General features: G+C 48.2%; 1 long non-coding RNA gene across 1 annotated transcript; it reads left to right on the top strand.

Annotated features, from left to right (window-relative positions):
- The first annotated feature begins 20,367 nt into the window (after positions 1-20,367).
- Positions 20,368-31,121, top strand: LOC147703166 (uncharacterized). The gene is made up of 2 exons (XR_015297566.1): positions 20,368-20,649; positions 27,148-31,121. It is a non-coding gene; the product is annotated as an uncharacterized LOC147703166 (long non-coding RNA).
- The last annotated feature ends 40,968 nt before the right edge of the window (positions 31,122-72,089 follow it).

The following is a 72,089-nucleotide window of genomic DNA, read 5'->3' as shown; positions in this document are numbered from 1 at the left end:
TAGGTGACACCAGGACATGAGCATCTCTGAACGTGAAAGAGGGAGATGTGTAAGTCACACAGGGACACGTGCATCAGGCTATTCACTGACGCCACCAGGGGCATTAGATTCGAAGGAGGTAGCTGTGCAGGGAGCAGAGAAGCTGAAGCATCAACCTACAGGCAGGCATTACCAGGGGCGTGACGTGTGAGAGAGGGATCTGGCAGGGAATGCAGCGCAGGCCCCTTAGTCTACACAGACATGCCCAGGATCAGAAGGTGTGAAAGAAGGAGCTGTGCAGGGAACAAATGGATAAAGCCATCAGTGTACAGACCTTTATTACCAGGGACCCTGGGTGTGAGAGAAGGACTTGCACTATTAAAACAGAGACACTGTGGAATTTGTTACATTTACTTTAAATATTGCAAACCTTGGGGGCTCCCAACGACATTTTCCATTTCTATTTCACAGTGATCACTATTAGTGCTTGGGATTCAGGAACGGGAGCTCGAAAATCCTGGCTACTGTCTGATAAGCACACAAAGATGACTTAACACAATGAGCTGCCAATCAAACGTGATAATAACAATGTATTGAGCACAATGCACATCAATGCACCAAAATCTGTGAACAGAAGAAGCGTCCAATCTGAGATAATAGTGCAGTTAGCTTGTAGACCACCCTGATTTCGTTTTGGGGCTGCTACGCGTGCTGTTTTTTTGGAATAAAAGTGTTAAAAGAGTGCAGAAAATAATGTGGAAGGAAAGCACTGAAAGAAAATACATACAAGGTCCTGATTTATTGGAAATAAAATAAAAGAATGATGAAAAACTGAAAGAAAAAAAAATGGCCAGAAGGGGTGGGGTATTTACAGCACCTGATAAATAGCAAAACAGTGGGGTTCGGTGTTTATCGGTACTTATCGGGTGCAGAAAGTACCTCCAATTGCCTGTTTTCTCAAGTATGTGAATTTATCACGTTTAGCTCTCAAATTTATGCAGGATTTACCAGCAGAAATCCACCTTCTAAAAATTGTGTGTAGTGAGGTAATTACTGCTGTTAAAGAAGATCTGCACACAATTTTGGAATTTAAATGGTTTATTAAGTAAAGGAAAGACAGTTGTCTTCAATAACAGTACAGATTAGGTCAACCCAGGAGTTCCCAAGCAAACCAGTACTGGAACGAACTTGACAAACAATGGCAAAGCGCAAACATTTATGATTTTCCAATGGGGATCACTTAACATTGTAAAAGAAAGGGCATACTTCGGTGCCTGAGTCTGAGTTTATGAGAAAGGAAGAAGGCGGCCTTCAATTGTAACAAGTATCTCATGTTTTCAGTTGAGCGAACTGACCACCATTTTCTTGTCTCTGGAGCAAAGCTGTGGAAAAGAGGCTTCAAATATCACCGATCAGTACTCTCTTTAGACATGCCTAGCAAAAACAGGGGAGCATGCCTGTGGAAGTTACAGATACGCTTGTGCAATAATTTGCAATTAATTCTGTGGTACACAAGAAGAGCTGCATCCATGTGCTAAAATGGGTTTGCACAGGCGCTGGACTATACAGGCCCACACAAAATCAGGAAGTTGCTGAACTTTTGTTTGCACCGATATCACAATTATTAGTGGTTTGGCATATTCTGCACAATTCTGTGTATTCCAATGTTAAATATCAGCCTATCCAACCTGCTGAAATTTACTTGGTAAAAACCCAGGTAAATAGCGGGAGTGCAGGTGCGAAAGTACCAAAATCAACTTATTCCATCTAATTGTAATAGATTTCTCAAGTGGCCTAAGTTCTGTCTGGATGAGTCTAGATTGCGGGATCTGGATGGAATCCTTGCAGAGCAGTTAGCAAGGCTATCTGTAGCTTGTGACGAGGTGGCTGGGTCAGCAGAGGTAGAAAACATCTATACTGCCACTATGGATCAGATTGGCAAGTTGTTTACGGTCCCAGTAAAGAAGAGCCTGGCAACTACCAAGCCATTGCAGGACTGGTTTGATAGTAATTGTAGAAGGAGGAAAACCGATTTAATTTCCGCCATTAAATCCTCTAATCCAGTATCTGTACGTTCGGCCAGATTGTCTTATAAAAAGGCAATTATAGCCGCCAAAAGGGCTTGGGAAGAGTCCCATTGGGAAAATCTTAGAGATGCAAGTCACAGCAAGGATGGTAACCTGTTCTGGTCACTAGTTAGAAAATCATCTGGGTGCAGCTCGAACCAAATTCCAAATCATATCACGGACAATGAATGGTTTGAACACTTCTCCAAACTCTATGGTGGGAATGACCTGCCCGGAGTCCCTGGGCATTTGAGCGGTGCTCAGGTTGATGGTTCTGGGCGGCTCGCGCCATCTAGAGTTAATAATAAAGAGGTTCTTGCTGCAATAGCCAAAATAGTATCTGCGAAAGCCCCAGGACGGTGTGCCCGGTGACCTTTTTAAAGCTAACCCCGATGGTTGGGCAACGTATTTCGCCATCCTAATTAATGCATTGATGGCAGGTTCACCGGTCCCTAACTCTTGGAAGGCGGCTGAGGTGATTCCCATTTACAAGAAGGGTCCTAGGGAGAACCCTGCCAACTACCGTCCAATAAGCCTAATAGACGCTGGACAGAAATTGGTGGGCAGAGTTCTTCTTGAGAGGATCCTCTTGTGGGCAGAGGAACATAAGATCATTTCCCCTTACCAGGCTGGCTTTAGGGCATGCACAGGTACAACTGACCAAGCGTTCAGGTTGTTACTCCTCCACTGGAAAGTGGTTACCATTGGCAAAGGCGGTCTTTATTTGGCATTCATTGACTTGAAGACCGCCTTTGACCTGGTTCCTCGAGACTGCCTGTGGACTATATTGGAGGAGATGGGGATTCCGCCTCCAATCTTAAACCTTTTAGCACGCATGCACGATGGTACCTATGCTCGTATTAGATGGGGCTCCCAGGGGCAAAAAACAGATAGGATTCCTGTGAAGCGTGGGGTACGACAGGGGTGCGTGCTAGCCCCAACACTTCTTTCTCTGTTTGTGAATGGTGTGGTCTCTTTTCTGCTTGAAATAGATGCAGATGACCCGGTCCTGGCGGGCGATAAATGTCCCACCTTACTTTTCGCAGACAACACCTTGTTGGTTTCGAAAACCCCTGTGGGCCTGCAAAAGTTGCTGAATCGCTTCAGTTTGTTTTGTGAACTTAGGGGCCTTGTCATTAACACCTCAAAAACTAAGCTCCTCTACTTCAATCCTAGTAAGTCCTCCAGGTCCACCCTCTTTCTTGATGGAGAACCATTGGAGCGTGTAAAAGAATTTGACTATCTGGGAATTAGAATTTCTCAAAACTTGAAGTGGCAGGCCCATAGTGATAAAATGCTTCTAAACCATAAAAGGGTGGCTGGTGTCTTGGGGCGGGAACATTGTATGTCCACCTCTAAGCCCGTTGCCCCTGCCCTGGATATATATGCTGCAAAGGCTGTGGGCAGCGCTCTCTATGGTGCAGAGTTGTGGGGCTTTGAATGCATTAGCGGTCTCACCACTTCTGAGAATAAGTTCCTTAGAGAGCTGGTATCCCTCCCAATGGGCACCCCAATCAAACCATTACTGAGCGATCTGGGTTGCCGCTCCATCCGGGATCTAGCCAGGCTATGACCGTTTTTATTTTGGGCTAGGCTTTGGCGGACCCCTGAGCTCTCTAAGTATCTTGATGGTTTGATAGAGGTTATGAATCTTAATGGCTCCCACAAAGTCAGCTGGATTTGTAACATTAAGAAGCTTTTGAATGACATCGGTTTGCCAATTAATTGGGAGCTTGGAGTTCCCTTATCTAAGACTGAAATTAAGCAAGTCTACTGGAATTGGGTGGACGAGCAAGATCTAAGGGACCTAAACCAAGGAAGGCTGACCGAAGAGTTTAAACAGCATAAACCCAAGCTTCGCTTGGAGCCTTACTTGGATTTCATAAAAAAACCAAGGGATAGATCGCTGTTTATTCAGTTCAGGCTGGGAAACCTACCCTTACACGATTACACCTGTAAGTGGAAGCCTCCGTATCAAACCCGACCTGACTGCCCAATTTGTGAAGGTGTCACTGAAAGCATCGCTCATGTTTTTTTTGCATGGCCAGCCTATGCAAAACCGAGACAGAAATGGCTAAAACCTGTGTGTCTATTGCTCGAACTAGGAATTATTCCGTAGCTTTAAGAATACTTAAGACTGACACTAGTACATCTTTAGTTTGTGGGGTTTCCAAATTTCTGAGCTGGGTATGGGCAATTAGAGCAAAAGCTATGAGATGACTTAGTTTTTAACTAAATTTTTAAACTCTACAAAGCTGCTAATGTTTAATATGCCTCTTAACTTATTTATTGTAACACAAATGTTTTTATTGTAACCAACCCTGTAAAATGTAAGGTTTATGAATTGTGGTTTTTCTTTTTAAATTTTGTATGTGCTTTTATGATATCGTGTGTGTATATCGAAATAAAGCTTTGACACAAAATCAACATGGAATTCCCTGTTGTAACAGGGAACACTCCTAGTTGGTGATTCTTATCATATGCATTGAATTCCGAATCCCAGGTTATTGGTACTTAATGTGTGATTTAATTACCACCTGTATCTCCTACCAGCTCGTAATGGAAGCTTACGTGTAATATCAGAGTAACTAGTGTTGATTCATGAAGCATTCACAAATGTGTTAACATGTTTCAGCTTTCATTGCTGTATGCTCGCCTGTTCAATGAGCAACTCATCAAACAATCCTTTAAAAAAATAAAACACGCTCATGAGCCTCAAGCCCTACAAGTTAAGCTTCCCCTCTCTTTCTTGCCTGTGATCTTGAATTTCTCAGTACTCTCACAGTGAGATTGAATGTCTTTCAAAAAATGATCCAGTAACATATTAATTTGCTTATTGGTCCCCCTCCCAACTACATGACATTTTGAGTATGTACAGACTTTCCCTATTCTCAGTACTATGGAATGACATTGACCTAGGTGCATTTTCAGTTCACTGTAAAGATTACTGACAATTTTGCTTTTCTAATTATACCCTCAGACCTTGGGTGTTGCTTATTTGTCCATGCCCACCACTTAGTCCAAAACCTTCTCGTTCCCTTAGTAAACATGCAAAGGAAAGTCACAAATTTGATCTAGCTATTTTGATGACAGCTGAAACCTAGTTCAAAGACTATTCTGCTCCTGTCATTTTGGAAGAAACCCCATTTCCCCCAAATATTGTATCCTGCATTTAGATCATCCAGACGGAAATATAGGAGGAGTTGCTTTTAATGTTCATTTGTGAAAATACACTTAGCATTAGATGGGTATTACTATTTTATGAAGGTGTTTTTTTATGTCACATCTATTGTCACTTTCCTATGACTCAATTGTCTACCACATGCCATAGAAACAATTGATGGACAGAATGCTGGACAATGCAAACATTCACCCCCAGTCACAAGGATCTGGGTTAAATCCATCATTCTTTTGCTCACCACCCCACCCCAGTTTGGACCCAACCATATGCAAATCACTATTGACCCTGTTCCTTGTGGGAACAGTCCAGCCCGAACTGCCAAGCCAGGTCCTTCTTGGACCGGAAACAAGCATCCTGGGACCGGTTTCAGGGCATCACCCTTCATCAGCCAGGATAGCTTGAATCCAGTGGTGTAGTGAGCACGGGACCCATGTCTGGGCATACCCTTCCCACTTAAGGCGACAAATGCAAAAGAAACAATTGATGGACGGAATGCTGCACAATGCAAACATTCACCCCCAGTCACAAGGATCTGGATTCAATCCATCATTCTTTTGCTCACCACCCCACCCCAGTTTGGGACCAGCCAAATGTAAATCAGTCTTGGCCCTGTTTTTTGTGGGAACAGTCCAGCCCAAACTGCCAAGCCAGGTCCTCCCTGGATCGGAAACAATCCTCCTGGGACCAGTTAAGGTCATCACCCTTTATCAGCCAGGCTAACGTGAATCCAGTTGTGTAGTGATCACGGGACTCACGTCTGGGCTTACCCTTCCCACTTAGGGCGACATATGAAAAAGAAACAATTGATGGACGGAATACTGGACAATGCAAACATTCACCTCCAGTTACAAGGATCTGGGTTAAATCCATCATTCTTTTGCTCACCACACCACCCCAGTTTGGACCCAGCCATAGGCAAATCAGCCTTGACCCTGTTCCTTGTGCTAACAGTCCAGCCCGAACTGCCAAGCCAGGTCCTCCCTGGACCAGAAGCAAGCATCCTGGGACCAGTTAAGGGCATCACCCTTCATCAGCCAGGCTAACTTGAATCCAGTGGTGTAATGAGCACTGGACCCACATCTGGGCATACCCTTCCAGGTAGGGCGACATATGCAAAAGAAACAATTATTGGACGGAATGCTGGACAATGCAAACATTTACCCCCAGTCACAAGCAGGGCCAAACTGGCCATAGCAGGCACCGGGCAATCCTCCGGAGTGCCGCATGGGTGGGGGGCGGTTTTAGGCCCCTGGGGGCCGTTTTTGTTACAGGGCCGTTTTTTCAGCATAGTTGCGAAATCGGCCCTGTACCAAAATCGGCCGAAAACTGGCCCAAGCAAAGAGCTTGGCGGCGCCCCCAACCCGCCCAGTGGGGAGTGGGGGGGGCGAGCACTTTGCCAGGGCCGGTTATGGTTCCCCGTCCAGCCGTGATCACAAGGACCTGGGTTAAATCCATCATTCTTTTGCTCACCCCACTAATTGTCCACCACAGCATAATGCATATTTATAAGCTTTGGCATGTAGCTAACCAGCCTGCTGAGTTGGCGGTGAATTGGATTATACCACCCTCAAGAGAGTACTGCAAGTAGTATTTCTGAGTGTTGTCGGTCACATGCTAGTTCCAGGACATTGGGGCGAGAACTGTCCAGTCAATTGCCTACAAGGCATACCAGCCTAGGCCTCAGGTCTCCCTCTCGTCTCTCTATCCTGATGTGGTTGACTGTATGGGCCCTTCTCCTCAGCCCAGCTGAAGCCTGAGGCCTGGGATTCACTGGTGCCCAGGCCCCCCCACGTGCCTCCCTCTGCAAAAACATCGGAAAGTAGTTTGTCAGTGTTCGCACAGTTTGCGGGCTCAGGCCCGAGGCACCTTCCCAACCCAGCCAGATGCAGCAATGCCTGTATTCTGGTGGGGAGGTCAGCTACTTGGGGAGGTTGCAGGGTTGCACTTTTTCCGGGAGCACACTAGATTATCCTGTGTGCCGCATCACCCAAGTTCCAGTTCGAGCTAGTTTCCAGGCTCAGGCAAGGACATACTGGCCCCTCTGTTATGCAGAGTCTATGCAGCATGTGAACCCCAGCCTACCACACTCTCTGAGGCCAACAGCGTGAACATTATACTCATCCCTCAACCAGGTAAGGACCCCTGTGGGGCACCAATTAAAGGCCAATCTCACTGCTTAATGTGGATACAAAGATTCTGGCCAAACTCCGGGCGAGCAGGCGTAAACACATACTCTCCTCCATCATACATTAAGATCAAGTAGGGTTTGTCCTACACAGAACCTCAACATCCCATCCACGCACCCTAGCGCTCATCCTCTGGAGTGTTCTCGTGACAGAGATGATACGGAAAAGGCATTCTACAGAGTGGAGTGGAGTTACATGTTCCAGGTATTAAGATGGAAAGGGGCGAGACCAGTGTTCTTGAACATAATATAGAAACTATACAAACAGCCAATGGCTAGGGTCACCTGTAATGGCTACAGTTCTGACCCTTTTTAGATACACTGAGACACAAGGCAGGGATGTCTTTCATCCATTCTATTATTTATCTTTGTAATGGAGACACTAGCCACTGCAATTTGAAACTCCCCAGACATTCATGGCATGCGGACTCCAGGAGGAGAACACAAAAATCGCTCTATATGGATGACATTTTATTAACCCTCACGCACCCTACCTCCTCCTTGAGAGCCCTCATGGATCTGATCACTCACTTTACCTCCCTGTCTAGCGACAAGGTGAACTGGGATAGGTGGGAAGCCCTACCACTCACTGAATACATAATGCCGGCAGCCATAGATGGACTGGTGATCAAAGGGTCAGCCACAACCTTGAGATACCTTGGGATTGAAGTTACTCTGGGTCTGTCGAATATGGTCATGGCCACTAGAATTATGTAGCAGTAGAGGGTACAACTGTACCGCAGGGTTGACTAAATTATGTGCCAAGAAAGGCTAAATTATGCAGCACAATGCTGCACATTTTGTGATAGTATTACTTAATTATACATTATACATTTATACACTTGTTAACTCTATCTGGGCATAGGTTGCACCTCATAAGTACCAGTCTAACACCCAAATGTAGCAATGAGCAATAGAAGGGTGACCAGTCAACCTTTACAAAGGGCTTTCCATTGTGCTGTCACTTTGGCGTGTAGCTCACCAGCCTGCTGGGTTGGCGGAGAATTGGCTTTTTCCGCCCTGAAGAGAGTACTGCACTTAGTATTTTTATCCACTAATGACCTGATCCACCTTCCTCAGAGTGGATACCAAGAGGGCACCATGGTTTTTACAACAGTTCTTCTCTGCCGCTAAACTCTAAATGACTCCCCAGGCCGTATTACACAAGCTGCCCGGGTGTGCAACAGGTGTTTACGCCCACTTTGCGTCCCCTGGGGCACTTTGGGATTACAGAAAGAGTCTCAAATGCTTGTGCGGCCCCTCCTGTAATACAGATAGCCCCCATGCACATGAGTCGACGCCCTCTAATGATAACACTGGTGCTGTATGTGCGCCAGCGCTATCTGTATTACAAAAGGGGCCGCACAAGCATCTGCGGTCCCTTCTGTAATACCAATGTGCCCCTGTGGAGCACAAAGCGGGAGCAAATGCCCGTAGTGCCAATATCGGCCCACTGACCATCCCTCCTACAGCAACATACATGCAGCATAAAATAATCAGACAAGACAACTTTTGTGTTGGGAAAAATTTGCTGCAGGTTTATTAGCATAACAAAATGCCAACAAGGTGGGTTATCTTACAGGTGATCCAAAGGCAAGCCGCCCCTCGCGGCCTACCACCTGATGGGCCAAACTCGCATCGTGGCCTTAGCCAATCGGCGCTTAGCGGTTGTGGTGAGTGGGTAGCCACTCCCACTTCTGGTGAACCATCGGCCCACCCTCTTGCTCATGCCCCCCCCCTACGAGGGGCGGAGCGTTCAAGCGACCCCCGGTTGTACAGGTAGGATAACGGGGCGCCGTCGCACCCCAGGGTCGACCGCACAGACTTCTTGGGGATATTAGGCCTCAGCATCCTTTCTGCTCCTGAAGAGGGTACCCCTGAGTACCTTTCCGCCTCTGGATCGTCCTGGCCCGTTGTGCAGCTGGGGAGCTTGTGTAATACGGCCCCAGAAACACTAACTAAAGCTTTGTTTAACAAAATGGTCAACAGTTGATTTAAACTCACTTACATCTGATCTTCCAGACTACATTTGTCCCGCCGTCAATAGAGGACCCCTTTTTACCTTGATATAATTTTGCTTTGGAAACAATCATCTTGATGAAATTCAAATGCAAATGGTCATGGCACGGACACCTACTGGTTTAATTCTTCTTTGTTTGCTACTAATGTGAAAGTGAAAACTTTGAAAGGTTTATAGGCAAAATTTCCAAAGAAAACTAAACAAATGTGTAAACCAAAAATGCGAGAGCCAAGAAGACTCTATTATTCTTCGAGGATATGTTAGGCCTCCAACCTCGAAAAATACATCTTCACAATAGTTGGGTAGCTAGCTCCCATCTTCTTTTGCGGTGCAACACCACGAAATTGCATTTAAAATATCAACCTGCAGATAACAATAATATCAACCCCCAAAATATTGTGACAATAGAGTTAATCATTCTAAATCTACACTTACCTTGACGACTTTTGGGAGTGAAATCTATTAGTATTGACTCCCAAACGTCATCAAGATAAATGTAGATTTAGAATTATTAATTTTCCTGTTCCAGAATATCTGCAAGTTGATATTTCAGTGGTGATATTGTGACACACCACTATCCCACTCTTAAGTCTACGGGAACCCCTTGTTTAAAACTTAGCCATCAATTTTCCTAGTTCTTCAGTTAGAAAATCTCTAACAATAGGGACAGAATCTCTCAGACTTCAGTAGTTATTTCGGACAATATATCCTTTGCTATCAACTGTTCTATTGTGTCCGGATTATTGGGACAGATATTGCTAAGAAAGTACTGATACTCACACATGCAGGCTTCCAGCCCTCGTTCAAGTTTAGAAGAGGTTGGGATTGGCATATATGGAGCACGGCATCCTGGAAGTTAGCTTACTGGACACTTCTTGGTTGTGAGAAGGGCTTCAGGGAGATAGGGACTATATAAACTCACTGCAGGCACTGGGTCAGTGTCTGGCACCATCTCCCAGTTTTTCCGCTCCTTCGTTGAAGTGCAGTTCGTCCTTTGACATTCTGTACCCTCACATTTGTTTTTTTTGCTCCTTTCGGTTTCTTGCGCGTCTACACCCTTTGCCCTTCATCCTTGTAATACCTTCTACTTATGCTCCAAATCCTTCCCTTATGTGCCACATTCTTCTTATATTCACTGCTCTGGGACAGGTCATAAATCTCACTATATTGGTAGTCTCTCCACTGGTGTGTTACATCTTTCAGCAACTACATTGCATACACTTCTTTCTACTCCAATGAGCCACCTTCTTCCATCTCAGCTGTCCCAAAGATGCTATTCGTTTCTAGCCTTGATTCTGGTAGGACGGTGGCTAGTTACAGTCGTTCCTTGCTGAGAGGTATGTCTTATGATGCCATTGGTATTGCATATGATACAGACTTGACTTCACAAAGGGTTTCCGCACTCGTGGCAGAGGTCCAGCAGTCATGGGGGAGTCTCCGCACTCATGGCAGAGGCCCAGCAGTCGTGGGGGAGTCTCCGCACTCGTAGCAGAGGCCCAGCGGTCATGGGGGAGTGTCCGCACTGGTGGCAGCGGCCCAGCATTCGTGGGGGAGTCTCGGCACTCATCGCAGAGGCCCAGCCGTCGTGGGGGAGTGTTCTCAGTAGTGTCAGAGGCCCAGCGGTCATGGGGGAGTGACGCATTCTTGGCAGAGGCCCAGCAGTCGTGGGGGAGTCTCTGCACTCGTGGCAGAGGCCCAGCATTCCTGGGGGAGTCTTGGCACTCATCGCAGAGGTCCAGCCGTCGTGGAGGAGTGTCCTCACTTGTGGCAGAGGCCCAGCGGTCATGGGGGTGTCTCCGTACTCTTGTCAGAGGCCCAGCGGTCATGGGGGAGTGACGCATTCGTGGCAGAGGCCCAGCAGTCGTGGGGGAGTCTCCGCACTCGTGGCAGAGGCCCAGCAGTCATGGGGGAGTGACGCATTCGTAGCAGAGGCCCAGCAGTCGCCCAGCAGTCGTGGGTTAGTCTCTGCACTCGTGGCAGAAGCCCAGCAGTCGTGGCCGAGTCTCCACACTCAGGGTGATACCTCAACAATGAGAATTCTCCTTGCAAAGATATCGTCCCAAGTGCTGAGACTCCTCCACAACTGTGGGGCCTCCGCTATGGGTGCAGAGGCTCTTTGTGAATCAGGCCCTGTATGCTTTGTGTTGCATATGTTTCACAGTGTATTTTGTGTTTCCTTTATTTAAGATATCTGAGCAGTGGTTCTGAGAAGATCTCGGTTGCTGTGGGCGCCTCTCTAAGCCAGTGTCTTCAGTATCATTCCCATTCCGGATGTATGTCAGTACAACGCGATCTTTTAGATCGCGGTACTTGACATCGCAGGTTTTACAACGCAAGTCGTTACAACGACTTGCGTTGAAGGGCGCGGATTTCGGAATTGTTTTATTTTATATTCCAACTCCAGTCCCCGTAACAGTAGGGAAGGTGTTGGACTATAAAATTAAAACATTCCTTATCCCACAGCGCCATCCAGCGCAAGTCGTAGTAACGACTTGCGTTGTAACAGCTGCGGGGAAAAGGTCGTGCGGTGTAAACACCGCGTTGTAAACGACTTTCCCCTCCCATTCCCATTGTTTTCCCCAGGTTCCTAACCTAAATATTATTATTGATCACTGAGGTTGAAGTTTGGGATTGTGTGATATACTCTTCTTGGGGATTACATTTTACCAGAGGTGGGTGCCATCTACTAAGGGAAGGGGGCAGGCAAACAATATTTTAAAAAAAATAATCGAAAAACACTAACCGGATCCTGCCCGATTACCATTTTATTTTTCATCTCTAGGGCTTTGAAAGGGGCTCTGCTCCTCCGCTCCAATGGAGGAGCCGTCTCTGTATACCCTTAAACGCTGACATGCTGTACGAAACTTGTCCTCAATTCTTTCTTAGTTATTTTAGATCGTCTCTAAGCTGCTTCATTATTCCTTACATATGGTTCACACTTGGAACCTCACCCCATTAGAGCATGGGAACAATTGACACTATGGGTAATGTTAGACCTCTGAAAACTGTAATCTATCTAGACTCATGTGCAGTCCCAACAACTTTCCAACTAGCCATTGCCTCTACTATTGATGCCATTGCTCGGCGTAAAAGAAATCCCCACAGCAACTTGGCTATTTCTATTCCTGTTTGCAACAAAATTCTATAAGCAGCAGTAGCTGTTCTAGATGTGATTTAATTGAAAATAATCATCTTTATGATACATCTGAGGTGGGGTTTTGGCAGAATTCCTGCACCCATTCTGTTTTAGTACCATTTGTCAATCTTTCATGGGTTGGCTGATCCTTGCATTGTCAATGGCTAGTGTTTTTGACCAACTCGATAGTAATCTCCTTTGTGCATCATGCCATTCCACAAAAACAGCCTAGGATGTTTGAGCTTAGGGGACAGCTCTAAAATGGAGGTAGTTCTTGGCTACCGAATGCAAGCCCTTGCTTCTTCTTCCAGTCTTGAGGAGCCCGGTCAGCTCACCTGAGGTGTTCCTCAGGGACCCTCTCTTTCATCTAGCTTGTTTAACATCTCTGTTGACCTCTAGCCTGCCTCACCAACTCCAAAGACTGACACTCATAAGGCTGTGTCGCGATTCTTTTTTGTCTGAATGGCGACGTGGTTTAGAATGAGTGCTTTATTGCATTGTCCCAGTCTGCAGAGCTGAACAACCTTCATTGGATGCATCTGTGATAACCTGGGGCAGTTTTCCCAATTATGCAAACAAAGCACTGTCCCAATGCTGGCACAAACTCTCGCTTGTGCTGAGACAGCACAGCTTTGAAAACCGGACCTGCAGCTTCAAACCATTGCCTGCCTTAACCCGTTCGGTGCTGATGACGGCTCCCGGCCGTCATGAGTTACGGTGGGCATGTGCTGATGACGGCAGAGAGCCGTCATGACCACGCCCGCGATTGGAATGTGCCACACAGGTGCAGAATTCCGGCCGCAGCCAGGGGGTTAAATACAGAGGGGCCTGTAGATCTTAAAAGAGGTTGCTTTTATCCCATCACAGGTGGGTGCAGTAAGTAACTGCTCCCGTCTGCTACATCAGGGGTGTAGCAAGGGGGGTCTGCCCCGGGCATCGCCAGCACCCTCTGCTCTTACACATGGCTGCGGGCTGCCGCTGCAGGTATCGCTAGCAGCCACCCGCCGCAGTGACCGCCACATGCAGCAACTTGTCTAGCTACGCCACTGCGCTGCAGTTCACCAGGGGAGGCCTCTGTGACCCTATGCCATCCCCCAAACACTTCCTTGGGGGCGCACTTACTGTGCGCCACCTCATATGTGGAGTACTACCGATGCACATCATGCCTGCTTCATAACTGTAATACAGCACAGGCAAAAGAGCAAAGGATAAATGTATTTGCCTGAGGCCACGCCCTCATTCAAATGAGGTGATGTGCCCTTGGGATTATGCCTGTATACATTTTAAGAAGGTCTTAACTATATTAAAAAGGGGCCGCAGAAGCATGGGCGGCCCCTTCTATAATTGGGAAGTGCCAGAAAGGTACAAGAAGAAGGCACACTGCTGCAGTTTATATAATACAGCCTCTTCTTAAACTACTTGTCATTTTCAGGTGCGCATACTGCCAGTCTGGGATTAGATGAAGACCACCTAGTTAAAGCCTAACTCAGACAAGATGGAGATCTTGTTGAATGGGGGAGGAGACTTCTATGAAACTAAAACTTCTGCCACCTGAGTTGAGCCTGTGTTTTCCATCAGTGCCTTCAGTCAGGAACCTAGTCTATGCTGGATGATCAGATTCCTAGAGACTCACAGACCAGCTGTCTGGCACTTCTGCTTCTTACATCTTACAGTACTGAAAAAAATACCTCCTCTTCTTGCCTCATCGGGAAGGGTGTCAGGCATTTCGACTGTTATAGGAACCAGGTACAACTTTGGCAATGTCTTTGCTTGGGCCTTCACAACAACAAAAACTCTTCTTAGATTGCCATCCTTCCACAATGTGACAGCCTGACTGATCCAGTCACTCATTTTCAACCATCTTTATTGGCTTCCAGTCTATGTCCACATTGCTAACATTATGATTGTCAGAGCCCCTTTCAGAGGGCCACAAGGCAAGCAGCAGCTACTGGGTCCAATTGTGGAGTTTAAGGCCGTCTACTCCTGCTGTTTCGGGCTCGACCTGCTATGGACTCTGAGTAACTGGGCCAAGTATTATTCTTTCACTACTTGACTCTCAGTATTAAAGTGGGTCGAGCTGTCCGAGGCTTCTCAGGGGAGGGAGGCTAGGGTGGTTGGTGAAAGGTATACACTGGTTTACAACTCAAAAACGCGCTCAGCAACTCCAATAAATGGATGTCCACATACTTGGTTACATGAAAAAAGTAGTATTTATATACAAACACAATGTTATAAATGGCAAACAACAAAGAAACCGGTCCTTGGAAGCTTGTTTCCGGTCCAGGGAAGACATGGCTTGACAGTTCGGGCTGGACTGTTCCCATGAGGCACAGGGTCAGACTGATTTGCATATAGCCATGTCCTAACTGGGGTGGCAGAGTGGGCTAAAGAACGGTGATGGATTAAACCCAGATCTTTTGACTGGGTGTGAGTGTTTGATTGATTCAGATGCTCCGTCCATCACCAGCCCCTTTTGTACCGCTTTTGGCCGCCATAAGTGTGGCAGGGTATACTCAGATGTGAGTCCCTTGCTCACTTTGCCACTGGATTCAAGCAAGCCGGGCTGAATACGGCTGGAATGCCAGAAACCGGTCCTCGGAAGCTTGTTTCCGGTCCAGGGAAGACATGGCTTGGCAGTTCGGGCTGGACTGTTCCCATGAGGCACAGGGTCAGACTGATTTGCATATAGCCATGTCTGAACTGGGGTGGCAGAGTGGGCTAAAGAACGGTGATGGATTAAACCCAGATATTTTGACTGGGTGTGAGTGTTTGATTGATTCAGATGCTCCGTCCATCACCACCCCCTTTTGTACCGTAGGGATCCACTCTACATGATCTCCTCTGGGCCTCACTTCTTCCAGGCACTCTCCTCCTCCTCCTCACAGGGTCCTCTGGTATCGGCAGGCATGTAGATGCTGGTGGTCAAGGCTCCAGAGCGAGTTTTCTTGATTACTCTAGGTGATGTCCCCTCACCCAGCAGAGAGACTATCGACCTCAATACCCAGTCCAACAGCCAGAATTCGTGCTGAGCTTCTGCATGCTGATCTGCAGCTCTAGTTTGACAATTTTGGTAGGCACAAGCGCCCCAGTTGTATAATCCATTTCCAGACACAGATGTCATTTGCTGTCTTCGTTTTTGAAGTTTGTGCTGTGGGGATTGCCCTCCTTGCAGTGCCCACTCCTCTATCTTGTCCATTGCCCAGGAAGCAGTCTATCACAACAGGAGCTTATAAAAACAAGAGGCCATGTGAGTGATGAGAGGATCACCCTTGGATGTCGGCATTACTGATATATGCCTGTTTGAAGGTTACCAAGGCCCCAGCCCTATTGTTTATTATTCCCTCATGAGCCCCATCTCCTTCCTGAGATGTGCTGAGGCCTCACTGACAAGTGACCTTCTCAGAAACAAAGGACCCTTTTGAAGTACACAGGAGAGCCTGCCTCTCCCTTCCTCCAGTGTGTGTGTATCCCACCCACCTCTTAGTAATGCAGACATACCCAAAAATCTGTCAGGGATGGATCCTCCATTCCCACATTCCTTTCTAAAGCCCTGTGCTTCCCATATGGAACCCACAGGCCCCCATGCACTGTACCACATACAGGAACACATGCATTACAGCCTGCACATGCATTCACATGTGTGCTGCACATTGCTACATCCTACCATGATGTAAGCCAAGTCTGAATTAGCTACACAGCTGCAGAACGTTACATGAGTGAGCCGGTAGTCCTCACTCGAGTGACCCCTGACAAAAGGCTGATTCACTTCACTGACCACCATCACAAAAACAGTAGGATGCCACCGCCACGCTCGAGCTACCTAACTGTTGATAGAGTCAGTAGCCCTTTACCGCTTACAGGGTAATGCTTTATATGCGCCTCCCAGTCTTACAATCGGCAAGACAGGCCTAAATGATGGCACACGCGCATGATCTGTGTTTGCTCATTATATGAAATCGGTACCAGGCATTTATATATCGCTGCGGCTGGGGCGCTCAGGGCAGGGGTGCACATCCATCATAATGCAGGGGGCTTTTAGGTCCCAGTAATGATGAATACCTCCAATCATTTTTTGGGTGAAGCTTTAAAGAATGCAGTAGTCATAGAGTGTGCTTTGGGTCTGCCCTTTTCTAACAGTGGTTTTTTTCGACCAGCCTCTTTCAGCAAATTGTCCTGTAATTTTGTCATAAAGATAATACAATATCCCAAAAGGTATGATTCAAAAGACAATTTAAGTTGCATGCACAAGGCATTACACAGGTCAGAAAAATGAGACACTTATTCAGATGATTTAAAGTCAAAATTAATTTTTGTATTTTTGATATTCAAACAGGGAAGGGGAAATTCATGTTAGAACAGTTCTGTACAGCACAAAGTTAGACAATTCAAATGACAACCGATAGGACTTGGTGCTCAATATGTACGAGTGATATGTGGCAACGGAAGTAAGAGAGTGAACAGCGATAAACGGCGCAAGGTGAGCAAGGTGAAATATTTACAGAGAGTAGCTCAACATGTGACACAGAGTCAGTGACTTTTTTACACAATTCGCGATTTCAATGGAGCCACAACAAAAATTGCCTATGATTGCGCTGTGGAGTCGACTACGTTTCAGTCCTTAACCAATGTGGACCATCTTCAGGACAAGGTTATCTTGTTTTCAGTGCTGAATCATCTGGTGGGCCGGAGGGGGCGTCACAGTCTGATAGCAGCAGTTTAGAGATCCGGCAGCCAGGGACCTGGAAAAATACAGGAACTGGGACCGAAATGAATCGGGGTAGGCGCACCAGCCAAGGGTCAGGTAGCCTGCGGCTAGCGTGTTGACTTCACTGTAATTTTGTCAGTCACGTCGTAGCTCCCCTCCGTGGAGTATTCATCTGTCACCTAGCTATTTGCTGTGTGGGTGTATTCTTCCGCCACCACTCAAATGCTTGAACTGCACGATAGACTACTTTATAGTTATAACCCTGTCCCTCCTTTCCTTCCACAATGTCTCGCTCTACTGTGCTGACAATGCGTGCACCAGAACATTAAACCTAGACCTGTTGTATTTGCCAATGCTTGTTTTCATTGTGAATAATTATGGCACAATCTATATACAACATTTCTAGCTTATATACTGCCTTACTAGTCCATCCGGCTTGGATCACTCCTTGTGAGTAAATTAGATATTTCTTCCAGTCAAATTTCTGTTAATACTTTTATAGACAACTTTTGACAGGTGCGTATGAGACACCTTCTCTTTTGTCATTTTATTCCTGCCAACTCTACAATTAGCTATTTTATAAATGCACAATATTACTTGCTGCCAAGAGAAGTGGATGGCAGCAGTGCCAAACTTGAATAGTCAAGACCAGTGCTTAATTTGAGCCGGTGGTTTCCGGTGCTCTGCACAGACACTTAATTATTGCCATCACTGGCCCTTATTAAAGTCTGCGACATGATGGTGCTGTTTGTCTAATACAGAGACAAGCAAAACAACGGTTGTTTATTAATTCAATATACCTTAAAAATGGCTAACCATTCTTATAGCTTTGGGGGCCTGGAATAGTCTGAATTGTCACACTTGGAGGAGTGTGATGCTTAATAGTTGTGTTGTTGGTACTGGCATTAGCAGAGCTGGCACAGTTAATTGGCTGGTGCCAACTGCAATCGCCCTCCTGAGGAACCTGGTACTTATTTTTTCACAAATTCAGCACTGACTAGGGTTCATATGCAGTCACAAATCTTTTTATGCAATGTGTTTCAACATTCTTTTGCGTAAAGTTCTTTTTTTTCTTAAAACGAGGACACCATGAGCTGCTAATAAATATAAAATTGAAAGTTATGCTCCGGAATAGTTAATTATCGCTACTGTATGTCGATTTGTGACCCCGGAGAGTATTTTTGGGCTTGAATGGGGTTTAAAGCCCCTTGGTACTGGAGTGGGAAAGGGGTCAATGGCCATCTCTGAGAATGGGATCTGAGTGACTCCGGCTTCCACGTGTAACTTTATTAAGGTGGGCGGGGCTAGGTGTGTATCACCTTCAGTGCTAAGCTCCTTGTTCACATATGCCTCCAACAATAGGTATATTGGGACAGTGACATCATCTACCCCCAAATCCACACGGGTGTCAGAGGCCACATTTCATCCCTCATGTCGTTTGAGCCCGCAGTTGAGAGGCTGCGGTACTGCGATACACAGAGTTAAAGCGGCCCCAACCCTGCTTCACATTGGGTTCCGTACCCTGTCACCTTTGCTTGCCCTCGGCCTTTGTATATTAATGAGGTGCCCATTCTAAGGGACATTTTTGCGCCCCTGTTAAACTGTACGGAGGAGCATCCTTTCGCATTATAGCTAAAACGGGAGACTGGGGTTTGCTGCCATAGCAAGGGAGTCATGCGTGCAATTCAATTGTAAGCAAGGCCAATGAACCCCATAACTTCTACTGAGTAGTACATGACCGCCCTGATTGGTGTAAATTAGGCCCGCGCGCGCGCCCCTGACGCTCCTCGGCGGCACTGCACGTGCTATACTACTGACAGGTGCGACGCAGTTGAGGGCGCGGGGGAGGGGCGGCGGCTTCGTGCTACAACTAGGCCCCAAAACTAGGGCGAGGACACCACGAACCAACAGCGGCTGGGGAGGGGGATTTGGACGCACACCGAGTCGTGAGAGGTGGCGGGAAGATAAGAGGGAGGGGGGGGGGGGGAGGGGGGGGGGGTAGGGGGGTAGGGCAGAGACGGGTAGCTGCACCCGTAGAAGCGAGAGCAGCAGGGGCTCTGACCGCAGGTGCGCCCAGAATACGTGACAATCCCACCTTCAATTACTTGTCAAGAGCTCAGTGTTTAGCCACGCAGTTGGTAGTGCTGCACTGCACTTCATTTTCGCCCCTTTCATTCGCCTTTTCACCAATTAAAATGTTATGTTGTAAACAAATCTTTAATAAAAATATTCTTAAAGAAAAAAGAATTACATTTTTTGTTCAATCATTTTTTCAAAAATGTGTCCTCGAAGCTATTAATTCACACATTCATTCTGTCATATTTTTATTCACTCGTTGCTTTATTTGCTCGTTCATTCATTGAGCCTGATACACTCCCCCCTCTCTGCAGCGCCCCTCGTGCCGCGCGCTTCCCGGCCCTGGGGTCCGGGCTGACAGGCCCTGTGGGTTGCCACCCACCCTTATCTGCTGGCTGCAGACCGCACCTGCGGGCTCCCGCGTGCTGCACGGGTGAGTGCAGCGGCGCGCGCCTACCTCATAGCAGGGCACGTCGGAGTGAGGAGACTGCAGAGCGTGACAGAGCCGGATGGGCCCTAGCTGAGGTATTTGGTGGGCCCCTCCACTGCAACAGTACTGCAGGTCATGGCTGAGGTACATTGGCAGATGTGCCCAGGATCACAGAGCTTCCTAATACTGGAAGGCGGGTGGGGGGCTTCTATGCCCTAGGTCATAACTAATGTGCACTGCAGTAGTAGGAGTTCTATAAGCATGAATGGAGGTGCATCAACAGAGCAGTGTGATGGATGTGAGGCCCACTACTGCCCCCCCCCCCCCCCCCCATCTCAGGACTAGCAGAAGAGGCTCTAGGTGCTGTCTTTACTGGAAGCTTCTGTGCAGGCCAGCACCCCGCGACCCCCCACCTGCTTCCTGTGGTTAGCACTCATGTGACCCAGGCTGGTTCCGTTGGAGGGAAACCAGTGGGTGGGGGAAGTGGTGGTGGTGTCACTGCTGGGGGCGGGGTGCCATCGCTGCCCTTATATTGGGAGGCCTCGGCTCCTCTCTTCCTCTTCTTCTCTGACTCCGCACTCCACCAGAGTGAACACCCTTGTCCCGGCCAGTACCACCCCCCTCCCCCCCGAGCGGCTGATGCAACAGAGCCACAGCCCAGACCCAACCACCCCACCCAAGGCCAGGACCCTAATCTATCGGCCACCAGGAGACAGCTGTCCAGGGTGGAGACCAAAGGCCGCCACCCAACATCTGGACTGCCCCGGGGCTCCTCGAAGCCAGGCCAGGCCATGTCTGGAGCGATGGAAGCCATCCACCGACGAGGTCAGTCCAAGATTCACAGTCCTGAAAAGGAAGCACTCGGGACCTGGTAAGGTTTCCTGCCCATGTGACGCACCTGTGACTCCCTTCTGGAACATTCCACATAGGAGAATAACGGAAAGTTCCAGAAGTGAGGAACTAGTTTCTAGAATGTTCTGGTTGTAGGGCCTGCTGTGGAAGGCGGTGTGTAACTTATGTGGTCTGCATGATCTGAATTCGAATGCAAGTGGAAGCCATTTTGTGAGTTCCTCATTTCTACCAATATGAGGTTTTAAAACGACCAAGTAATAAAGCCCGTGCCTTATTTGTAAGCAATCTGCTTAGTTCGGCTGTTTTTAGATCCTCAGTTTACTATCTGTAGCCTAACTGGACGCTCAAGCAGGCTGCACTTACAATATAGCGAAATAAGATTACTTTTTCTCAGCCCCTGCCTCTGAGGGTCACTAGGCCTGAATACGCGTCCTTCAGAGGTCATGTCCCTGCATCACTACTGTATGTGCCTTACCTCTCTGTTTTATCCCACTGCACCTAGAACGTGTGAGCTGCATTGACACACAGACCTTACAGCAGTTGTCATCGGCACTGTTGCCAAGAAGGGACATACCTAAAAGTTGGTTTGGGTTACCTCATTTAGGAGTTTAGTACAAGTAAGATTCTAGTGATTTAATGGATTTTAAGTGCTCCGCCAGAACTTCTTGAACCTTCCTGGTCCTTCTCTCCCCCTCCTGTCACATAACTGCCCCTGCCCCAGCACTGCTGGCCTGTTAGACTCGCTGGTCTGGGACATGACTGAATGCCTTGGTGATCCTGGCCTTTTAGAGGCACAGGCCTGACATATAACTCACTCTGTCCCAGCCCTACCAGCCTCTCAGATGCACAGACCTCGCCTGCAGCTAACTGCCCCCGGCTTTTCAATGCACTTGCCTGACATGTGACTGACCCCCCCCCCCCCCCTCCCCCCCCCCAACCCTAACACGTTTGAGTTGCACACGCCTGGCAGTTAACCCCCTGTTGAATACTAATTAACTCCCCTCTTCAAAGAACACTACACCCCAGTGCATTAACCGTCCACAGCTCAGCTTTCTCTTCTATTACTCGCCGGCTTTCAGATCGCCTTTGGCCATGCACAGCCCATCTCTGCCTTTAGGCTAGGTCCACCCTATAGAAACAACATATACATAAAGACACACATACAAAGCACAGCGCTCTCGGCCTTTTCGAGGCACTGCATTGCCTTGACTTGTGACCCAGCCTCAGAGTTGAGAGGCGCGCGCCTGGCATGTCACTGACTGTGCCTCAGTCATGTCAGCTGTTCACAGGAGTTAGACTACAGTGTAGACGGTTCATGGTGTGTGTCCCCGTGACTCCGCCCCAGAGAGTGACCAGCGGCAGTGGTAACTCCGAAGGGAGGAAGGGTGGTATATTACCACGTAGTAAGAGATATGCCCTTAAAATGCGCTGATAAATGAGGAATTACCGAGGGAATCTTTAACTGCGCACTCGTTCTCAGATCTACAGGGTTGTTCCTACTTTTTTTCTGGCCATGCCTTCGTAAAATAGGATGTATTTTAAATATGGTGTTAGTAAAAAGTGCTGTGAATTTGTCAAATCAAAGAGTGTACATAAACAACATGTCCGACTCACGCCCAGATGGGCAGATTTGTTTCTCTGGAAAGCAAATTCTGTGCAATTGAAATTGATGCAGTACTGAGGCTTTCAGGATTGGTTCCACTTTGGTCATCGTGAACAGTGCCAGAAATTGCTTACATTTGTAGCTGACTTTTCCCCCTCAGAGGCCTATATAGGCGTGTGCCATAAGCAGTTTGAACAATTCTTATCACTCGAGAGCCGCAGGCATTCATTTGGACTATGGCTTCTGGACACATTTCACTCACACAAGAGCCACCCTCTTTTCTGACCATGACGACCCAATTCACAAAGCCATTTGTTTGTGTGATTTAAGTTTAGATAAGCCAATATCCCTTGCCACGGGTGCAAAGGCAGCTTTGGAATTCTATAACGATCTTTTTGCTCTTGTGATAGGATCTACTCACACAGATGTCTGTGTAAGTAAACCACTCCCAACTGCAGGAACTGTGTGTTTCAGGGCTGGAATACCCTTTGCCTTTGTTCACACCACACATTCACGGGTATTACGTTTTTTCTCATACACTTTACGGTCCTGGGAATGGTCAAAGATTTACTCTTGACAATGACAGGAGTAAATTCCTTTCCGAGGACGTTCCATGTAATTCCCCCAAAAAAGTGATGTACTTTTCAAGATATTCCATGGAACACATATGTTGCAGGTTTCTAGACGTTCCGTTGTGGATTCCTGAAAGTTGCAAATCTATACCCATGCAAAGTTTTAGAATAGCGGGTGCCTATTTACGACTTTCTATGATAATCTGTTATTTTAATTTCCTCATGGACAATATTAGGCAGTACCAGATATAGGCACAGGGTTATTTCACAGTAAGTACTACTGTTCCCTTCGGCCTAATCTTTGAATCCTGATAGAATCAGCAGCACTTTTCAAAGCCAGAAGCATTTTCACACCTCTGCGCACTAGGCTGCCAATGTGCTCCTTGGACAGTACTTCATTTGTAAAATAAAAAAAAAAGTAGGTGGAGGGGTCCAACATGTTTCTTAGCAGCCCGCTGTCGAATGCTACAGTTACTAAATACAGTATTTTCTTTCATTCATGCCGCTTTCTTCCCCACCCCAAACTCACTTACAGCCTCATGATCTGTCTTTCAGATTTTTTTTTATCTCCACTTTTTCGATTTGTCGATGTATTCCTACCTTTCTTTCTCTTCCTCTTTTATTGTATTTCAGCATTTCTCTCTCTTGTTCTGAGTCAGTCTGCTGAAAAACATTAGTCCCAGGCTTCCAAAATGGCTGCCAGCGCCAACCACCTGAAACCAGCGACACAAATTAAGCAGTGTGGGTACTCTGATACTTTCTCCTGTGCCTGCTACTTTACAAATGTCAGGCCCACCCGTTTTTCAAATCCTCGTTGGCAATTATTCCTCTCGGGCAACCGACCATATACGACTCATTCTACTGCATGCACCCCCATCCCCTTAAATCACAGAGACCCAGCTGGGGATAATCTATATAACTGAAGCATGCCCATCAACTGTTGTTTTTGCATAAATAAAAATTAACCAAATTTTCCTCTAGACTAGAAACTGCCTGTAACTCATCGGCACATCTGCTCTTGAAATGTTGCATGAGATAGGACTGCCTTCAGCATTTACAATTAACACCAGAAATTAGCTCTGCCCACCACTGGATGGCGTGCTACCAATCCGCAAAGCCATGCCTTGTCAAGTGTAGAAAGCACTATTTAAATCTAAATTACAGTTCCTTATTTTCTGAGCAAGGCTCTTGTAAGGTTCGAAAGGACCTAAAACAAGCATTGATAGATGAATTGCATTTATCAAAACAAACAACATGCGCCTTGTTTTTGTTTTATGGACCAACATGGAGTTAGAAGCTTTCTTTCTACACACATGGGTGACCGTTCTAAACAAACAAGCCCAACTCTTTCAACAACAAAAGTTATTCTAGAATTTTGTTTTAAAATTAACACACCATATAGCAAGCAGTCCTAAGCCCTACGGAAACCCCAAAACAGCACCCATTCTATAAGGAGCCCCAACGTAACACGAAAACAGCACCCATTCTATAAGTAGCCCCAACGTAACCCGAAAACAGCACCCATTCTATAAGTAGCCCTAGCACAACCCCAAACAGCATCCATTCTATAAGTAGCCCTACTAGCCCTAACGCAACCCCAAAACAGCACCCATTCTATAAGTAGCCCTAACGCAACCCCAAAACAGCACCCATTCTATAAGTAGCCCCAACGTAACCCGAAAACAGCACCCATTCTATAAGTAGCCCTAGCACAACCCCAAACAGCACCCATTCTATAAGTAGCCCTAGTAGCCCTAACGCAACCCCAAAACAGCACCCATTCTATTAGTAGCCCTAGTAGCCCTAACGCAACCCCAAAACAGCACCCATTCTATTAGTAGACCTAACGCAACCCCAAAACAGCACCCATTCCGCTAGTAGCTCTAGTAGCCATAATCCCCAACCTCAAAATAGCACCTATACTGCATCTAGCCCTAAGCCCTAACGCAACCCCAAAACAGCACCTCCTTACCTGTCTCTTGTCGTTGTTCCAGCAGGGTCTCCCTGTCGTCTGTGTCCCCCGGAGGCCGTCTCCGCGCGCGTCCATTACATCCCATGCATTGGGAATGCATGCGTTCTAAATGCGCATGCAACGTAATGGCGTGCGTAGACAACGCACGCGTCGTACCTATCTAACCTTGAATCACACAACCAAGAACTTTAGTCATTGACACCCACGGGTGGAACTTACCACTAAGCAAAATTGCATACAGTCGTAAGTAGATGCATGAGAGCAGGCGCACTGTTTATACAAAATGACTAGAAGACGGCCATTGAGAAGCGGCAGCACTCACATAGTCCTACACTTCTGGGTATTCACACACTTTGCCAATGGATGTTTCCACTCAGTTTGCACACATATGCCAGTGCTAAAAAAGATGGCGTAAGTGTGCAAATAAGGTGTGAAAATACCTAAAGATCCTCTGTTTTAAAAACGAGTAAACGTTTGGGGATCTCGAAATGGAAAAGTGTTCTCCAAGAGTAGGATCTATGGCAGAAGGAGTGAGCATGGGAATCTACAATTTGTGCAGATTTTCAAACATAACTTTAAGATTTTAGTGAATCCCTTAAAATTAGAAATCTGCACTTGGGCAAACGTGGTGTTAAAACACCATCATATTTATAAGAGATTTGGAGAGGGGAGGGTTGATTTCTACACATCAAAAATATTTTCTAGATGGAATAAAATGACAAAAAACTTAAATTTGCAGTCTCATGTGACAACCACACTTGATCTGGTGGATTGCTTTTCTGGTGGCAATCTATTAGGAGGAAGAATGGAAATCTTAGCATGAAAATCACAAATTTGCATGCATACCTAACATTCAGAAATAATTTATCAAGGTTCTTTGGGAATGTGCCCTGAGTTTCTCACCTTGGGTCCTATGGTCTTGCAGATGTGCCGGGTCTTAGCACAACCCTTTGATTCTTGATGCAATACTGCTGCGCACTGGTCCTTAGTGGACACTTCCCACAACGGGCAAGCATTATTTAAATAAATGGCTATTCCATTTATTTGAAAATTGTGTGTAAGAGAGAGGGAAGAGATAACGCTGGTGGCTAGGAACCTTAGATTTGTTCTAATCCCGGTTTCAACACTTGACTAAAAAAATCATGCTGATTCTGGACAAATCATTCCTTATCTACCTCAGTTTTAAAAATCTGTAGCCAGATGCACTTAGTAAACAGTCACTGTTTGCTGTACATTACTATCCAATATCCATACCCCTAGTGCAGCCTGGTTTATGATATCTATTCTCAATAAATCCCTGGACACCACCTTGATTTTTGTACAGATCTTTGTGTTTTAGACAATCCTACTAATATCATAATGTTCTACTTAAAATCATCCACCGCTCCATATAGGCAGGGCATCTGGAATAATGCTGGAGGACCAAATTATGTGGCAGGGTTGACTAAATTATGTGACAAGAAAAGGAAAATTATGTAGCCTAATGGGGCAATTTTGTGATAGTAGTACTTCATTATTCTGTCATTTTTACTCATGGTTACAATGCCCGGGCAAAGATTGCACCTCATTGGCATTAGTTACAACCACATACAGCAATAAGCAACTCAAGGACGACCCGTCAATTTATCTGAAGAGCCTTCCACAGCACAGGAACATGTCATGTTTTTAATAACTCTTTAAAGAAAAAAAATTGGAGACACAGGAGGCCACACCCATACAAAATAAAGAAAATATGACTGGCCACAGAAGCCGAAATCATGCCCAGGTTAAGGTCGCCCTACCAGCAAAAGGAAGCTAATTACCAAATCACGGAATATTGCCGAAAAACAAACAAAAGACACACAGGGATTATTGCAGGAGGAAGGCAAGGAGGGGTAGTTCTAGTGGACCACCATCACTCTCAGTTTCCACCAGCAAGAAGGTCTCCACTTCTACTCCAAATGGGAGGGTAAACTGATGGTAGCGAAGTAACTGTATTCAGAGGGCGTTGGGTGAAGCTGGAGATCACGGTTTGTATATGTGTAAGGCAGGCTGGTTTGGGTCATAGTGTACTTCCCAACTCACATTCAATGTTATATTATCGGAGGTTTACATGATGTTATTTCTATTAAAGTTAACACAGAAACAACCATTCCCGACCACATTGGCTAAAAACACCTCCCGTTTCGAAGAACATAATAATAAGTTATCTCCTTCTCATGATGATGTCATGTTTTTCTGTCTTTTTGATACTAACATTTTGCCTTTTTTCACTTTGGTTCACCAACATTTTGATTGTATGTTGCTTAATTCACCCCTGCATGGTTGTTTTTAATATATAACAAAAATTGGATGTTCTGCTAATTGAATTTTCTTTTCTTGATTCACCAGGCACGGGAAAATGAATGCCCAAGATTCTCCATTTTGATTTCTTGGATTTCAGCACCATGATGGCGTCCATGGGACGGTGGCCAGGAGGACTCATCAGACGAGAGGACCCCTCTGTATCAGGAACACAAGTACTTAGCTAGGCTGTACTGTGCACTTACCATGCACTAAACACACCTTAACTCATCACCGCTGGATTCTCAAACTTTTTTACTAATCTCATTTTAGTGCAGTGCACTTGCAAAGGATTTCCATTGTAGCACAGCAGTGCAGTATAGATAGTTTCCCTCCTATGTTATTCGGCACTGCGCATCTAAGGTGCAGTGGACTTAAGGCCTGATTTAGTCGTCTTCAGGGGTCTGCCGCCCGTCAGGGTGGTGGAGGTCTTTCCTTCACCACCCTGGTTGGACTCAGGGTTGGATTGGGATTACAAATCGGCCCGGGCATGCTAAAAAAAAAGTGGCCCACATTTGTATATTGCCTTTCCGCAAAACACGGCTTCGGTGAAATATGATTTTTAAAAAAGAAGAGTGGTGGGTAAAAAAATGCACGGATTAGTTTATACTGGTGAAACACACCTGAAAACAAGTGGGGCCACTTTTGCTCAGGCCCCCTGCTCAATATGCATATATAAATGGGCTGGCCCAGCGAGAGAAAGGGAGGTGACACCTCTGCCCGTTGATAACAGGGAGGTAATGGACGCCCAACTACCTCCAGAAAGGCCACTCAGGCACCCACTGGCGGCATTCAAACAATGCAGAAACTGCCCAAATCGGACCCCCCCAGGCTGCTCAAAAAAGCACCCCATGGCTGGAATCCGGTACCGTCCCCTCGGGCATTGCTCGAGTGCCCGCGTTACCAATCCGACCCTGGCTGGACTACCTCCTACCATATTTTGAGATCTCTGCGGCTCTGTAGTGATCTCTCGGACCGGTCTCTGAAGACACTGAAAGTTTGATAAACGGCCGCCGTGTTTCACATGGCTTCACACCAATCTTTTTTTGTCTTGCAAAAACGAATTTCTAAACTGGGAGTTTGTTTTTGAGAAACCAAAAAAATAAATGACACTGACAACCTAGGAGTTTCCATCCAGTGTGTAGGGGCCAATTTTAAATATTTACTGTTCAGGTCTGCCAGGGATCCCTTGGTTATCCCAAACAGAAAAAAAGTACTTCAGAGTAATCACTCTAAGTAAGGCAGACAGACTGATGTATCTACACTGAGGGCCACAACTCTGTCGGGCGGGGTTGGCTCCTCCGTTTGAGCAGAGGAGCATTGCCCCACTAGAATCATGCCCGTGCACCTGACTTTAAATAGGGTGGGTTGACCGTCAGTTTGGCAGACAGGGTACTACGGCACGGTGGTGGCTGGATCACACCCTTAGTTTGTAACACCAGTACTTTATTGCAGAATGTATATAGGGTGCCATTCAATTTTAAACAGCATATTACTACATATGTGCAGTGTAATTAATGAATACATACTGTGTGGTATAGTGATACATAATGTAGTCACAGGGAGTGGCTAAAGCATAGCTAATAAAAGAACACACACAATAAGAAAACATCACAATATAAGATATCATATAACACAATGTTGTGTCACATGCACAACAGTGCACTACATATATAACAAGCAAAACACACCAGACAGACACACATATACTACAGCTCACTGTATAATACATAACAACATTCTTTTTATTGCCAGCATACAGTATAGTTCGGTATTATGCAGAACAGATAAAGGGCAGCTCAGTATTTTTCAGTGTCCACGTTGTTACTACTGCATGCCTCTTGTGTAACTAAATCTGTGGTGCCTGAACTTTATTTACAGGGTAACTCCAGCTCAGCTCAGCACTGCACAGTGGATCTGAGGTGTGCATTGTTTGAGCACCATCCAGTGTATCAGCAGTAAGTAGTGTACCGCTTGTATGATTGGGTAGTTCAGCCTCAGTGTAGGTATTGCACAGTTTAAATACAAAAGTATTTTGATTTCCAGCAGTGTCATTCTGTGTTAACCTGTTTTATTTGCAGTGCAGCCTTGGAGCGGCAAAATGTCACTATTGTTACATTTTTGTTTTAACAATAACATGACCCGAGAGTAACCCTGCGCAACGATCTTGGTGTAACCCATGTGTAAATCTAACGTGATGCCCCTAATTCTAGACTTTTGTGTGTATCCATAGTTCCATAGTAACATAACCTTAGTCACGATGACATTATAAAGCAAACTGTAAATATGTTGTGATTCTAGAGTAACCTGCATATTACCATGTGTATTTCCTGTTTAACCCCAATTACATGTAACCTAACCCATGCGCAAGTCGTGTTCAACCCCAATTACATTGCAACCTGCATGTTACCCATGTGCAAGTCCTGTTTGACCCCAATTACATTGCAACCTGCATGTTACCCATGTGCAAGTCCTGTTTGACCCCAGTTACAATGTAACATGCATGTTACCCATGTGCAAGTCCTGTTTGACCCCAATTACATTGTAAACTGCATGTTACCTATGTGCAAGTACTGTTTGACCCCAATTACATTGAAACCTGCATGTTACCTATGTGCAAGTACTGTTTGACCCCAATTACATTGCAACCTGCATGTTACCCATGTGCAAGTCATGTTTGACCCCAATTACATTGAAACCTGCATGTTACCCATGTGCAAGTCTTGTCTGACCTCAATTACATTGCAACCCGCATGTTACCCATGTGCAAGTCCTGTTTGACCCCAATTACATTGCAACCTGAATGTTACTTACCCATGTGCAATTCCTGTATAACCCCAGGCTCATTGTAAATTGCATGTTACCAATGTGTAACTTCTGTTTAATCCCGGTTTAATTGTCATCTGCATGTTACCATTTTTTAATCCCTGCAGAATCCTTTTTTCATTGTAACCAGCAGTTACTCATGTGTAATTCCAGTGTAATCCCGGTTTCATTATAACATACGTTACCCATGTGAAAGTCCTGTATAACTCTGGTTTTATTTTAACCTGCATGTTACCCTCGAGTAATTCCAGTGTGCCATTTTATAAACCCCTGTGCAGACACTGTATATACAACTCATGCCCGGCACCCATATCCCCTCCTACAAAATTGTATAAAACGTATTTGTAATCCTGGAGTAATCCCAGTGAAACATCCGTGCAATCAATGCTAGCAGAAACTGTGCACTAGAGCGTAGTTTCAGGGTAATATGTTTGTCTCAGTAGCCTCATTCAAGCTAAATCCGTGTTTAAACACTGTTTAATTACTGTGTAACTTATTTGTAACACAAATATAAATTCCAGTGCGACCTTTGCGAAATGTTGCTATTAGTCAGCAGAGACCTCTGCATCATACCCTGGGCAAGCCCAGTGTTTCATTTTTAATCCTAATGTTTTCCAAAGTAACATCTGAGCAGTAACAGTGTAATTTCAGTGTAACCCTTGTATAATTCAATGTAAATTTTGCCTGTCCATTGTAACCCCAGTTCTCGTGCAGTTTGCCTTGGGTGTCTTACCCCACACTGTATATGGTATGCGCGCCCCGACCTGCTGCGGTGCATGAGCCCGAGCGAGGCAGTGCCAGTTGTTCTACTAAACAGGCACTGACTCTCTTGGAGTTAAATCGTGAATGTCTGGAGGCAGCGGGGTACCAGAGGACGTGGACACCCGAAGCTACGGAACCCTTGGACCCTACAGAGACCAACGAGATATACAGTGGAGTCATCCATAAAGTAGAAAGCACTACTAAGCCCATGCATACAGTGTAGTGTTTCCTACTTTATGGATGAGTGTACTGTGGGCTTCTGACTACGTGGATCAACAAGAAATCCCATCCTGGAGCCGCTGTGACACCACGCAGAAACGCGTCAGTCCGTCCCATCGCCTGCGTATTGTTACTACTGTATGGTCTGCCCTCTCCAGGGACATGGATGACTTGGTAGCATTTGAGATATTATTAAATCAGCAGTATATTGATAACCCTTTCTGTCATTTATTATGGGTGGGTGGCTGGGGCTGGAGATGGGCACCCGGGTTTCCACAGACTTAGCTTTCTTCAGGGAGGGAACGTTATGGATTGTGACAAAGAAGCATTGGGAAGTGGCTTTTCTATTCATGATTCTGCTAACAACAATTATCTGGGATTACAAAAAAAATACCAGCGCACAAATTAAATTCTTTCTGAAACTAATAAATAAAAAACATTTCTACAATTGCTCAGGGTGATGCTATATCAAGGCCCAACTTAATAAACAATTATCCCAAACAATGTTTACAACGCCACACAAACTTCTGAGGTGCTGTCTCCATATTATCAGTGCGCATAACTAGAAACTAGTGCTTAATTTGTAAAAAATAAATTAAAATAATCTCAGGGGTCCAACTTGTAAAGATATCGATTACTGCCGTTGTTGTTATACTGATGGATGTGATCCATAATGTCAATAAGATTTGATAGAAGGCGCTTTCTCAAGGTCCCATGTTCTAAGGCAGGGTTTTCCAACCTTTTCTGTAATAAGAGCTACTTATGTTCAATGGAAAGCATCTCGAGCTAGTGTAAGTGATGTGATAGTCCATCCAAGACAGCCAGCACCGATCACATTGGTGCATTCGGCAAGGTTGGCAGCAGTAAAGCAATACATCACTATCAATTTGGAATGCATCTACATGGGTAATACATTACAGCCATAGTTCATCACCAAGTTAATAATATGAGTAATAAATCTCTACAACTAACATTTATTTTGAAAATCGAACCATTTTTCTCCAAACTTTACCATATAAGTTCTGAAAATGCATACATTTCCCTCTCAAGTACATGCTTTGAAATGCTGGCTACAAATTACAACCAAGCAAAGGCTTTCATGTTAGGGGGCTGAGATACACACCAGCGAGCTACTCCCAGGCAGCTGGAGGGCTGGCGGTAGCTCAGTAGCTCCTCGTTGGAGATGCCCATTCTAAGGGCACCTAAGGGCACGTATTGTGGCGTGAGGGACTTACAAGCTTTTGCACCACAGGTGACAATGATCTTCCACTTGGGATACATCTCGTCAACATTGTTTTAAGATTTGGAAGAGCCTTGAACGCTATCTTTTCTTTTTGCTGTCCTCTGCTCTCCTCTAAGAAGTTCAAAGCCTGTCATTTGTTACTTTGGATCTTGGTGCCGCGAGGCCCAGCGGAGGTAGTATACTTCTCGAATAAATAAATACATCAATTATATTACTCACAGCCTTACCACCCCTTCTGAGAGCACCTCTTTTGGATCCTACTTTGAGAATACATGAATCAAGACCCATGTCACAAGGACCCACAGCAATTTACTTCATTGTCACTTGTCTTTAAATGCAGTATCAGGATGGGAATCTTTTACCATTGCTCCTGGCGAGGCCATGTAGCTCTGCAGTCCCCTTTCCTATGTGCTTATAGTTTGTAGGAATCCCTCTGAGGCAGGAATACCCATCCCCTCTTGACTACATGCTGCTTTTTGGCAGTGGACCTCAGAGTATTGAAACGCCAGACAGAAAACCTTCAGCAGTTAATCTGTAAAATCTAAAAGGCACCTGCCATTGGCACTGCTGAATGTCAGGGCTGCTGAATACCAAGGCTTCCTACTTTGGTTCTCTACCTTGTGACTGTGTTTTCCACTGCTCTACTCTTCTTTTCTGTTTATCTCACGTTTTTCCTTTTTTCATCCCTGCTTGCTCCCTTTTTCACTGTTTATATTATATCTGCCACATACTATCCTGCACAATTTACCTTTTATTGGCTCATAATTTAATTAACCCTCCTGCATAGTTTGGTCTGCCATTGCCGCATAATCCCAGTCGCCCAATTGATGATTTATAAAAGTCATGTCATGTTGCTCTCTTGAATAACACTTATACTTCCCTAAGCCTGCTTCAAAGCAGTGCCAAGCACCAGGCAACAGAGGATGGAAGGAGAAAGCATGATTATAGGGATTTCAGTAAGAGGGATTGGTGAAGGGTACTTAATGTATTGCCATATTGATTGCCTACATAGTGGCTATGCCCTAACATTGCGTTATCATTGTGTGTTCAATCTGTGTCTTCATGTTACACTAATGCAAAGCAGTAGTACAACAAAGATGCCATAAACCTTGGCCAAGCATGGAAAACACCCCCTTTGACTGCTAATGGAGTATAACATTCAGCAATCATCAGGGTTCAATAGTCCTCAATTGCACTTGCTGCACCAATGGTAGTCAGGCCCCGAATGTAAAGGCAATTGTACAATTTCTTTCCAACAATACGAATCACTTCATCCTGGTATGTACATTAACTCAAGAAAGAGTGTCTAAAACTGTATACACCAGCCTGCTATTTAAATTATATGCCATGGTTACTTTTTTAAATGTAAAAATATTATGGAAAGCAAATGGCTGCCAATTTCAGGCGACAACAATTTGTTTTTGTGTCACGTGCTCCCAATAAAAAATAAAACACATAAATAGCCATAGCAACAGCTTGTCACTGTCAGACTCATTGGATTTACCAATGCTTGATAAGAGTGTACCTGTTAAGGCTTTGAGGGTTTGCCTTGCTTGTATACGAGTGCAATAGCAGGTACATTGAAGGTACATTGACGGCCCCCAACGAGCATAAGCCCCTAGTGGCGAGGGATAGTGCGCTCGACCTCAACAGCCATCATTGGGGAAAAGTGGGCCTCTCGCACCCCTGAACCTTGAAGACGCTGCACCTGTTGCCATAGTGATAACTACGACCCCCTAAGGTCCCGCCTAGAGATAACTCCGAAGTCCACCCATTGCTGAAAAAATCACCCGCTTCTGTGGGGGCTGAATAACTTAAGAAACTACAGTGGAGCATCCCTCAATGGCTCCCAGCGGAAATATAGGATTCAGCTCAGCTAGAGGACGAAATCTATTTAATAAAAAAGCATTGCCACAGCCAATGGGTCTCGCTTTGGGGACCTATTGGCTTTGTCATTGATTTTGGCTCTACGTAACTGTATACACACTACGTGGCATATTTGCAAGTCTCTATCGCCACCACAATGTAACTTTCAGTGACCTTGTGATGGCAATAGGGGCCTCGCCGTACTTCCAAGGCAACATTAAGCCACTCAAGGCCCCCTTGCTGTACGTAGCATGAAAGGAGAGGGCAATGGGTGTTGCAGTGGGTGTTCTACCATAACACCCACTGATTTTGACGCTGCCTCCTATTTACAAGGGCAGTGTAAGTAGGAGGCAGCGCCAAAATTAGGACCAAGGAAACCTGGTCTTAAACAGGCAAAACGAAAAATGCTTTATTTGTCCTCATTTTTGCTGTTTCCATGTGTGCTGCCTTGTGCAGCACACATGGAAACAGCAAATTGCCTATGGTTGTTTATGTGCAGGAAGGGGGACCTTCCTGCACATAAACAATCTTCCTCTCAACACTATGGTGCAAGGGTACCTGCTTTGCCGCTAGGCTGCTAAAGTTAGCACCAGTGCAGGGGGAAACACAGAGCTGCACCATATTCTAGTAAATATGGTGCAGCCTGCATTTCTAAAGTGAGGAAGTGTGCCGTTAGCCTTCTCAGCCAAACGACACCCTTCGCCACTTTATTGTAAACATGCCCCTACATGTTTTAAGGGAGTAAAGGGTTTGGATTTGTTAATATTTGTACTTGTAAACTCTTTGTTTTAGCGCAATTTGTATTGGAATTGACTTTTCTAAGCATTGGCAAAGCCTAGAAATCTATGCTGAAAAAGGTTGAGCTACTAAGTTTTCCAATGCATATATGACACGTGAACTGAGTTGTCCTGATCATGAAGGGTGTTCGTAATGAGCCATGACAGAGCTCTGGAGCTGAGGCTGAAGCCAGTGTGAGTCAGTGGGCCATAACAATGCCACATATGCACCATTTGTAATCACCAATTCTAATTACATGCAATAAAATTATTACTCCTTTATATCAAGCTGATAATATGCACTCACAAAGCCAATACTTCTGGCTTGCTGTGTAAAGCACAGGATTGTGTTAAACATGCATTAATCCACACCTTAATTACTTCATCTCACTTAGAGCACTGTAGTCCACAATAGGCTGTTGCGTACTGAAGCTAAACGCGGTCTCGTAGGCGAGAACTAAAAATTGTGATGTAAAACAGTGGAGTCAAATCTAAAACTTGTGGAGTGGAAAGAAGAAATGACTCCTTTCCTCCTCTGTGTGGCACTCACTCTGTAGCGTCTTTGGGATGGCTGGAGCACAGCTGTTGGCACATATCAGTGATCCTGGGGTTTCCGGTGCGCAGCACCGGCACTTATTCATCAACACCTGCCCTTTTCATGAGCACCACTTAAGGACACAGGAAGGGACACCTTCCTGCACATAAAGAATCATTGATGGCGATTTGCTCTTTCTATGTGTGCTGCATTGTGCAGCACACATAGAAAGAGCAAAACTGGAGGTGAAATTAATAATTTCTCCTTGTATCACCATGCTAAGACCAGGTATTCCTTGGGGTTAGGTTTTGGTGCTGCCTCAGCCTTGTAAATCTGAGGTAGCGTCAAAAAGCAATGGGTGTTGGAACACCCACTGCAACACCCCTTTGCTGGAGAGGACTGTGGCGCAAAGCAGCATATTAACACCTTGTAAATAAGGTAAATGGCGCTAGGCCACTGCAGAATTAAAAAAAATATATGATGCTCTGATGCGATAGGGCTTGTACATTTGCCCCTATGGGTGAGTGAACAATGGAAGCACACGGGCAAGAAAGAGAGCACAACACTGAGCACACAGGGGGAAACAGTAGGAAGACAGTGGAGTACATCGGTGTAAGAGATGCATGCTAGGGAGACAGGTGGAAAACATATGCATTCTCTTGGAGGGCTTAAACAAAAAGAATAATGAGGCGCCTGAAAAATGACCAGTGGAAGGACACAAGTAATGCGCCAATGTCCAGGTGAGGGACAAACACAAGAAGGGGAAGGAAAGCCCACACAAGCTAAGAAATAGGAAGCGAAAGAAAGCTAAGTAATGTTAAGCAATGGGCTGCTTTAAGTCCACTGTAAGCTAGCAATGAAGCTTGAAACTTTCTAGTAGGAGAAATCCTAAAAAATGAAGGCAGGATGCCAGGTCCTTTCACCAGTCCACAACCTGAAACCATCTCAATACAAACTGGCGGTTTGTGAAATGAAGATGCACAAACCTTACCAACTGAAGGTGCTTTCCCCACTTTCTATACATGATAAAGAAAGCACAGCTGTTTTTGTGCCCCAACCATATGCAAATTGTCTTATAAGTAATAATGCCCACCAGAGCATCCACGTGATGCAACATGTAGGGGGAAAGACCTCCTTCAGAGCTGATGCCACATCCGGCTTCCATCTCAGAAACTCAAGCTGCCGCTAGGATGGCAGTCATCACTCTTAAAAGAATATATGGTGCCAGTCAAGTAATTCCTCAAACTGCTAACAATTCCAAACTGCATTCAGTCGTCACCACCGGAGCCGTCCTTCGTTATATGTTTTAGCCAGTCCTCCCCTCCGACATGTAGATATTAACCAGATCATCTTTGCTACTGATGCAGGGGTCCCTTAGGGCCTTGCTTGCCCCCCCCAGCCCATCCAAGGCCAAGGCTCCTGTCTCTGTTGCCCTTTATATAGGTCTCCTCTGAGGGGGACACTCTTCATTTAGTACAGATCGAAACAATGTTCTTTCAAACTTCCCTTAGACGAAGAGACAAGTTCAACACCAACTGGTCTGGTGACCTTTGTGGTCTCCCTCCTTACCTGGCCAGAGGAGACCCTGTCACCACTGACCTAGCAGGACAGCCTCCACCTTCTACGAGAGACTCTGTGCCCCTGACATTAACCTCATCCAAGCAGGGGCTCAGAATGATGCCTACCCACTGAGTCATTTGTAAAAGAATCAGGGCCTCATTTATGAAAAGTTACGCATCGCTGCGTGAAAACACTTTTAATTGCACCCTCCTTGCGACCGGCTGGATGCGTTATATATACAGTATGACGCATCATGTTGCAAGGAGTTACATATACGTCAGTATTTCTGACGTACATGTAGGCGCAAAAATGACGCATTGCTGGAGTGTGTCACGAAAGTGACGCAACTCCATCAATGGGTCATTTCAAATGGGAAAGTCCCATTCCAAATGTGCCTGTGTCAGTCTTACGCCTGCTGTGAGGCAGGCGTAAGATATTGGCGCATTTGCATCCTAGAAGTGACGCAGTGAAATCTCATAGATTTCACTACGTCACGTCTACGAGGCTCACCCTGCATACATTATACCTGGTGCAGGTATAATGTGGCACAGGGGTTTACAAAGTGACACATCTACCTAGATGCGTCACTTTGTAAATATGACGCAACATAGCAACATTTTTTACTCTTCTGGTGTGTCACAAAAAGTGACGCACCGTTGGCGCAAAAGTGAAGCAAGGCTTATAAATAAGTCCCACAGTGCAGGAACCCTGGTGACTTTAGATGCCCCGTGGCGATGCTCCCGCATGTCTGGGCTGCTGAATATCAAGGCCGTCTAGTTTTTATTTCACCCCACGCGTCTTTTATCCACTACTCTACTCTTCCTTCCCCGTTCTGCACTCTCGCAGCTTCCTTTCCGTCCCTGCTTTCTCCCTTTGCCACTGTTTTCTTTCTTTCTTCTCCTCCTTCTTACTCACTTTGCTGCTTTCCCCTATTCGCTCTGGTTCAAAATCTGATAAACAAAAATAAGTTCTGCTTCGAAAAAAAAGTGCGTGTGAGCCCACCTGCAACCACCAGCTGAAATTAATCGCCACCTCCCAAGCCTTCAGATGCCGGCCCTCGACAAAGGTATTTCTGTTGTACGCCTGTCCTTTGTGGGTGTGCACTGTTAAACATCAGTCTCATGAAGAGGGCACCGACTGAACAGCTGCCTTCCTGGGATCAGTGGACACCCCTTCCCTAGGGCAGAGTCTCACAGACATTGCTGTTTCTTTCTCTCCTACTCTGGAGGTCTGCTGAGAGTTACATTAGTAGTGTTTGTAATGTCTGTATATACATCCCCAGGGCCAAATCCCTTGCATTGGCACCTCTTTCCTGCCAATGTTTATAAGCACTTGATTATTTTCCCAAAGTCCTGCATTAAGCTCTTTTCATGGCTGCTGAAACACTTTACACCCAAGTAGTGCTACCAGTCTATTGCGCATGCGTTTTCAGTACGAACATCCACAACCAGTATCCTGTTTCCCTTGGAAGCCACAAATCCAGCAAGCACTGGCAATGTCAATAGGTCTGGCTTAAAAGTAGTACTGTTTGGCAATATTTGAGGGGGTTCTGCTTGCAGGCCACAGTGTCTCTCTCTGCCCCTCTGCCAGAGCTCAGCTACCAGGGCAAGATCAGCATGCGACCAGCAGCCTGGCCAGCTCTGAATGAGAGCTCTACCCTACTGCAGTCTCTGGAGTCAGATTTTAAGTTCAGCTCAGCACTTCTGTGCTCGAGTAGATGTTTTACTCGAGCGGCAGCTTTCTCAGCGTGAAGGGACAGTTTCTCAACGTGAGCGGCAGCGGCCATGCGCGTCCTCCCGCTTCGAGAAATCTTTCCAGGAGGTTGTCTGGAGTAGGATTTTCCCTCCTTGCGCATGGCAACTAAACGTTGGCGAGCGCCAGCTAGGAAAAACCAGAGTGGTGTGGTGGTGTCCCAGAGTGGTGTGGTGGTGTCCCAGAGTGGTGTGGTGGTGTCCCAGAGTGGTGTGGTGGTGTCCCAGAGTGGTGTGGTGGTGTCCCAGAGTTGTGTGGTGGTGTCCCTGAGTGGTGTGGTGGTGTCCCTGAGTGATGTGGTGGTGTCCCTGGTTTATTTTGTGGTGTACATCAGTGATGTGGTGGTGTCCCTGAGTGCTGTGTTGGTGTCTCTGAATGATGTGGTGGTGTCCCTGAGTGATGTGGTGGTGTCCCTGAGTGATGTGGTGGTGTCCCAGAGTGATGTGGTGGTGTCCCAGAGTGATGTGGTGGTGTCCCAGAGTGATGTGGTGGTGTCCCCGAGTGATGTGGTGGTGTCCCCGAGTGATGTGGCGGTGTCCCCGAGTGATGTGGCGGTGTCCCCGAGTGATGTGGTGGTGTCCGTGAGTGATGTGGTGGTGTCCGTGAGTGATGTGGTGGTGTCCGTGAGTGATGTGGTGGTGTCCGTGAGTGATGTGGTGGTGTCCATGAGTGATGTTGTGGTGTCCCAGAGTGGTGTGGTGGTGTCCCAGAGTGGTGTGGTGGTGTCCCAGAGTGGTGTGGTGGTGTCCCAGAGTTGTGTGGTGGTGTCCCTGAGTGGTGTGGTGGTGTCCCTGAGTGATGTGGTGGTGTCCCTGATTGATTTTGTGGTGTACATCAGTGATGTGGTGGTGTCCCTGAGTGCTGTGTTGGTGTCCCTAAGGGCTGTGGTGGTGTCCCTGAGTGCCGTGGAGGCCTCTTGCCTGGAATCCGAAACAGCTTGTCATAACACTTCTTAACACGTAAACATCGCCTTATAAATGACCATGCCCCGGTCCTAAATAAGGCACAAACACGAGCTCAGAAATGCCTTGCTTGCACTGGCCATTTTCGAGCTGCATTTCCTCCTCCAAACTAGAACATTCTTCCAATAACATAAACCTCTTGGTGGGGGCGGAGGGGGGCACTTCTCCGCAAAGCGTTTCTTCCTTCACACGAACACCCACTGCCCCTACAGAGACATACTCGGGCGTGTTGGTGGCCACGCTTGAGCGGACTCGAAAAACAACCCTCAAGTGAAAACACACGAGCTGTACATTTATAATTATGGCTCCTCGGGACTTCTGTGTAGGTGTGTGTCCGTGTCTTTCTGTTTCATTGGTGCAAACTGCGTTTAAAGCAAACACCACATTTGCAAGGAAAGTGTGGAGTTGATTCTGCTTACACTAGCCCTTTCTGTGTCGCACATTTGCACCCGGGAAAGTGCCGCGAGGACACACTCCCTACCCTTTTGTCTGCCCGTCTTTGTGGACGGGCCCTGGAGCATGTCAAATTCCCATGCAGAGCAAATTTAACCCGAGAAAAAAAAACAGCCGAACAAATAAGTATGTCTGACCGCAAGCAAGCGATCGCTTGATACTCGGCTACACTTTCTCTCGGTTCTTGATGAGTCATTTAAATATATAAATAATAATGAATACAATTCTGAAGTTTCCACAGAACTCTTGAAATGTGAGTGTGCTCGCGGAGAAGTTTACATACAGAAAGAGAGTTTGGGAGTGCAAACACAGCCTGGTGACCGTGAGAAGTGTGAAGTAGGGGGCGGGGGGAGTGGATGCCTGAAGTGAAGCTGCTGGCACCACGCTGGGGTAGCAACAGATGGCTGGCTTTGATGTGGTGATGCAATGGGTAAGCCTGTGGGGAAATGCGTGTGCTTGGCTGGGCTGCCTCTGATGATCTAATGCGAGTCAAGGAAGGCAGGCGCTGGAGAGGGAGGGGGTGGGAGAAGCTGTGTGCGGGAGGCTGGGCTGGCTGGGCTCGTTCACGAGAGGCTTGTGGTCACGTGATTCTCCCGTTTTTCACATGCACTCCCCATTTCCCATTCCTGCGGAATGGTATGAAGATGTGCACATAAATTCCGCGAAATTGTTTGAGAAATAAAAACATTTCTCCAGATTAGCGCCTGCTTCAAGGAGGCGTTACTTTGCATGACTCTTTGCTGGCGCAAGGTATTCGAAAACCTGTCATTTGATTTGAGTGCTGCGCTACCCCTCTGCTGAGTTAACAGAAGTAACTTAATTGTTTGAAAGAGCGCACAGCTCCGTCCTGCGCCTGCGCAGACTCGGTCTGTGCGCCCATCACACCATGGCGCCTGTTAAACCCACACCAGCGAGGGAATGAAAACAACAGCTGTGCGCCGAATGTTCCTCTGCATTCATCTGAGATAGAGGAGCGCTGCTGAGAAACGTGCCTGGAGAGGGGCTCCGTTTCACTGCAAGCGCAAGAGGAACAGAGCGTGTTTGCGGTAGAAATAGACCTCTGATGACCTCAGCGCTCCAGCTGCGCCCGGTTTTCCCCTTTCACAATTCCAACACTCCAGTAATTGTATCTAGAATTAGGTTACGTGAATCTCCTAAAATATTTGGCATGCACACAGCTTTCTTGGTCTCAGATTGGACACCACTACACCATGTAACGCAAGACGGCGATCCATGGCAAGACTACTGTGCAGGAGGCTGGAAGTGACTTATAATCTGGTGTCCAGATCCCAACAGTTCCTAACTTCATCATACACCACTGCAGCCGATATTGGGCGTTCATGAGCTGTCCCCACAAGAGCTAAGACTTACAAACTGTAATGGCTGTGACAGGTAGACTGGGACTGGCCCAGCTCTTACATAAAGGAAAGACAACACATACAGAAATAGTCCCAATGAAGGTGGGAACCAGGTGAGTTTCCTTTGAAAAGTGTGTCAGTGAGTTAAGACAAAGTACTAGCCAAACAAATGCAATGTAAGATGCCACCAGACGGCAAGGCTGTGATTGCGTGGAGAGAGAGGGGAGGTGCTGGTGTGGGAGGGGGGAGGAGTGCTGCTAGGGCAAGGCTGTGATTGCGTGGAGAGAGAGGGGAGGTGCTGGTGTGGGAGGGGGGAGGTGCTGGTGTGGGAGGAGTGCTGCTAGGGAAAGGCTGTGATTGCGTGGAGAGAGAGGGGAGGTGCTGGTGTGGGAGGGGGGAGGAGTGCTGCTAGGGCAAGGCTGTGATTGCATGGAGATGGGAGGGGGGAGGAGTGCTGCTAGGGCAAGGCTGTGATTGCGTGGAGAGAGAGGGGAGGTGCTGGTGTGGGAGGGGGGAGGTGCTGGTGTGGGAGGAGTGCTGCTAGGACAAGGCTGTGTTTGCGGGGAGAGAGAGGGGAGGTGCTGGTGTGGGAGGGGGGAGTTGCTGGTGTGGGAGGAGTGCTGCTAGGGGAGGAGAAGCCCTGGACGTGAATGCTCGTGCATGTTTGATCACGTGATTCACGTGAACTGCAAGAAAACCGCGGCTGAAAGCCCTTTGGTTTGAAGAGAAAATAGCCGACTTGAATTCTCCACATTTCCCATTCCTGCGGAATGGTAAAGGCGAGACCTAAAAACTCTGCGACCTACATGGAGCACAGAGTGGAAAAAAACTCCGCAAGTTTAGCGGAACTTCACACCCATGCCTACTTTAGTGCCATTGCCACACAGGGGCTCGAAGCCACAAACCCTTGGTTGAGGTGAGAGTAGGATGTGGAAAAGTAAAGACAGGTGGCACATGGAGAGTCATTCTGAGCCGTGCGCTACAGGTGTAGAGTGACCGGTATCATGCACTGCAGCTCCTGACTGACATTTCTACATTTTAGCAGTCTGTTGTTCTCTCCTTAGCTCTCACACTCTGCCTATCTATGTGCTTACATTTTTGCTTCTACAGCCTAGTTTTCACATGCATTCAGTTATCGCATCATGTCAGCATTTCATAGGTACTCCATTAGAATAGTTTGCCTTCCCTGACACTTTTTAAGGCGTCCCCGTTTTTCACTAGCTTGTGCTTTTGGGTCACATCTCCCTATCCTACCTTTTCCCATTTTTCTCGATAATGACCCACAGGTTGTTCTGCCTTTCAGACCTCTGAATTCACTTTTGAATGATTCACTTTGCTGACATTAGACATACACTATTGAAACGAATCTATCATTCCTCTCCTCACCCCCTGCCTTACAGCCCATGGGAGGATGGGGTGGCATGGAAAGGCAGGTGGTTGATGATATTTACTATATCCCAGACTCATCTGGATCTAGAGGTAGAAATCTGTTAAACACAGAAGTTGTCCCCGAGTAGGAAATAAGCAGTGGCAGCTATGTTGAAAACACTCTCACAGTTCCTGCCTGTCACGCTTACTTGCCACTGTGCTTTTCTGCTGTTTTGGATAGTTCTACACCAACACAGGTATGAGTATCATGGGCAGCTACAGACTCAGTGACAGGCTCACAATATTAATCGATGAATATTTCATGCCTGTGGTTCAGACAGGAGCAACTGTGGGAGCATCATATGGGTTTTTCACATGTGCCTGAGCACTGGCGGGTGTTTACCTTGCAGAAGCACTTGAGGTGTGGTGCAAATGTTTAAGAGCCTTACTAGACCATTATATGAACGAAAGTTAGTTGTTTCAAAAATTAATGCCATTTCACAGACCACACTGTTTTTTTCTCATGATAAAGTTTCGCTAAAAGTGTGACTTATAAAACACTGAAAAGTCACACGTTAGGACTGTGAAAACATGGAGTGTCACACATGCACAGTTACGTTGGAAACTTGACAACTATGCTATAGACTCTTTTGTCAATGTTGGAACCCCATACTCCACCCAAGAAGGGCAACCACCTGGCATGGAGGCAAGTAATGATGGGCAGTGACTTTAAAAATTCAGAAGAAAGTGTCAAAATTCAAGACAAAAATTCAGGACAAAGGGTCAATTTTACAGACACTTCAGAGTAGGTGAAGCAATAATATCAAAGTAAAAAAATAGACAGCTGACACGCCTACAAGTCAAAGTGGGTTTGTATTCTTTGGCTGGTATAATACAAAATCGTATTGAGCAAACATTCACATGAAAATTGCATTATTTAAAGATTAAAAACCTAGCAAACATATGCACACAAAGCAAAATTTGACCCAGACATAAGGGACAGTTGTCCCACGCTTCTGCCTCCTTGACGCAAATGGCAGAATGTGAAGCAGTGCTCTGTTGATGAACATGGCAGCAGTCCTACTACAAGAGACAGGTGGTGAAATGTTGAGTAAGTGGTCAAATCAAATTTAGGCATGTTATTTGCAACCTCAATTTTTATGACGCTTAACCGAAATTATAGGTGAACCATACAGAAGTGTCAAAACGGCTTGGGCACTCAGTCTCCTCTTTTTATTGTGCTGTTAGCTACTTTTAAATTGATGGGAATGGTCAGCCGTGGAAGCAGTGACTGCTCGTGATGCACAACATTATAGCATGAAATCCAGTGCATATTCCTTTTACATGCGTACTGGCCTTGACTGCTTAAAACTTGCCAATGAAGGGAATCAGAGGCAACAACTGTACTGTGCACACACCTTTTAGTCACAGTTCTCGTTTGCAAATCACCGTTAAATCAAAAGAAGCCTCAGGTCACATCTTTTCCTCTCTGGGACTGTCAGTCTGCGGTGCAACATGGGGAAGAGGGTCACAGATAGGATCCAGGGAATAAAATGCAGAAGCTCCTCAAGACATATGTTATAGATACATTTCCAATCTATATTTGAAATGGTCAGTGGGATTAGTTAGTGGGATTGCAGGTTAGACCGACCATGGGAGGATGGGGGAGGTGAAGGCTGCAAAGAGAAAGTGTGTGTACAGACCGCAAGCGACATGTGAAGACCTTGGCATCTCTGAACCACACCAGTTTTGAGGGTTGCATTTGTCAGGCTGCACATTCAGCTGTCACACTTACTATGAACAAGCATTTACAATGCAATGGTTTCACCTTCTGAAAAGTTTGAGCTATTGGCATTGTAAATGACAAAATTTGTATTTATGTGTTGGTTTTGAAAACAGATAAATAAATGGCATTGTCATTTACAATGCCAATAGTTTATTCTCTGGCAAATGCCACACAAAAACACACAGACCCACACACACCAACAGAGCCCCCCCCACACACACAGAGCTACACACACGCATACACAGAGCCACACAGCAGAGCCACACACACACAGAGCCACACACACACAAACCCACACACACACAGACCCACACACACACACACACACAGACCCACACACACACACACACCTAGAGCCACACACAGAGCCGCACACACACACACCCAGAGCCACACAAACCCACCCAGAGCCACACACACACACCCAGAGCCACACACACACACCCAGAGCCACACACACACACACCCAGAGCCACACACACCCACCCAGAGCCACACACACCCGCCCAGAGCCACACACAGAGAGCCACACACAGAGAGCCACACACAGAGCCACACACACCCACCCAGAGCCACACACACCCAGAGCCACACACACCCACCCAGAGCCACACACACCCACCCAAAGCCACACACACCCACCCAGAGCCGCACACACCCACCCAGAGCCACACACACCCACCCAAAGCCACACACACACTCAGGAGAGCAAGTACAGCGAGGGGGCAGGGAAGCAAGCACAGCGAAGGGGCAGGGAAGCAAGTACAGCGAGGGGGCAGGGAAGCAAGCACAGCGAGTGCAGGGAAGCAAGCACAGCAAGGGGGCATGGAAGCACTTCCTCTCACTCCCAGAACCTCCCAACATCCCGTCAGCCTTGCGCAACATCCGAGGGCTTCACCATCCCTGCATGACACACGGTCAGCAAAGGCCTCTTGGGGTCCAAGGGCATCCGTGTATCATGAACACCACAGAGAACAAGGGGATTCCAGTGAAAGACTGGGCACGGATTGGGGCACAATTAAGCCAACAGACCAATTCTCCTCGTTTGTGCAACACAGGCCCACCTTACAGTAGGTGCAATCATGGAAAAGCACAGGATAAATCTTCAAGAGGTGGGCATAGTTTGACAGCCCCCTTCACTCGTGTTCTGGGAGTATTAATCAAAGATGAACCCGTCAACGTACACTCGCGGCTCAGTAAACATGACCTAGCAGTCACTACTACTTTAAATGCTGCGGCAAACTTAATGAATGGTTTGACAGCTAATACACCCAGCCAAGTATTACTTGCAGAAACTAGTAAGAAACATGGAGTGGAGAAGTGTGGCTCACTGGTTAGAGGAGGCATACCCTGAAGCAGAGGTCAGACCCGGGACCAGGGTTCAATTCCCGACGCGGCAGGGTCTTGAGCCCAATTGTCCACGGACTCGATAATTCTCGCTTCGGTGCCCACTCTAATCATGGGTTCACACTCTGCAACTCTGGGCATTAAGCTTGCTTAATCTCCACAACGCCCCCCCGCGGCAGGATGCCTGGCCTTCACCTTGGGGATGCCCAGTATGGGTTATCTCCCAGGGAAAGGCCAGGACGGGTTCCCAATGCAAGCGCCGAGATGCCCAAGGGTAAGTCGAGCGCTATATAAGACCTCACAAAAAAAAACATGGCCCGCTCATTATTTGAGGAGTAGGCAATATGTCAGATGTGAAAATCCAATGTTGGGAATAACAGATGCCCCATCCTTTTGCCCCTACTCATCCTTCACCAATTCATCAGAGTCTCAGATGGGACATGTGTGCTTTTGCTCGTTTGGAAGAACTTTACCGCCCTTATCCTTTCTGCAGACACACATGGACCATCATGTAGTGCCACTGCCCTACAGCCTTCCGAATGGCCCTCGTGCACAGCTAACCAATGGCTCTTTTGCAGAGCTCTAAGCTACCACTGTTAATACCAGCACTCATAGCATCTACTGCAGCTTCCATTGCCTCTTACACATTGCATCTCTCCTACAGAACAAAACAGCCCATACCCAACAGCGTCTGTCCTGAACACATCACCGGCAGAGCCACCGCTGTATGGAACTGTCATAATCCGTTATACCGCCCCAATGCTTCTCCGCAGCCTACCTGCGTTTACCATCCACAGCTCATCGGTGCCTCTCCAGCTAGGACCATAACATACACTGCCCACCAGCCTCTCCTCCACAGCTTATCAGTGCCCCTCCCGCACAGACCACCGCCGCTCGTGCGTCTACCCTTCGGTCCCGAATTAGTTTAATTACATATACATCCAGCTCCCACTGTACCACTGAAACATCCCAGTGCCCAGGACTCACCACGAAGTCGCTACAGAAGCTGTCGTCACCGCAGGGCTCCTTCCTCTCCATGGCTCTCACCCACTGGATAAAGCTCCGTAGGATCACCGCCTGCTCCATGCTGCCTCGTGACGTGCCCGTTCCCCTATATCAGCAATTGCACTTCAAGCCCCCATCCAGCCCCGTGCCGGGTCGCTCATCACGCTCGGCGGCTGTTCCCAGCCTGGCTACTCTTCCTAGGCTCGGCGACTCCTCCGGGTAAGGGAGGGACTGGCCGGAACTGGCAGCGCCGAGCCCTCCAACGCCCACATAGAAACAGAAGACGGACGCTACGTTAGGAACCGTGCATGCGGACAGCGGGAGGGGGGCGGGCAGGCACACGGACAGCGGGAGGGGGGAGGAAACGGCAAGGAAGGCACTCACCTGGACTTCCTCCGTCGGCGGTCGGCCGCAGAATGGCGAAAACAAACACATTAAAAAAAACGAAACTCCGCCCACCGCCGCGATGACAATCGGAGAGGGAAGAAATTGCGGGAACGCCCACGAATCTGGTCCGGCCTTGACGACAGAGCCGGCTTCCAATGGCTAGCCTCCATTTATGGAGCTAGCCAATGGGAGCCGGGGGACGTTCCTATATCCCATATTGTAATCATTAGATTTCGCCTGCGCGAACTGCTTGCGCAGTAACGCCAGGCGAAACCTAAAAAGAACATAGGACCACATGCACGTACCTTTTTTGTTGTCACAAACGTCCCAATTTGTGGGATCGGGCTATTTGTAATCACAAAAAGCCTTTTTGTATTTACAGAACCTTATTGCAAAATGGGTTCGTGATTCGGTATAAGTAAGGGGCATGTTAAGGGCGTCCCTTGCTAATAGCGGCTTGCAGTACCATATACCAATGTTTTGGACTGAAATGTGGTCGCAAAACATTTGCATGCTACTGCTTACTTCAAGTAGGTGGTAACCCATTCGTAAACTCAAAGGGATCCCCAGGCGACCCATTTCCTTTGTGAATGGTTGCAAAAACGTTTTTAAGAACAGACAGTGGTCCCAGGGTCCACTGCCTACTTTTAAAAAATGAAACCGAAACATTTCATTTTTGTTTTTGAAAAGCATCCCATTTTCCTTTACTGAAAATGGGCTGCATTTTAAAAAAGAAAGTTGCTTTACTTACACGCAAACACAGACATGGCATGGGGGTCTGCTTTCCCCAGCAGGCCACCATCACTGTCTTTTTAGCGATTCCAAATGGGTGCGAATTCCGACCTACCACAATGAAAATTCATGAGGTAGCTCAATTGCAACCCCATTAGGAATCGCTAAATGTGTCAAGGAAACATTCCTACATAGGTGGTTGCGATTTCCTAATAGCGAATCATAAAAATTCCCGATTATGAACTGGCAAATTAAAACCTAAATACATGTGGCCCGTAATGTGTAATTTGTGTTTTGCATGCATATATCAGAAAATGTATGCACGTAGTTTCTCTTAGACAGTTTAGACAGCAATCACAAGTCTCTGACAATATTTGGGAAGCTGACTGATTTAATGCTTTATATAGCCATTGCATGAACACTGCATGTTGGCTCCACAAAAATGTGATTGAAAAGGTTAAATGTGTGAAATAAATGTAAGCAACCTCTTTCATGTGTTCCATGGCAGTGCTCATGGCTACAGCCCCCATGGCCTCAGATAAATACTGAGTTCTGCTTTGGCCTTGTTTCTTAGTGGAGTCACTTCACTTCAAGAAATGACCACACATCTAGTTCTTTCTCTGAACCATTTCAGAAAGTAAGCACGGCTCCCCGGAGTAGTAATAAGGCACTTTTTACAGCTTTATATGCCGTGGAATCATGCCTTTATGTTTCTGTGAAATGCTGAAGGGGTATGTCTTTGCTAATTAAATTAGCAGGCGTATATTTCATGCTTTGTGCTGCATTGTTGCTCTGCATAATAAATGATATCCGTTGTCAGAGTTAGGAACCTAGGGGCATATTTACAAGCCCCTATTCCCACCACAGCGTCACTTTCAGTGACATTGTGATGGCAATAGGGGCCTCACCTTATTTACAAGGCAGCGTTAAGCCACTTACGTGGCTTAACGCTGCCTTGGAAATAAGGCCCCTTTTCACACTACACTTAGCGTGACAGGGGTGGGCAGTGGGTGTTGTGGTGGGCGTTCTACCTCAACACCCATTGATTTTGACGCTGCCCACTATTTACAAGAGCAGCGTAAATAGGAGGCAGCAACAAAATTAATACCAGAGAAAACCTGGTCTTAAACAGGCGAGTGCATGGGTGCGTGCGTTTTCTCTAGGCAGTTACAGTTATCGCCAGCGCATGGGGAAACTCAGGGCTGCACCATATTCTAGTAAATGTGGTGCTGCCCTGCGTTTCTAAAGTAACTAAGCGTGTCGTTAGCCGTTTTTGCTTAACGACACACTTTGTCACTTTATTGTAAATATGCCACTGTGTATGCTCCTTGCTATGCAGTGCAGTTAAATAAAGTATTGCATAGAAAGTCACTATTAAAAACCACTGTCTGAGTTATAGGTGTCTAGTCGAAGTTGTACCAAGATCACCTAAGTCTTGCTTTGGACAATGGAACCTGTTCTCTTTCTCTGCTGCATGTTATCATACTTGAAAGTGGCTACCAGAGGCGACCCTGGCCATCTCCAAATTTATCTTATGTAATGAGCTGTCAAAGATGATACCGATTTCCTCCTAACATGCTACTAGACATATCTGAGTCTCATTGGGAGAGTTTTGATCAAAGTCAAAAATTCAATCCAATTCAAAATGTGTTTTAAGATCTCAACTGAGATCAACAATTTTAAACAATACAACTGTAACTTTTACAAAATTCCATTGCTAAACATGTGTAAAATACTTAAAACAATTTCAAGAATGATTTTAAAAAATAGAAAATATTCAAAGTCATCACTCTATGTAAATCATGCAAAATTAAGAAGGGCTGTTTTTCCCTGCAGTACTAACTGTATCCGTAGCATCAGTTAGGGCAAGATTTGTAGTATTCTTTGTGTGTTAAAGGTTTTTAATGTATCCCTACTACACTGAGTAGTAATTTTGCACCATCCACTTACATGATGGCACTTGTTCTGATTCAGTTTTGCTAAAAGGTCACACAATGCTGTTTCCAGTTATGTAATCCGCTTAAAGGGCCATATGATGTCACTTCCTGTTATGTCATTCAAAGGTCAAAGGGCACATGATGGCATTTTGATGAATCGACGTCCATGATTTTGTTTCTCCCCCTATGTGGAAATGCATATGTGCACACACACACACACACACACACACACACACACACACACACACACACACACACACACACGCACACACACACACACACACACACACAGAGCTCTGCTCTTACAAAGCAGGAATCATGTGCAGTTAGTAATACGAATTAGAAACAGTTCTATGAGAAGGACAAGTAAATTCTACTAGCGGGCAGTGGGTGTTAATACTGTCGATCTGCATTTAGATCACTAACACTTTCAGAACAAGTCCTCTGGATTAGTGTTTGATCAGCAACAGATATAATGGACCAGAAATAAAGAGAAGAGAAAGCCAGGCATACAGGTAGTGTACTATTAACTAAAGTGAACATAGCGTACTGGCCATCCAAGGGCCTGTGTTACTTGATTACTTGCACTGTCCTCACAGCATTCACCGAAAAACAGAGAACTTAACCTCCTCTGAAATGAAAGCATCTTGGGCCTCATTTATGAAGGCCTTGTGCCACCGGTGCGTCACTTTTTCCCATTTTAAAAGTGACGCACCGGTGACGCAAGGCCTTCATAAATAAGGCCCCTTGTGTCCTGCTCCCTTCGCACAGACTTAGACGCTCCTCAGGCGCAGGCAGTGATTCAGATCAGAGATCTGGGTTTGTGAACCCTGACTTCAGGGGTGCTGGAAAGACCCGGTGAGTGCTCTCCTGCTAATATGCACAGACCCTCCCCTGCTAGGCTGCCTCGCCTTTTCGTCCCTGGCATCTCATCATCTAGCCTTGCTGTCTCGGAGTGGAACAGGGAAGCACCCTGTACCATTAGACGCCTCCTCGGTCTCAGTGCGTTGGAAGGCAAATTCCCGCCTTTTCAAGCTATCGAATCTTCGGCAAGACAGTGCAAACACAGGGAAATATTATTGGTCCTCTGATGCCATCTTGTGGTCAAAAGTCTGTAATTTTTAGTTTTCAACCGAAAAAACTGACTTTTGACCATGGGTTTTAACAGTAGGAAGCGGTTTAAAATGAAAACCAGAACCCCTGCCCATAAAGAATCTTCTATTTGGGAGGGGCATGCTTAAGTCATCCATTCCAAATCCAGATTCTTTAAGGTTTCTATTCAATGCTTTTGCATCAAAAATCCAGTTGCAAAAAAATGAAAGTTCACTGACACCTCAAATGACGTCTGACCATTTCTTTGTGAATGTTAAAACAACTGTTTGTTGGTGAAGCCATCGGACCACTGCCAGCTCTCCAGCAACTAACAAAAAAAACTTTTTTTTAAGTGAAGCTCCAACAGACTGTATTTAAAAGAATCCACTTTATTTAAAAGTTGATCACGTACATGATGGTCTGCAAACCTCAGCAGGCTACCATCACTGTGATGACATCCATTTGTAGCGAGTCGCAAATTACAACCTACCTCATGAATATTGATGAGATAGGTCAGAGTTCAATCCACTAGGATTTGGAATTTCATGAACTGACCTATTAGTATATAGGTTAGTTCATAAAATTCCTTGCCATTCGCAAAAAGTCAGTGTGCGATTTGTGACCACTTTTTGTTAATGGAAAATGTATTCACCGGGCCCAAAAAAGTGTCATGATAGTGTATACTTTTCAGATGGAAAATAGTCCCCCATGCATTCCAATGGAATCGGTAAAACACACCCAAATAGCCAAGACAGTGAGACTAACATACTCTTGTGGTCAGATTAAATATGTGGTTGATAATATTTCAGGTCAATAGCTGGTGATTTCTGAGGCAAACAACCTGCTGCCTGAAGAAGGATGAACTAATTACAGGTCAAAAATACAAACATGAATGAGATGCAGAAATGGAACACATACAATTTAAAACAATTTCACACATGTTCGCCACATGTTCACCTCAAGCACCACAACAAGAATGTGCCAAACAGTGTGTCAAAAGGTGCTCCATAGTGCACCATTACACACTGCATTGTGTACTCCAGCCCACATAAGCGCAGGGCACTCCCACTTACAGAACAGTGCATTGTCACCCTCAGTATACTCAACTACAACGTTGTTCAATGTCTACATGGCACCACTTGCCCACGTCGCCCGACATCACGACCTAAACATCATCTCCTACGCCGACGACACCCAGCTGATCCTCTCGCTCACCAAGGACCCCCACACCGCCAAAACCAACCTCCACGAAGGAATGAAGGCCGTCACCGACTGGATGAGGAACAGCTGACTGAAGGTGAACTCGGACAAGATGGAGGTCCTCATCCTCGGCTCCACCCCCTCGGCCTGCGATGACTCCTGGTGGCCGACGGCACCAGGAGCATCCCCCACACCCACCAACCATGCATGAAACCTAGGGGTCATTTTCGACTCCACACTCTCCATGACAAAGCAGGTCAACACCGTATCCTCCTCCAGCTTCAACACCCTCTGCATGCTTCGCAGGATCTTCAAGTGGATCCCGACCGAAACTAGAAGGACGGTCACTCAGGCCCTCGTCAGCAGCAGACTGGACTACGGCAACACACTCTACACAGGAGCCCCGGCCAAACTCCTGAAACAACTCCAACGCATCCAGAACGCCTCTGCTCACCTGATCCTGGACACCCCCTGCCGCAGCTACATGACACCCCACCTGAAAGACCTGCACTGGCTCCCCATCAACAGGAGGATAACCTTCAAGCTCCTCACCCACACACACAAGGCATTACACGGCACATGGACCAGCGTAACTCAACAGACGACTCAGCCTCCACACCCCTGCCTGCCAGCTCCGCTCCGTAGACCACGCCCTCGCCACCATCCCCCGCATCCGAAGAGTGACCGCCGGCGGCAAATCATTCTCCCACCTCGCCGCCAAGACATGTAACACCCTCCCCATCCGCCTACGGCAGACCGAAGACCTTCTAACCTTCAGGAGACTCCTTAAGGCCTGGCTCTTCGAAGAGTAGCAGCACCCCTCCCAGCGCCTTGAGACCCCCACAGTAATGTAGTGCGCTTTACAATGCTATGATTGATTGCACCACCACTCACTGCATAGCATACCCTCACCATAGACACAGTGTCCCATCACACACAACACAATGCACTACTACCACAAAACAGTGTAGCTGTTCCAGACTCAAATCTGGATCACCTCAGGACCCTTGCCCGGCAAAATATCTTGGGAAAATGGCCTCAGTGATCAATTTGTTGATCAATCTGGTGCTCAATCTCTTCTTGAGCACTGGTGAGGTCCCTCAGGCCTGGAAGCACGCCCTGATTCTGCCGTTGTTAAAGAAGCCTAATCTTGATCCTTTGGCCTATGCCAACTACAGGCCCATTTCCCTTATCCTGTCACTGGCAAAAGTGGTGGAGAAGCATGTTCACATCTCTCTCTCCAACTTCTTGGAATGTAACAATATCCTTCATGACATCCAGTCGGGTTTCCGTGCCAACATGAGTGCGGAGACCGCACTCCTTGAAATCACCGATGCCATCTGTGAGGTGTTAGACGAAGGTGGAAAGGCCATGCTGGTGATGCTGGACTTGTCGGCGGCCTTCACCACTGTTCCCCATGGCGGTCTTCTTTTAAGACTCTGGGAGATTGGGCTACGGGATGCGGTGTTCAGTTGGTTTAAGTCCTTCTTAGTGGGCCGCCGCCAAACGATCTGGCCCCCCGTTCTCTGCTGAAGTGCCGCCATTGGAGGTCGGGGTGCCCCAGGGCTCCGTTTTGAGCCCCACCCTCTTTAACATCTATCTGGCACCCTTGGTGGCCTTGGAGGAGTCCTTCGGTGCCCAGATCGTTTCTTATGCTGATGACACCCAGCTTCTCTTCACCTGCAAGAAGGGCTCGGGCTTTGACGGCGTGCAGATCAGAGGCTGCCTGGGGGCAGTGTTTGAGTGGTTTGAACATCATAGCCTCAAATGCAACTCCGATAAATCGGAGCTGCTGTTTTTTGGCTGTCCCGCCGATCCCAGATGGCAGTCTTGGTGGCCTCCGGCCATGTTTCCTCCGTCGGCTGTCTCCTCCAAGGCAAAGAATCTGGGAGTGCAGATTGATGAAAGTCTTACTTTGAAACCTCAGATCCTAGGTCTTGTTGGAAAGTGTTTCGGCATTTTGAAAATGCTTAGGAAATTTCTTCCTATGCAATCTCTTGCTCATCGAAAAGTCACTGTACAGGCCTTGATAGGCCCCCGCTTGGATTATTCCAACGTCCTCTACCTGGGCATGCCTGAATACCTGTTATCACGCATACAGGTAGTGCAGAATTCGGCTGCTAGAGCCATCTATGGCCTCCATCGTAGAACCAGCGCAAAGAGCTATTGGAAAAATTGCATTGGCTCCCAATTAAGAAACGGATGGCCTTCAAGGCACTTACACTAGCTTTCAAAGCACTTCACGACTCTGGAGCAAAATATATTAGAAATCGACTGGCCTTCTACATGCCGTCCAGAACGCTGAGGTCAGCCTCTCTGGCCTTAGCACTTGTTCCATCCATACATCGGGCCCGAATCGGGGGTCGCTCCTTCCGTTATCTGGCACCCAAGCTATGGAACTCCCTGCCAGCTCCTTTGAGGAAAACTACAAATTTGTTGACTTTTAGGAAAAAGTTAAAGTCCTGGCTCTTCGTTCAATAGTTTCCTGTCCCTCCACTGCTCCCAACAGTCGCATCAGGTTTTTTTAAAGCGCCGGGACACTCCTCGGAGTAGCTGAGCGCTATACAAAACCATTAATAACATAACATAACATAACATAACATAACATAACATAACATAACATAACATAACATAACATAACATAACATAACATAACATAACCATCTCCCTCAGCATAGTGAACTCCAACCTTTGGTGCACTCCACCTTCATCCTCAGAACAGAGATGCCCCCCCAAGCCACTGTGCACCTTTGACACCATCGAGCACTTCCTTCCACTGTGCCTGGTTGTCTCCAGCTTTGAAGCGTTTCATGCTTTCAGCACTCATATCAGCCAGGATAGCTTGATTCCAGTGGCATGGAGAACACGGGACTCACGTCTGAGCAGAATACAGAACAATGTCATACATTCACCCCAGTGCAGAGATCTGGGCCTAAATCCATAGTTATTTTGCTCACCATGTCGTTCCAGTTTGTACCTAGCCATCTGCACATCAGTCTTGAGCTTGTGACCCATGGGAACAGTCCATCCCGAACTGCCAAGCCAGGTCCTCCCTGGTCTGGAAACAAGCATCCTAGGACCGGTTTCGGGCTTTCAGCCCTCATCAGCCAGGATAGCTTGATTCCAGTGGCATGGAGAGCACGGGACCCACGTCTGAGCATACCCGTCCCACTGGGGGTGACAAATACAAAACCAACAGTTGATGGACAGATGTCAGGTTGCCAGTAGCACAAGAATAGAAGCAACGCCACTAACCTTACACTTGTGACCAGCAGAGACGATGGTAGTTGATAATTCCCCCAATTCCCTTGAACGCAACCCCCAGCAGAGGACAGAAATCCTGCTGAGTGAGATCGTGCCAAGGGGAAAAAGGGAGGGGGATAAAATAATAAACTTGCTGCAAACACTCTGGTCTCTTCAGGGTCTCGTCTAGGAGACTGTATAGTACCTGTATGGATGTGACCCTGCAGGACAGGAGAAAGAAAAAGCACAACAGATATATGGGAGCTCACACTTTATTCAACTGCATAAGTAATAACGTCTATACCTACTCACCAGAAGCTCAGCAGCTAGGATACTAAAATAAATCACCACTGTAAAGGAACCAGGAAACAGGAAAATTGCGTTCCTCTAAAATCAATGTGGGAAACTACTAATGTGGTAATACAAACTACCTAAATAGTTCCAATGATCACACCGCCTAGAGATACTACTCCGCAATCTCTATTTATTCCACTGTGTTTTTCTCCTGCAATTCTATATTAGCATTGCAAGAGTGAGTCCTGAAAAGCAATACGTTTCAGCAACCATACGTAGATAAACACTGCACTCCTGTATTGACAAATGGTATTGCAGTATTTTTAAAAATAAAAGCCAAACAACATGAAATTAAATAGCACAACCAGTCGGTAATGAGTGCAGGAATCTTGTTCTGACTTCGCTCTCAAAACCCCAGAAAATAGCGGCAGAAAGTGGCACCAGCGACCAAGAACAGCCAAATGTCGTGGTGCTAAAGAAACACGGTCCGGCGTGCCTTCCAAATACGCAGGGTAGAGAATTAAATGAAACCTAGAGTCGCGGTAGCAAAGAAAACGCTCTGGCGTTTCTTTCGCGAGTACTGCTGCTCTGAATTAACTGAAAGCAAAGAAGAAACGGTACAGGAAGGAAGGCTTTTCTTCCCTTATTACCTCTACCGCGGAATGAACTGTTTCAGGGCAATCCAAGGCATGGGTACTGCGAACGGGAGGAAAATGGTCCTCGGGAAGAATCAGGAAGAATCAGGAACGACGCTGAAAAGGCTTCACGCTGGAATCCGGTGGGGAGCACCATTCACCATCTTGATTAACTTCCACAACGATTGTCAAGCCCCTTCCGCATGCAAAGGAGGTGCTTATATACGGTACACAGAAAATAGTAGCAGTGGGTCATCAAGTGAATAAGTTAACTCCGATTATATGTCTGAAAACAAAAGGACGCCCAACCAAGGAAAGTGAATTAAGTGACACTATCTCAAAGTGAGTATCTTTCCTGTGTTGAAAAATACCCATCAGTTGTCGATCCTGAAACGCCCTGTTTATCATTTGGGTTCCTTCACACCGGGAAGGTAAGTGTTTTCAGAAAAACTCACTGTAGACAACAGAAGTTTATGTCCAGTGGAACCCAACAGGTGTTAACACATACTAGGGTGTGAGGAGGCAACTGTAGAGCAGTGCAAGTGAAGAAGTGAAAAAAGGGTGAAAAGTGATATGTACACTAAAATTGGGTAGTAGAAAGGATAACAAACTTTATTAAACACCTTAAGACTCCCAAATCAATAAAATGCTTGCGACAATAGGGGCTTGAACCTATAACCACTAATCATTAAAGGGGGGCGTGGCTTGGCAAGCCACGATGGCGGCTGTGTCCTGCTGAGGCTCCGCGATCGGGCTAGCATCTTGCCCAGTTCCTGGATCGCAAGGAGCCTCAGCTTACCCGATTCCGCACTCGGGATCCCCCTGCACTCCGGGGCACCCCTTGAGCGACTGGCAGCTTCTGTGGAAGAACGGCATGAACCAAACTGCGTTCCACCACGGCCGAGGGACGCCAGGAAAGAGCGGACGCCACTGAACCCCGCGGACCCGTGACTCGCCGAAATCCGGCTTGCTAGAGGACGACCCCTGAAGCCATTACCAGGGACGCCGGCAGTGAGCCGGCGGGAAGGCCAGCGGCGACCTACCGAGATACGCGGTGCGCAGCGTCTCTTTGAGCTCCGGAGCCCCGACGCACAAGATGGCGGCCGCCGCCCCGGGGCTCCGATCCACCGAGGCTGCATTTATGCCAGAAGCCTGATCGGCTCCCGGCCTCGATTTCCCTGCCACCACGCATCACAGGGAACCAGCGGACACTACACGGAGCTGACAGCCCCAGACGCCCGGCACCATTGATGGGAGCGGTGAGTGGAGATCTCCCCATTCCCCCCCTCCCCCTCTCCCGGGGGTCTTGACTGTGACGCCCCGGCCTCGGCCCCGCAGGCCGCCACCCCACAGAGACTGCGCTGCCATACGGCGCCCTCCTCCACCCCGGAGCTCCGGCTCGCAAGAGGGCGGCGACTACCCCGGGACCCCGGCGCCTTGACGCCGGCTCACTGCCAGGAGCCTGATCGAGCTCCGCGAGATCGGACAGCTGGTCATCGCGGAATACTTCCCCCCCCCGAGGGCCTCCTGCCGGTGTCCCGAAGTGCTCCATCCCACGTCCACCACTGCAGGGAGCCATTGGACACACCGCCACCGGACCAAGGTGCTTGGAACGCGATCACTCCCACCAATGGTGCCTGACCCTAACATGGCGCCCATGGGAACCTGACGCCAAGAACGACCGCTCTGGGGACAGGAGCGCCCTACCTACACTCCAGCCGGCACCAGCCCTTGACTGTGACGCCCCGGCCTCGGCCCCGCAGGCCGCCACCACGCAGAGACTGCGCTGCCATACGGCGCCCTCCTCCACCCCGGAGCTCCGGCTCGCAAGAGGGCGGCGACCACCCCGGGACCCCGGCGCCGTGACGCCGGCTCACGGCCAGGAGCCTGATCGAGCTCCGCGAGATCGGACGGCTGGTCATCGCGGATTACTTTCCCCCCCCCGAGGGCCTCCTGCCAGTGTCCCGAAGTGCTCCATCCCACGTCCACCACTGCAGGGAGCCATTGGACGCACCGCCACCGGACCAGGGTGCTTGGAACGCGATCACTCCCACCAACGGTGCCTGACCCTGACATGGCGCCCATAGGCACCTGACGCCAAGAACGACCGCTCTGGGGACAGGAGCGCCCTACCTACACTCCAGCCGGCACCAGCCCATGCCTCCTGGCCCTGCCCTACCAGTCAACGCGGGCCCCTCCACGCAGAGAAGAGAGGACCCCCACGCGACCGGAATCGCCGGCCCCGGCAACTGCGCACCGCCCCTGGCACCCCTGGCAGAGGCCCCTCGAGGCAGAACAGGCCTCGCATCACACCAGACAGGGGCCGGAGGACCTGACTGGCACTCAACTACCGCTCATCCGAGGATACTGTTTGGCCTACCGCCCTCGAGACACACGACGACCACAGGGGGAACCCCCTCCCCCGTCTAGCAGCACCCATGGGGAAACCGAGGGCCACCCAAACAGTCCCGGAAACAGCTGTCGAGAAGATGCCGCAGACGAGGGCATGGACGCAGACTAATGCATCGCAAACCGACCCTACGCTGTCAGCAAAGCTAGATCAAGTGCTGGCGGCAATAGAAATGTCCCGCCTCTCGATGGAAGAGAGATTGGGCACCTTGACAACGGACATCAGCCTGGTTCGAGATGAACACCGAAAACTGGCAGACAGAGTGAAGGAAGGTGAACGGAACATGACTGAAATGCTACCAGCGGTGAAATCACAGGAAGCAGATATACAGGAGATCCTGCGACGCGTGACGACCCTGGAAGAACGCACAGTGGATTTGGAGGGACGCTCGAGGCGATGTAACATTCGCGTACTGGGCCTGCCGGAGGGGATCGAAAACTCTGACCCCCTGGCCTATATGGAATCCTGGACTAAATCGTTTACCCCAGACTGCGACCGGTCGCCGTACTTCTCCATCGAAAGGGCTCATAGAGTCCCAGCCCGGGCTCCCAAGCCTGGTCTCCCACCACGACCCATGCTAGCCAAGTTCCTGCACTTCCGAGACCGGGATGCGGTCCTCCGCGCGGCCCGGACGTCGGGTCCCCTGCAGGTTGAAGACCAACATGTTATGGTGTTCCCAGACTATGCCCGAGAGATCCAACAGCGACGTTCCACGTTTCTGGAAGTCAAAGGGCGCCTCCGCGCGAATGCTCTTCAATATTCCCTGCTGTTCCCTGCCCGCCTTAAAGTGATCCACAAAGGGAAAGCTCTCTTCTTCGACACGGCAGCGGACGCACAGGACTGGACCGAATTTCACTGCCCGATTATCCCTAAACCAGGACCCCAGAAGAAACGCAACAACGACTCCGGACGATCAAGGAGACGGGGCGCAAGCCGCTCGCGAGCTAGCCACTCCAAGAATCGAGCGTCCTCCCAGGCGGGCTCGCCCGATCTTGCACAAATCATGCAGGAACGACGAGACGCTATACGGGCGGCCACCGGACTACATCAGTCACCCCCAGCTTCGGACCTGGAAGGTCACCCGCACCTGTTCACCCCAGAGAAAGACCGGGACAGTGATGGGACTATGTCAGGATTTGGCCCACTCTCTTCCCCCCTTGTGGTGAAGCACACACTGGACGCTGCCCTGGCCAGCCGGCCTACCACTTCTTCGTGAACACCTGGACTGTCAGCTGACATATCCTTTTCATGATTGCCTGCTGTAATGCGCGACGTCTAGACGCCTAGACTGCTCTACCAGATAACTGCGAGCTCCAGCGAGCGATACACACTTCTCCTGCTAGAGCCCGGCCCGCGCACAGGCCCAGCAGCGACACACGCTGCCACCCCCGCGACTTCCTGTTGGTTTTCTCCCCTAGTGGGACACTAGTTTGGATATGCCACCCCCAGTGACGTATCCCCAGAATTGGGACAGTTGCCCACTCAAAGTTCTAGTTGTTGTTAACTCCCCCAGTCCCCCCCCCACGTTTAAGGAAGCTTGGCGCGCAGGAACATACACGACACGCACTCACGGGCGGCACGCGGGAACTGCAGGGGTGCCCCTCCCCCAACCACGTCACCCTAGAAATGGCTGTCCCCCACTCTGACGTTAGTATCCTTACACTAAATGTACGGGGCCTCCACACGCCCAGCAAGCGCTATTCTGTATACTCCTACGTACGGCGCATGGCGGCCAACATAACGTTCTTGCAAGAGACGCACATTAATGCCACTGAACTCATTCGCCTACAGGCCAAATGGCGAGGGACCATCTGCGCCACACAATATTCAGCGTTTGCACGCGGCGCATTAATCTGGGTGAGACCTGGCACTCCCTTCCGGGCGCTCCGGCGAGTAGTTGATAGAGAGGGTAGATACGCGCTACTGGAGGGAATTCTTGATGGGCAAGGGGTACTTCTTGGCAGCATATACGCCCCTAATACGGATCAGGACCGGTTTTGGGATCACCTTACGGGCGTCCTGGCCCAGTTCACCACAGTCCCATGGGTGCTGGGAGGCGACTTTAATTGCACACTAGACCCCTTGCTAGACCGCTCACATCCCCCCCCCGCGCACTCCCCAGCCCCCCGGCAGGCGGCCCTCTTCAGGGCATGGACCACACACTGGGCGCTCACCGATGCATGGCGACACCTACATCCACTGGCACGCATCTACTCCTTCCACTCGATACCACACAACCTTCGGGTCCGCCTAGACCGTTTCCTCTGCTCTGCTCCGATCCTTCCTAAGGTTACATCTACAGATTACCTGGGACGGATCCTCTCGGATCATGATGCCCACATAATACGGCTTACCTGGCGCCCCCCGCATCCACCGGTCCCCACCTGGCGCCTCCCCAGAGACTGCCTAACGGACCCGGTCTTCACAGACACGCACAAAACCAGCATACGCGACTACTTTATACACAACGAGAACACAGCGTCATCGGTACTAGTGGAGTGGGACGCGTATAAAGTGGTGGCGAGAGGAGAATGCATCAAACAGATAGTGGGGGTCCGCCGCACCTTAGAACGGTCGCTCTTAACGACGGAACAAGCTTTAGCTGCTCTCACCAAACGGCCTGACGACTCGGAGGAACACGCCGTACTCACGGCGGAGGCCAAAACGGAATATCAGTCTGCCTGCGCTGACCTCCGTAAGTATAATTTCAGGGCATACGCCTCTCGGGTACACAAAGACAGAGACAAAACCGGGGCGCTTCTAGCCTGGATGGCGAAGCAGGACACCGAAATTAAGCCGATCACGGACATTCTCAACCCGGAGGGTGTACTGGTGCAATCACAAGCTGAGATTCTCCTAGCATTCCACCGCCACTATGCACGAGTGTACGAAGCCCCGGCATGCTGTACCCTGGTTACCGCGGATCAGTTTTTGGACCCTCTGACGCTGCCCACGATATCGGATTCCGACAAGCGCACACTAGACGCCAAGATAATTCCCTCTGACATCACCCGAGCGATGCGCGCCATGTCCCGAAATAAAGCACCGGGCCTGGATGGCTTCCCACTAGAATACTACGCAACATTCTCTCCCCTGGTGGTTCCCCGTCTGTCACGGATGTTTGGGGCGTCACTACACCTGGGGAAACTACCCCAGTCGCTGCGGGAATCCGTGATTATCACCTTTCTTAAACCCCACAGAGATCCGCTTCACATGGGGTCGTACCGGCCTATCACTCTCCTGTCGGCTGATTGTAAGATACTGGGGAAGATCCTAGCTGATCGTTATGCGCAGATCATACGCCCACTGGTCCACCCCGACCAATGCGGCTTCGTCCCCGGGAGGAATACCTCCCAGAACCTTCGCCGAGTCTTCCATATTCAAGATCAGGCACGCGACAGATTTCCCCGCGCTGCCTGCCTTATTATGGACCTAGAGAAGGCGTTCGACACCCTTACCTGGCCCTACCTGTTTTCGGTCCTGCGACGCCTTAATCTCGGCCCGACGCTCATGGCATATACCCGCCTCCTCTACACCGACCTCACTACGCGAGTTCGTATTGGGAAACGCATCTCACCGGCGTTTGCAGTCCGACGAGGCACACGACAGGGCTGCCCCTTGTCGCCCCTCTTATTCGCGCTAGCGGTCGAGCCGCTGGCGGTTCGACTGCGTCGGGAGGGTGTGGCCTGGGGAATACCGCTTGCTGACGGGACCCATTGTGTATCCATGTACGCGGATGATCTCCTCATATATGTCCGAGACATTGAAATGGACCTAACCCCCATAGGGGCCACACTGGCGGACTTTGCGACTGCCTCGGGTCTCCAGGTCAACTGGGACAAGTCCGCGGTTTACCCCCTACACCCGGACATGCCCCCCCGGGACATCGACCTCGGACCGCATAGTCTTTCATGGTCCGCGGAAGCTCCCCGATACCTTGGCGTCCGCTTATATCATTCTCCGGCGGACATCCTTGACGGTAATCACCGCACGGTACTCGAGAGTTTGCGCCCGACGGTCGCCTTCTGGAATAAACTACCACTGGCCCCGATTGGACGGATAGCCCTCGCTAAAATGGTGATGCTTCCCCGGCTCCTCTACCATTTCACAAACCTGCCGGTGATACCACCCAGGTCCTTTTTTCGCGACGTTGATTCCCTCTTAGGTACTCTCATTTGGGGAGCGGGCCGCCACAGAGTCGCCCTGAAAACTCTTCAACTCCCCACAACACAGGGGGGCCTCGGAGCTCCATCCTTCGAGGCATATTTCCTCGCAGCACAGCTCCAGTGGCTGTCCTACTGGACAGCGGACCGTTACCCTCAGGAGACGGTTACTCCTACTGGTAGAATCACAACCCCGGAACTCACCCGTCTGCTTCTCCCGGGCACCAAGCCGCGACGCACTTACCCTCTCCAGGTGACGATAGCGCGCCGCTGTATGCTGCGGATACACCGGCTGTCCCCCGCTAGACCCCCATACTCCCCGCTGCTGCCGTTAATAGGCGGCCCCAAGCAGGATTCCTACTTTGCGGCCCCACTACTCGCCGACTGGTCCCGCTGTGGTATCACAGATCTAGAATCACTCTTCGAGGAGGGTCAACTGAAACCGCTGGACCGCCTGATCGCAGAATACGGGCTCTCCCCGGGCCAATTCCTTAGGTATAGGCAACTACTCGACGGATACCGACCCCATTTCAATCTCCAAAATGGCGAGCCGGACACGCATCCAGTAATACATACCATTCTACATATGGGGGTGGGTCGCCACCTGGTCACGTGGCTATACAAATCCATCCGGGAACTCTCATACACCCCCCTAGCGACCCTTCGAGCCACTTGGGAAGAGGACATAGGCCGTGTTCTGCACGACTCGGAGTGGACTAAAGCTCTCGAGGCCCCTAAACGCGTCTCTAGGAACGCCCGCTTCAAAAATATTCAATATTATATATTACACAGGGCATATCTCACCCCAGCGCGATTGCAGAAGTTCTACCCCTCCACGCCATTCCTATGCCCCAGATGCTGTTCCCCGGCTGCGAACTTCCGTCACATGTTTTGGGACTGTCCCACTCTTCAACCTTTCTGGCAGGACGTACATAACACACTGCGGGAACTCACGGGTCTCATTACACTAGCCACCTGGGAGTCCAGTGCATTAGGCATCCTCCACATATCTAAACGTGAACCGGTGCATAGGCGCTTCGTATCCTTAGCGCTCCTACTAGCCAATAGATGTATAACCATGCGCTGGCGATCCCCAGAGGGTCCCCCCATAGCACACTGGAAGGGAGCGGTTAGCAAATGGGCGGCAGCGGAGGAAGACGCTTTAAGGGAAGAAGAAGCCAAGGGCGCGCGCAAACTTCCCATTTCCATGGAATGGGCCATGCTCCTTCACAGCTTCCGCCAGTCCACGCAGGCTGGAGACCCGCCTGACCCTTCCCCCCCCCCCACCCAAGAAGACCGGTAGCCTTCCCCTGAAGTGAGTCACCCCAGAGTCGGGCCCCGATAACTCCCTACGTCCAGGGCGACCTCTCGCATGCCCGGCCATCCGTGGGCTTCTTTCCCCCCCCCCCCTCCCCCCCTCGACACCCGCCGCCATCATCCCCCTGCTTAGACCCTGCTAGCGCCTACATGCTTCCCTCCCACAGTTCTGTTACCCCCCTGTTCACTGGTAACACTGTTATGTGCACTGTGCAGATCTAGATTCGGCGCTGTTACGGCACGAGAGGGCCCATCTGATCTTATCTGACGCCCCTATGGCGATACCGTCCCACCACCCCTCAGACTGCAGGAGCCTTTCCATGATTATACTGCGCTGATTCACCGAAATCATGTTTATGTGTACCAGTTCTATATAGCCAGAAAATGTTGCACACATAGCTGTTCGTGGCTGAATGTTGAGGCCACGTCGGCGGACTGTTTAAGCTGTACTGAAATACTTTACTGCAACAATAAAAACAAATTTAAATAAAAAAAAAAAAAACCACTAATCATTAAATATGGTCAACATGTTTCTGCAGACTTAAAGTGGAGCCTAATAGGTATCCTGCTGCATTCTTCAGGACCATAATCGCGACTGCTCATTAAAAAGGTGAAAAAGGAAGAATATCACCTGGGAATTTTAGTGGATCTTCATTCTCCTTGCTTTTCCAAATGAAAGGAGAGAAACGCTCCACCCCACCTGGCCACAGCTCAGGTAAATGGAGCGCCGCACTTCCGGTCGGTACTCCGGACGTCCCTCGGAGTTAACCTATTCACTTGATGACCCACTGCTACTCTTTTCTGTGTACTGTGTGTTTAGGGGACGTAGTAGTGAGTGGTCTCTAAACATCCCCTTGGGCCCTCCTCTCCCTGTTTATATGTAGGTGCTTATATACGGCCTGCCCTTTAACTCGCCCCACTGCCTGCTTGGAACTGTAGTGTATGGGGCCTTTTCTTAATCTAAGCCCAGGAGCTGGCTTATACATGTTGCGGTAAACAGCCAGTTTGACTGTCCACAGGTGGGTGATCTCTACAACAGAATGCAGAACAATGTCATACATTCACCCCAGTACAGAGATCTGGGCCTAAATCCATTGTTATTTTGCTCACCATGCCGTTCCAGTTTGTACCTAGCCATATGCACATCAGTCTTGAGCTTGTGCCCCATGGGAACAGTCCAGCCCAAACTGCCAAGCCAGGTCCTCCCTGGACTGGAAACAAGCATGCTAGGTCCGGATTTGGGCTTTCAGCCCTCATCAGCCAGGATACCTTGATTCCAGTGGCATGGAGAGCACGGGACTCACGTCTGAGCACCAGTCCTACTCGGGGTGAGAAATGCAAAAACAACAGTAGATGGCCAGAATGCAGAACAATGTCATACATTCACCCCTTGCTCACTTTGCCACTGGATTCGAGCTAGCCTGGCTGATGACTGCTGATTAGCCAGAAACCGGTCCCAGGATGCTTGTTTCCGGCCCAGGGAAGACATTTCTTGGCAGTTCGGGCTGGACTGTTCCCATGAGGCACAGGGTCAGACTGGTTTGTATATGGCCATGTCTGAACTGGGGTGGCGGATTGAGCTAAAGAATGATAATGGATTAAACCCAGATCAGTTGACTGGGGGTGAGTGCTTGCAATTTTCAACACTCCGTCCATCATCCCCTTTGGTTTTGCTTTGTTTGCCCTAAGTTGGCAGGGTATGCCCAGACTTGGGTACCTTGCTCACGTTGCCACTGGATTCAAGCTAGCCAGGCTGATGATGGCTGATTAGCCAGAAACTAGTCCCAGGATGCTTTTCCGGTCCAGGGAAGACATGGCTTGGCAGTTCGGGCTGGGCTGTTCCCATGAGGCACAGGGTCAGACTGATTTGCATATGGCCATGTCTGAACAGGGGTTGCGGATTGAGCTAAAGAATGATGATGGATTAAACCCAGATCAGTTGACTGGGGGTGAGTGCTTGCAATGTTCAACACTGCGTTCAGCATCCCCTTTGGTTTTGCTTTGTTCGCCCTAAGTTGGCAGGGTATGCCCAGACGTGGGTCCCTTGTCACTTTGCCGCTGGATTCAAGCTAGCCTGGCTGATGACGGCTGATTAGCCAGAAACAAGTCCCAGGATGCTTGTTTCCGGTCCAGGGAAGATATGGCTTGGCAGTTTGGGCTGGACTGTTCCCATGATGCACAGGTCAGACTGATTTGCATATGGTCATGTCTGAACTGGGGTGGCGGAGTATAAAGAAAGATGATGGATTAAACCCAGATCAGTTGACTGGGGGTGAGTGCTTGCAATGTTCAACACTCCGCCCATCATCCCCTTTGGTTTTGCTAAAGCATATCATTGACATTCCCAGGCAAATGTTTGTGTAAGTTTTTGTTGAAAAACGTACCTAAGGCTGCACAAGGGGAGTCATCACAAACTTTAATAGACAAGTCTACCATATCAATGAAGACTTTACCGTCAGCACACCTAGAAGAGGTCACCATCATAATGACATGCATTTTCAGCATCACTTACAATGTGTTCATACCTGTTTTAAATTCGGCCATGGGGGGGTAATTTTGCCTCCCCTGGTAGAATCATGATTTTCCGGTCTATTCACAATCATGAAGATGCTGAACCATAGTCAACATTTTGCACCAGTGTTAGAGTCTTACAATGAATCCTCTTCTCAATTGGGAGCCATGCCATGTCATGCAAAATAGGGGAGGTATGCTCTCTCCTCACAATTCTGACTACTGCCCTCAATGTGGAATTTTGAGTAACCTGTCATTTTCTCAAGTTGGTCTTTAAAGTCATAGGATACTATTTCTCTGTCAGAAAAAAGTGTTACTGTGCACCTGCAGAGGAGTCTCAGCAGAGAGGCCAGGAACTGAAAAGACAAAGCAACCTAATCTGCAGCACACTTTAGCGCCGGGGCTGGGATGGTTGTGTTGTTTGCCCACTAAACTGGCAGGGGAAGGCCACAGTGGGGGCGGAATCCAGTTGTCAACTTACAAGTCCAGTGCATGCCTAGAAAAGAACCCATAAATGTTCTATGCCTGGTATAGGACCGGTTATGGACAATGGACAAGGCTGCTGTTTAACATCATGTGACTCGGACCGCTCACATGGAAAAGGGAATAGTGCTTAAATTAGAGACTAATTCAATCCATGTCCGATCAGTAACAGAAAATGGACATTAAACTCAATTTTTAGGACAGTGTAATTTGTGGATAGGTAGGCACCTCTATGGAAAGCCTCAGGAAGGCACTCAAGAGCGCTAGACTAGCTGCCTCAATATAATTCTACATCTGAACTTGATATTTGTTTTTGCATAATTCAATCTATGGAAGTCTGTGACCTCCTCTTTGCTAATTTGAGTTTAAAAAAAACATATTTTCTGGACGTAGGGTTCAGCTAAAGTCTACCAATAATAAATGGTTCATAATTCACATGAAAATATTCCCAATTCCATTAACATACATGATGGATGAGTGTAATGTGTAACATCTGGAAACGGGATATACGTTTGTGACTACAGAGTGTGTCTCTTCCTTTACGACCATGGTGACTTGATATTCCTTAGTGAAAGCAAGCGGAATGAGAGAGGTAGCTTCTACTTACCCATCCCACATGTGGTGCTTGCAGTCTCTTCATACACTTTGGAAACTCCACCCTCATGTTTTTATCATCGTGCCAGCGGTGTATGTTCAAGTGAGAAGTCCTGATTTTATTGCTTGTATGTATCCATTTAGGTCACTTTGTCTTCCAGCAAGTGAGTGATGAAAACATTTCCTTAATTGGGCAATTGTATGCTTGGGTACTTGAAGAAGTTTGATATAGATTCATCCTAGGCCTCTGGCCTCTATGGGCAACACTATAGGGCGTAACATGTTGGTATATACATATAGATGTATGAGTGATAGAACTCATTAAACATCCTCACCTTTTTTAACATTACTTGGAGTACTATTAATTAAAAGACTTTTCTTTGAGTTTACCTTGAGGTAATTTTATAAAAACTGGATCCCTTCTGCTATCCAGCATCTCTTTTTTAAGAAGACCTTCATAAAGGAAGTAGAGTCCTGTTGGACTTGGCCCTTCTGGCAGGTTCACCCCTAAACTTTTTGCTTTGATATGTGACTTGGTGTTAGTTGTTTTTGACTTCTGCACACTTTAACACTGTGTCCCAGTGTAAAGTGCGTGCGCACTCTGAGTGTGTGTGGTGAGATTGGCCTGCCCTCCCATAGGAATGCATGGGGAATGGATGTGTCCATGCTAGTTCCTGATGTGTGGGGAGTGCAGGGTTGAGTTTGGCGTGTGCGAACTCGTGAGAGTAAATGCTGCGCGATGATGTGTGCAGCGTTAATGTGTCTAGTGTGGAAGTGCCACTTCTAGAAGTTGGCATGTCTGTGTAAGAAAGGTGCAGTGACTGTCTGGCTTGTGATTGGCTGGAGCTGGCTGGTGAGCCTGGCTCCAGGAGTCATATGGGTCTGCCCCAGTGGTGAATAGGGAGATTGACAGCCAGATGGGTGGGAGGAGTGCACCTGGGACCTGAATAAATAGGTCTGAGTTTTCCCTACACAATGCTGGCTCCGCCCCCTGTGGTGTGTCTGATGTCCCTAGCCTGGCCAGTGAATGGTGAGAGGGGCTGAGCACAACAGAGTGCTCCAAAACCAGCTGCGTCTGGTTTTCCCCCCACCCTGCAGACAAAGACAAAGGAGTTCTGTGTATAAAAAGGGTCTGTGAACCCAAACACAATGCTCATTCCCTGGATCCTATCTTGAGGGGGGCCTGATGCTGCTGGGCGCCAGGATGACCGCCACGGGGGACTGCCTCCCTGCCTGGAGGGCCCTGTGAGCTGGCCCCTGGGCCCAACCTTTGCCCCCCTGCTTCCCATAAAGACTTTTCCTGGACTTTTGGGAACACTAGCGCTTGGGAGCGCTATAATTGTCCTTGCAGCGCTTGATTGGCTTCAGGAGGCTATCTGCAGCATCACGCTGCTGGGGGAGAGAGAGGATCCCCCCCCTTGCTTCATTTTCTGCACGGGTGCCCATCCCGCATATCTGCCGATTTTTGAAGTCCCTAGCGGGTGCCCACCCCACCAGGGACTCTGTGCCGATATTTTTAGCTCATCACGGGTGCCTACCCGCATTATATTTGCATTTGAGAGGGAGCCTACCCCTCATCTTCTACTGTGGCAAATTCACCTCTACGACCCGGAAGTGTTCCTGCCCAGGGGCGGAGCTACGCGCCCTCCGAGCCGGCCGTCGCTGCAAGAGAGAAGAAGTCGCCGGCGAGAGGGAGTACAGGAGCCTACCCCGACTCCCAGGACATCCCGAGGCCAAAGGAGAGGTGCCGCCGCCAGCGAGGCTCCGGTGAAGGAGAGCCCCGTCCGCGGCACCATGGAAGCTATCGAGAGCCCCGAAGCAGAAGACCGGCGAGGAGAACACTGAGGAGCAGCCCGGTGAGTGAGGGCTCCTCCTTCTCCTGCTTCCATTTCCTGGAGCAGGCCCGCAGGCCGCTCCAACCTCAAGGGGGGTCATTGTTCTCTGAGTCCCCCAGGGGGGGACTCCAACGGAGTTGGGCAATATTTCTTTCGAGCCTGCGGGCTCCAAACGTCTCTGGGCATTTCACGGGGTAGAGCGGCCCCGGTTGGCAGCGGCCCCCCCCGCCATCCCCCCCCCAGTTGGCAGCATTTTGTTATTTTAGAGCCCACGAGGCTCTAGGGGGCATCGTTGTTTGGAGCCCTGCGGCTCCAACACAAGTGGTGGCATTGTTTTAGTTAGAGCCCGAGAGGCTCTGGGGCCCAGTTTATCTCGAGCCCACGAGGCTCCCCCGGGCATTTTGTATTCAGAGCTGGAGAGGCTCCCTCGTGGTTTTTGGCCCCATTGGTTGTTTCTAGAGCCCAAGAGAGAGCCAGGAGGCACGCTGGTGCCAGGCTGAGTTCCTACAGCTGCCCAGCACTTAGTGGGCAGCTGCTCCGTTTAGGCCTGTTCCTTTGCACATTTCTTCTTTGGCTGCATGCTCAGACAGCCCAGACATTCTGGACATTGGGCCTGTAAGCCCCTGAGAGGCCAGGTTGGCTGGGGTCAGTTCTGTGATATTTTGGCGCAAATGTGATACTTGCCTAATGTGATTTATGCAATGCTTTATGCCTCTCCCTGTAAAGGTATTTTTTAATGCTTAGGAGGTTGTTTGCCCTAGTATAGTGATGCTTGTGAGTTCATGGTTCCCTGCGTGATATTTGCCTAAGGTGTTTAGGATTGCGTAGGTGGTACTTACCTTTTACCAGTGATTACTGGTTGTGTGCTACATTTTCTATTTGTGGCTGTAGTGGTGCTACAGTTATTATATGTGCTATGTTCTAAGTGTTATTCCCACAAAATGCTAATTCTACCAAGTGCTAGTTCTAAAAGTGCTTATTCCTGACAGTGGTCCATGTGGCCCTGTCCCGTGTATGTAATCCCCTGTAAATTCTGCCCGTGCCTGTGGCACATTGTAAAGTGTGTGTTTATTATCTAATGTGTTTGGTATAATACAAAGGCTATTTTAGTATATAACCTTGTGTGGAGTTTCCTTTGTGGTGGGCCTTTGGTGTTGTTGCTGGGTGCACGCGCAAACGCTTCACACATCGCCTCAGGGATAAGCCGGACTGCTCGTGCCAAGCTACCAAGGGGGTGAGCCTGGGTTATCTTTGGCGGGTGACTTCCTTGCCCTGACATAGAATGGTGGTTTCTGCCTGGCTTTGGCGCAATCCTTAGCGAACCGGAAATCGCCATTTCTAACAAGTCCATTCTGGCAGCATTATCTTACCAGGGCGGGGTAAGGTTGCACATGATGAAGCATGCGTAACAGACTGGGTGAGGTTTCCTTATCCAGAAATGTCTGGCCCTGTTACGACTCCAAGATTTGTTTATTACTATAAGTTGTTGCACTCACTCCTGCCACACGGTAGCGTCCAAATACACAAGGTGTGACAAAGTCAAACTTTGGATGTAGGAGAGAAAGAAGAGCCCTGTAACAGTAAAGTAATATTTACCTGACAGAAACAGGGCGGGGAGGGGGAGTGGAGGAGTAGAGAGGTAAGGGTAGTATAGTGTCTTCCTACATGAGATCTAAGTTCTATAGAACATAGAACTTAGAATGTACTGATGTGCTCATCCGTCAGTTGCTGCCCAGTAGCTGATGGATGAGGTGTTATTAATAAACCCTCTTACCCAACTCAACTGGTGTTGTATGCAGATTTGTAAACCGTTTTACTGGCGACGAGCGAGGGATCGAAAAAAGGAAGTAACACCTCAACATTAGGCAGAATTTAATGCAGTATAAGTCTCTGTGGTAGGGGGACTTATCAGAGGAAATGTCTATGGAAGAGTGTAATTTCTTCTTTTGCTGGTGACTCGTGATATGAGGGAGGATCAGACCCGCAAGGTACTGTCTACTTAATTTGTTTATAAAAGTTATACGACGATTTTGAGGGGTCTGTGATTATACAGGATAGCACGAGGACGCCGTGACTTCATTTTGTCAACGCAGCGCGAGGAGTTCATCATGACTGAAACGCTGATTCAGTCACAAGACAGTTATTGTTGGTTGCGTGTTCTGTTGGCGCGCTATTATGTAGACTTGCAGACAGGGCCGGTCCTAGAACTCCTGGGGCCCCGGGCGAAAGGGGAGATGTGAGGCCCCTCTAATTTGCATGTAACTTCCAGTCGCAGCCGGCATGACTCGCGTGTGGAGGGTCTCGTGGGAGTTTGGGAGGTGGGGAACAGGAAGCAGGCA

The sequence above is a fragment of the Lissotriton vulgaris genome, chromosome 7 (assembly GCF_964263255.1).
Source record: "Lissotriton vulgaris chromosome 7, aLisVul1.2, whole genome shotgun sequence".
NCBI classification, from domain to species: Eukaryota; Metazoa; Chordata; class Amphibia; order Caudata; family Salamandridae; genus Lissotriton; species Lissotriton vulgaris.
This window is presented reverse-complemented; position numbering and strand designations above follow the sequence as displayed.